The 72089-nt window shown below is 37.0% G+C and overlaps 1 long non-coding RNA gene across 2 annotated transcripts; it reads left to right on the plus strand.

Moving 5' to 3' along the window:
• Positions 1-43356: 43356 nt before the first annotated feature.
• On the plus strand, positions 43357-55409 carry LOC131383346 (uncharacterized). Of its 2 annotated transcripts, none has more exons than XR_009213342.1 (2): positions 43357-43411; positions 55167-55409. It is a non-coding gene; the product is annotated as an uncharacterized LOC131383346 (long non-coding RNA). The 2 variants fall into 2 exon arrangements; XR_009213343.1 differs by lacking the exon at positions 43357-43411 and adding an exon at positions 47072-47174.
• The last annotated feature ends 16680 nt before the right edge of the window (positions 55410-72089 follow it).

A 72089-nucleotide genomic window follows, 5' to 3' on the forward strand; every position in this document is an offset into this window, starting at 1 on the left:
TCTAGTCTGCCAAGAGATTTAGTTGAAAATCAAGAATTTCCTTGAATGCAATACTTGCCCCAAGTTTTTTGTTTGTTTTTGTTTTTTTCTTATTTTTTGGCTGGAGTAGGTGGTTAAGGCTGAAAGGTACTGGAGCAATCTTCAAGTCCTCTTTGTTTCTTAAATTTTTTAACTCAGTGATGTGGCTTTGGGAAAAATAATCTCCATATACTACAAAAAATATATTTTTTTGCAGATACTGAATACGGTGTGAATATAAATGTTATTCCAAAGATCTCAACACCTGATGGGGAGCATAATTCAAACATCATAAGTTTCGTTATTGAGAAGATTGTTTCTAATGGCATGTTCTGGAATTCTAAGACCATTGTTACTAATCATGTTGACCTATGATACAGATCAAAAGGCATATTAATTTGGTTTAAATGAGTTGATGTTGAGAGAAATACCTAATAATTAGAATCCAAAAGATTTTCATTAGGATGGACTGAGTAGTAGACTGAATTGTTGATATTAATTGAGATAAATATCATATTATGCACTTGGATCTAACCTATAAGAAAGTCACAGTGTGACTTAACAACAATACATATGGAGAATGATTCAAGGCTCTAGTTGATTGCTAGGTCACTGTGCATCCATAGCATAATGAGATTGCAAAAATGTTTGTGATCTTAGGCTATGACAATTTTGGTCAATCAAGGTAATGACTCCTTTGTTGTGGGAAGTCAGGGACCCTGAACGGAGGGACAGGCTGAAGCCATGGCAGAAGAACATAAATTGTGAATATTTCATGGACATTTATCACTTCCCCAATCAATACCCTTATAATTTCCTATGCCTGTCATTACTTTAATCTCTTAATCCCGTTATCTTCATAAGCTGAGGATGTATGTCGCCTCAGGACCTTGTGATGATTGCGTTAACTGCACAAATTGTCTGTAAAGCATGTATGTTCAAACAATATGAAATCGGGGCACCTTGAAAAAGGAACAGGATAACAGCGATGTTCAGGGAACAAGGGAGATAACCATTAAGTCTGACTGCCAGGGAGCCGGGCAGGACAGAGTCATATTTCTCTTATTACCGAAAACGGGTAAGAGAAATATCGCTGAATTCTTTCCCCAGTAAGGAATATTAATAATTAACAGCCCTGGGAAAAGAATGCACTCCCCGGGGGAGGCATCTAAAATGGCCACTCTTGGAGTGTCTGCCTTATACAGTTCTAGATAGGGATGAAACATGCCCTGGTCTCCTGCAGCGCCCCCAGGCTTGCTAGGATTAGGAACCTCCAGCCTGGGGAATTCTAGACAGACCTGTTCTCTGCTCTTGAACCCTGTTTCCTGTTAAGACATTATCAATGACAATGCGTGCGCAGTAGGACGTGAAACTTCATCAGAAATTCTAATTTCGCCCTGGCCTTGTGGCCTTGCCCTGCCCATTTGCCTTGTGATATTTTATTGCCTTTGAAACATGTGATCTCTGTGACCCACACCCTATTCATACACTCCCTCCCCTTTGAAAATCACTAATGATTTCCCCCAGCTTTAAAATTTCTCTCTTTTGTACTCTTTCCCTTTATTTCTCAGACTGGCCAACACTTCTGGAAAATAGAAAAGAACCTATGTTGAAATATTGGGGGCTGGTTCCCCCGATACTCCTCTCTCTATTCTGTGACAGCATGGTCACACCAAAGTCAAAATCTAGATAACACACTTTAAGAAGAGTATATAGGATCAGGAATGGCAAACGGGTTTTATGTCTTTTGTTAATTCTGATTGATTCCTTGTGGTTGCCCAGAAAAAAAAAAAAAAAAAATGGGTTGAAAAGGATTCTGTAACCTTACTCAAAATGACCCATTGGGAAATGGTGCCAGATATGTCAGTGGCGAGGAGGCAATAAACTTTATTATTATATATATTCAGGATTGGGCTAGTAAAGGGACTATAACAGCATTGACAGAAGAGACAACTCTCTCATCTTCTGCATGCTTTAATTTTTCTCATTAGTGGTCAGCACCTGTTAAAAATTTTCATGTGCATCTCAACAATGCCATCTCCTGAAACAGATGTGGGCGAACTATGGCTGGCAGGCCAAATCTGGCACACTATTTTCATTTTAAGTTTAAATGGTAAAAACAACTATTCAAGTTTTAGTGAGAACAGTTGCTCAATTTTGCCTCTTGGCCCACAGAGCCTTAAATATTTAATACCTAGATCTTTACAAAAAGAAGTTCATTCTAATGCCCCTATCTTAGAGCCATGGTTGTTCCAGATAATGTTCCACAAGATGGCATCCAATGTTCAGGGAAACATTAATTGATCTATACAGAAATAAGTTTGGTAAATTCAAGCTTTTAAAATACAATTATATATATGTTTATATATGCTTTTTTGCTATTAGACTACCTACATCTTTTAATACACCTAATGTGCATTGTGAATCATCAAGAAGTAATGTAGAGTATGTAGTAATTTCTGGTTATTTAACCATGTTTAGTCCTTTTAAAAATATCTAATAAATGGCCTGTTAGAATGGTGTTCCACAGAATGCATTTGAGATATTGCTGGGATATATACAAAATAACGGTATATTAAAAACAGCTAAATTTAACAAGAACTTACAGTAAGTCCTCACTTAACGTCGATAAGTTCTTGGAGACTGCAATTCAAAGCAATATGACGATAAGAGAACCAATTTTCCCTTAGGCTAATTGATACAAAAAAGAGTTATGCTCCTTCAGCATATTTCCAGTCACAAAAACATCACTAAACTTCTAAATAAAGAACCAAAACATTTCTCATTTTAAACATCTGTACATACATTTAAGAAAGATTAATAAGGACAAGATAATTATTTACCCGCTTATTCCAATCGAGGGTCTGGGTGGCCCAAGCCGGTCCCCACAGATCAGGGTGCAGAGTGGGAACCCGCCTTGGGCAGGACACCATCCACCTGCAAAATTAGCCGGGCATGGTGGTGGGTGCCTGTAGTCCCAGCTACTCAAGAGGCTGAGGCAGGAGAATGGTGTGAACCTAGGAGGCGGAGCTTGCATTGAGCCAAGATTGCACCACTGCACTCCAGCCTGGGCGACAGAGTGCGACTCCATCTCAAAAAAAAAAAATAGAAAATAAAAATAAAATAAAAATAAGAGATGGATTCTTATTTATCTGGTCAGCATAGCTCCTGTTTCTGATGTAAGATGCTGTTTGTTGCAACTTTGTTCTTCCATCAGATTATCAGACCATGCAAGAAATTGCTTAGCAACTCACCCCTATCAAAGACAGAGTTACAGGGAATTCTACTTGGGCTTTGGGTAGCTTTGTCTTCATGTTTATCTTCTTTGGCTTTTTAAGGGGACTGTATTAGTCCATGCTCACACTGCTATAAATAAATACCTGAGACTGAGAGGCTGAGAAAAGAGGCTTAATTGGCCCATGGTTCTGCAGGCTGTACAGGAAGCATAGCTGCTTCTACTTCTGGGGAGGTCTCAGGAAACTTAAAATCATGGCGGAAGGTGAAGGAGAAGCATACACATCATATTACACTACACCAGTTGGAGGAAGAGAAGGAGTAGGGAGGTGCCACATTTTCAAACAATCTGATCTCTTGAGAACTCTGTCACAAGAATGGCACCAAAGGGATGTTGCTAAACTATTCATTAAGGATCCACTGTCACGACCCAATCACCTCCCACCAGGCCCCATCTCCAACACTGGGGATTACAACTGAACATAAGATTTGGGTAGAGACACAGATGCAAACCATTATCAGGGACTGGGGATTGACTAGATGGAGCACATTTGTTTAACTCCTTTGTCAAACTGCATATTCCAACTATGTCTCACTGTAATTTTAGCTTGTCTAAGAATACAATACACAGTTTAGTTAGGCATGGATTCCAGGTAGATGGTTTTAAAACATTGTTGGCCATAAAAAAAGTTATTGAAATGCCATTCTAGGACAGAGCCATCATATAGAACAAACAGATGTGAAGCTGCTTGCTAGCCTAGAGGGCAAATAAAGAGGAGGGCAAAGGATTCAGGGCTACAGAGAGGGAGGGTGGGGGATAGTCTCCAGCACCATGGAGTCTCCATCTAATCAGTGGAATAGGTGAGAAGACAAATGTTTCAGAGACTTTTGAAATTATTAAAAATGTGTAAAGATATGAGGATAATTGAAATACATGAATTGTAACATAATAAAAAAATTTTAAATAATAGAAAAAAATCACAACATTCAAGTCCAGTACAATAACCACCAAAGGTGTGTATAAACCCCACTGAGTTTAAAATGGTAGCAGTAAAGGGGTAGACACTCTATTATGAGAATATCATAAACACAATTTACAATGTACTGGGTCTGACTACTTTAGACTGCAGTCCCTGATGAAATTTTAAAATTTGGGAGAATTTACATTATTTCAGATGGACTTCATTAAAACTTTTGTGTTGTACTATTTTAAATTTAGATCATTCAAGTTCTCATAAAATTAGATTATACAATATTAGATATTAACACTATGCATGTGTTTCACTTTGATATAAATACCAAATTAAGGGAGAGAGGATACTGTTTGCAAGACACTGTCTTGCTTTCCATCCTGTAGCAGTTGTACATTATCTTCACAAAATTTGAAGGCAACATTTTAAAACTGTAAACCTAAACCACAGTAAAGTTTAAGAGGTTTACTGGAAATGATTCATAAAATTCTGTAGCCAGTGATTGCAAAACAGAAGGTGTCTCAAGGATTGGAAAACTCCTATAAATTAAATTCTTATAAGATTTCAAATAGAAGTAATGAATTTATACAGAATGACCTGCAATGAGTTAATAACTAAGAAAAGAAAAAAGAACTTGAACACACGATGACATGAGATGTAAGAATAATGCATGAAAGGCCAAAGTCTAAAATGATCTGCCTGTTTCAAAATGTTCTAAAAATACTTTTACAAAGAAATGTTTAGAGGGAGAGGAACCACTCACTAGGAAGAGAAATGAGGCTGATGCTGTCCCATTAACTAATGACAGTGAAAGGAACTACTGAAGCTACTGAATGCAAGTTCTCCTCTGCCTCCACCAGAAATGGTCTTCAAACTAAGACAGAAGAAGCAAGCATGAAGCCCAGGGGATGTAGTGAATAAAATTGATGTTGTCACAAAGCTTAGATGGATTTGGTGCAGCGTACCACTTGTGGTTATAACACTAGATCCTATTTCAGTTGTGTAGAAGCAAATCTGGAGAATGGGAAAAGTGCTGGAGAAGTGTTAATAAAAATGTGTGAATACTGTTCTAATTTTCCAAAATGTAGAAAAATTCGGATTCTAGTAGACGTGACCTAATGAAGTCTCATTGATTCCTAGAAAAATCAAAAAACTCACTATTTAAATGATAAAATGGTAGTCTTGAATAGAGATGTATTTTCCATGGTATAGGTTATAATAAGTTATGACAATCGAATCCCATTTCTTTAGCTGGTACAGGAGGAAAAGCTAATAAAGAGTTTTGGGTTTTGTTATTTTTATGTAACGGTTTTTAAATCTCTTGACAGCCATGACATTCTTGTGGGCAAGAGTAAAAAGGTTATGATAGTACCTATAAAAGCATAGTAACTTTAAAATGACAATACCGAAAACATATTATTGATTAGTGCTAAACGGGAGAGTATTCTCTATAGGAATCCATTCATAGCCACACCCCTGGTCGTGTAATTTGTAATTTTACCAACAACTTAAAGACAGTTGTTATACACAGTTGACAGAAAGCTGGAAAGGACAGCTGGTTCTGTGGACAGTAGGTTAAAGACCAGGACATGCCAGTTGTGGGCTTTAGCACTTGCTGGCTACTTTAGCCTGGCAAGTGAAATACCTTCTCTCCATCTGTTTCCACAACTGTAAATGGGATAATAGTGAAATCATAAGGATGTAATTAATTATATGATGATAAATATAGCATATTGCAAGGCCCTATACATAGTAAATCATAAAATTGAATCATTATGTTATCAATATGGAATAGGAGAATGAGCTAAAACTAACAAGGTAGCACAAACAGACATAAAAAAGTAAAGTTCCAGACTTAGGTTTTAAAAAATCAGTTACATAAATGCTGGATGAAAAATTCCATGTGAAAAGCATCAGAGTTTTACTCATTTTCAAATTCAGCGTCACCCTATGACATAACAGTGAGAGAAAGTTAACTTAGACTTTATTTTTGTCCCAGGCAAGTGGAGTAGCACTCCACTCCTATTGTACCAGAAACAATTGTTTTGAGATAATTGTTTATATGAGCTATAATATTTTGAGAAGGATATCAATTGGTATGTGGCTAGCAAAGTTAACTAAAATGACTAAATTGTGTCATTCACTAAGTAATTGAATGAAATAATGGGGGATTAGGCTGGGGAAGAAATGGCAAAGAGATTTGGACCAACTGGCCGGTTACATACAGTGAATACTACACCATGGAGAGGAATGAGCAGGCTCTCTGTATACTGATATTGAAAGATTTTCGAGGTATGTTAAGTGAAGAAAGCAAGGTGTGGAATGGTATGAGCATTATTTGTTTTTATAAAACAAAGAAAGGAGTAAGTACCTATATTTGCTTGGAGATTCATAAAATGAGACCTTGGGAAGAAACTAAGAACATAATTCACCTATTGAGAGTGAGAGCTAGGCAAAGGAGGAAGAAGACAAGGACTGGGAGCAAACATTTTACTTCATACCTGAGTTGATTTGTTCCCTCAGAAGCTGACCCTGAGATGAGGATTTTTGTACAAGCGATTTCTTTAGGAGATGATCCCAGGAAGCAGGGATGGGAAAGAAGCAATAAGTGATGTATTATTAACCAGGTTACTGCTACGGAGCTGTATCCCACTGGCAACCTCCAGCAGACAATGTAAAGTGCACACCAGAGCTACTCCGGCAGTAAATGAGGAAACTCTTACTGAGGAAGGACTGCTTACTGGTGGGGAGCCCTGGGGCAGATGCTCTTAGCCATGGGCATGGGGGAGGTAAACCCAGGACATACAGGCTGGGTAGTGCACTAACAGCATCTGTTATTATACCCTTCTGATTCTTTTAGGTTTTTGAACCAAGGGAAAGTGTTTCGTTCCCAAAAAGTTCTTAATAAAATTTATAAAGAAAAATAAAATAATCATATGTCATAAAATATTAGTGATACTGACATCCAGAAAGAGATTAGATCTATTTTTTGCTCAGTTCTGACACACAGAACCAGAAGCAATATATCTTATAAGATAGCAAATATCAATGAAAATAGGAAGAACTTTCTAATAACAGATCTGCTGTCTTGTGAGGTCTTGATAATTACTATCATTGGTCGCACTCTATTAGAGAATAGAGCTCATTCAAGAATCTGTTTTAAACAAATATTTATTGGGTATTAAGCACAAGATAATAAACAAAGTAGTTAATCTCCAAAAGTGGTAACAAAAAGATAAAGTAGTTTGTTATGCAGCAACAGGAACCTAAACAGCCCATTACATAAATTTCTCATTTAATTCCCTCAAAGTGGTAAGTATTAGAAAACCGAGGCACAGACTGACAAAACCTGAACCAGCAGGTAGTTATTCCAGTTCCACAGTGATCCTCTGTAAGCTTACTAACCCGTTGCCCAGCGGCGCTGGCATCACCCAAGGAACAGACTTGCTAGAAATGCAGAATCTCAGGTCCTCCCACGATTCGTTTAATCAAAATCTGCATTTGAATAAGAACTCTGGGTGATTTTGTGTGCACAGCATAGTTTGGAAAGCAAGTTTTACCAAGTTCACACTCTACATACATAGTATAATTTACTTTATCCATAAAGGAAATATTACTGGCTCATATTTAAACTACATTTAATTTAAATTCAATTAGACATTTTAATTTATAAAGCCATGATATACAAATTGAACCACTGCCATAACCACAATACCAGATGATCATACACACCTTTATAAATACCATCTCAAACATATTGTACTCATGTGATGGGAGCTGATCATTTAGGGTAGAAAGATTTTTATGTCCTCAAATTTGAGCATAGTGTCCAGTACTATTGTGGACGTAGTTCCTAGATATGCTCAGTGCCAACTTGGTAATCTATTAAAATATGTTAGGTAGTTTTTCTAAGTTCATTATAAACTTCACTCACAATTGTGAGGCACTCTATTATGAACTGAAACAATGGTACCTGAAAATATGAATAATACATCACACTAACAATGCTTTTGGAACCATTATGGCATAGAATATTGTATCAATCCATAATTTGAAGATGGGACTAAATGGATCTTTCATCTAAAAGAGCTACTGTGATGTGTCAATTTACACCTGATGTTAATAAGCACATACTATCACATAAAATCCATATTAAAATATTTTATATAAGATGTACTTGCATTAATAGGTATCTGTCATTTGTTACTAAATACAGCTGTTAAAAGAACCTCTTAAGTGCTTTCAAAATTTGTTTTTAAGACCTTGACATTGGATTGAATAAAAACTATTATGGAACCAATCCTTCATTGTGAAAATGGACATAATGGATGAAATACTGTATGTTGCTTACTTCATTTTTGCCAGGTCAAATAGAAATTCCCATCAGCATTTGACACCCCTTACATGGCCACATAATAAATGGGTGAGAGCCTAAATATGGACATTAAATATTTCATTTTCACTAGACATTGTTACAGTATAGCATGCTTTAACTTTTGAGAATATCTTTCACATTTCTTCTTTGACCATCATCGTCTTTCATAGTGAACCTCTCCTAAAAGGGAGTGAAATAAGGTAGCTCACTCCATTATGAATCATTCTAGATTATAAATTCATGTATCATTAACCATGAATTCAACAAGTACACAGTGATCTGTTTGATCTGAAATTGCATCAGAGTGTGAAGTAGTACTTTAGGAAGATTAAATTAATAAAATAAATTGAATAAATGTTCAATATAAGTGAAATATGGCACCTTCACCTAAGGGTAAATAAATAAATCCACTGTTTACATTGTTCCCCTTTGACTTCATTTTCTTCATCATCTTCTTGCTGACACTAACTGTGCCTCCATTTGATGGAATCAATATTTTAAATATGAATCAAAATGCAAAGTAGGAGGCTTAGGCACACATAAGTTTGAAGTAATTTTTTTCTAATGGCTTGGAGTCATTTATCTTCGTCTGAAAGGCTTTTGACTAGTGGTGAGAGAATCACAGTGCTTTTCATTTTTGTTAAAGTTGCTTCTCAGCTTCAGAAATATTCTGTTTATCGTTACATTTAAATAAAAGATACTAAGAGCAAACTGAATGCAAAAACTACAATATTGTATCATTATTACTGTTATTGTTCTTATTTTATAGAGTGAATATGGAATGTGATTTCTATGCAGCTTTGGTATTGGAATTAGTAAAATATAATTTCTCTTCCAAAAGGTTTGTATTCTTTGATTTCCATCATGCCTTTATTTTCTCTTTCCTGAGAAGGATTCATCTGTCAGAAGTATGTTAGATGTTGTGCCAACCTTACAGAGGGATTTTTAAAGCAACCACTTTAAATGACTAGCCAGCACTTTGGTGCATAAATTGGACTTGAAAGTGCACAATTTAAAAAGTGTGTTTCTCAATTTTTCTGCTGATTTATTGACTTTTACTATTTCCATGTATGACAACATGTTTCCTGAAATGTAAGCAGACAATTAGCATTGTTTTAGAACATTTTTTGAAATCTAGATGCTCAGAAATAATTCAATACTCAAAGCAGCCTAGAACCCAAGTTACTACTTAGAGAAATAGGTCAAAACTTATTTAACCTGAAATAAATTACTATCTACCATCTGTGGGCTTTAAATTCTAAATGACCTTGAAATTTCACCTGCTGGTTTCCACCAACATGACTGAGTGGAATGATGTTCCTTCTGCCATTGAACTCTTCATTTCAGAGCTTTTGTAGCCTGGAATGGAATATCTTTGTTAGCTTTGCTTACAAAATATACTATTTGAATTACAGGAATGGAGACAAAACGTTACTCAGGAAGGAAAAGAAATTGCATGTTAGAATCACTAAATTAATTGCTGCTCAGCAAACTTGAAAACCTCCAAGAAGAGATAAAACACGAAATCTCCACATTGGCCAGATTTCACCTGTTTGTGCACTCTCATTTGACCTCTGGATTACTCCCTGTCTCAAGTTTTCCATCACAGCCTTTGCCTTATCTTCTGGTCTTTTCCTTCTAGTTGGAATCCCTGCCATCTTTAAATGTATTCCTATTTTGTCATTCAGCAGACAAACTCCGAGATTTGTATCCCCCTCCCGAGCCCTTCCCCTCCGTGGCTAACACGTTCTGCCATTACTTTCAGGCCACACAATGTCACCGTCTTCATGCTTTTCTTTGCACTCTCCCAGCTGATGTCGACATCCTTCATTCCACAGCATCTGAGCAGAACCACAAGATGACAACTTTAGGATCATAATGCGAATTAGTTATGCTCTCACCATTTCCCATTCTCATTAAATCATTGTCAGGACAATGGATTCATGTGGTACCATTTCCTGTTCTCATTACAATTTTTGTCACAAGAATGAGGTATCAGAATTTCAATGCTTCCCATAGTCTTTGAAAAATAATAGTTAACTCTGCTGCTTTGACCTATATTTTTTCTGTTCTGCCTTTGACTCAGCCCTGCCATTCTCTCCCCTGCCCGTTTATGGTCTTGGTGATCTGGAGGTTAAGATGAAGTGTCCTGAAGATGGCAGAAGTTATGAAATCACAATACAGGATTGTGTTAAAACTTTGCCTTCTCTTTTTAATGACAAAACTAAACCCAATAGTGCGGCATGCTCTACACAAAAGTTAGAAAGTGGACGCATGATCATTTCTTAGGCAAACAATTTCTTAATATTCTTTTCCATTCCACTTTTACTTTTTTATTCTACTTAAATAACAAACACATAACTTTTCCTTAAACAAAAGCAAGGAAATCATTGTTCATATTTTCTTGGTTTAAAAAAAAAAGAATTCAAATTTATGTTACTTTTAGGAAAAAAAGAACCATTCTTACTCTTCAAATATACAATTTGAATAAATTACTTTATTTCCCCTCCCTGCTGATCCTAGCTGCCTTTACCAAGGTTTGTTTTACAGTTGATGGCTTTGTTCTTCCAAGACAGTTACACGTTCTGTTTGGGTTCAGGTAGAAGTCTTACAAACACTAAGTAATGATTTGTTAACTAAACGCTCCTGAAGCTGTCTGTCAGCTCTCCCCACGGCATAATAGCGGCTTCACCTGCCTGCAGTCACTTCAGGACGCTCTAATTAAACGCAAACTTTGTAAAAATACCAGAGAAGCACCGGCAACACGGAAATGCCATAGAAATGCATACGTCTCCCTTCAGCATATGCTGTTGCAGTTGTTTTTGGCTTATGTTGTTGTTGTTCCGACAGTATAAGAGAAAATGGAGATCATGTAATTGTTAACAGACCAGTTACCCGATTTGTAGAAAATGTTTTAACCTGTAATAGGCTTAAAGCTAAATTCCAATTCTCTTTGGATTCAGAATAGGAAAACTTTCTTCAGTTTGGTATTTTTTAGCTTGCTTCTGGAGTCTTGTCACTTTTGTTTTCACTTACTGCTTTTTTTATTTTTCATGTTTTTTTTTTTTTTTTTTTTAGACTATGTCTTTATTTTGAAATGTGGCCCAGCACAGTGCCTGGTATATAATAGACACACAATATATATTTGTCCACGGAAAGGATAAAGGAGTGGGGAAATACACAAAAAGTGTAATAAAAATACAAAAATTAGCCAGGCATGGTGGTGAGCGCCTGTAATCCCAGCTACTCAGAGGCTGAGGCAGGAGAATCGGCTGAACCCAGGAGGCAGAGGCTGCAGTGAGACATGATCGTGCTATTGCACTCCAGCCTGGTCAACAAGAGCGAAACTCCATCTCAAAAAAAAAAAAAAAAAAAAAAAAATACTTGAGGGTAAAATGATTTCCCAATAGCATTTCTATTGGACCATGTTTTATTTTAGTAGTTTCTTTCTGTTCCTATTTGATTTAGAGTTTTCATTTGGAATGAATTTTATCAAAAACCTCTCAGAGTCTGTAAATGTGACCATAGACTTTTTTCCTCCTTTAATTTACTGCTGATACTAAATCACCTGTTTCATCAGATGTATTATTTTTTAATACACGGCTGGGTTTTACTTTTAACATGTCATTTAGAATCTTGCATTCTTCTTTAAAAATGATTTAATGTTGTTTTGTTTGTGCTATCTTTGCCAGGTTTTAGTATTGATATAAAATGACTTGGAGAGGATTTTCTTATAAGTATGTGGCTTGAATCATTTGTGTGACAGTGTAGGTATCCTTCAAAGGATAGATAAAACTTAGCTTTGAAGGCATCTGGAACTGGTAACTTCATGGTGCATTTCTAACTATCTTCTGATCTTTTTGGAGGTACATGGTACTCAGGTTATCCTTTTTAGGGGTTAATTTCGTTAATGTGGGTTTTGCCAGGCCCTCATCCATTTTCTCTAGGATTTCTAATTTGTTGCAATAGGATTTCAGGTAGTAGCGTCTTTAAAGTTGTTTAATTTCTCCTGAGTCTATGATTGTGCATCCCACTTCTCATTCTCAGTCACGTCTATTATATATATATTTTTTCTGCTCCTAACTGTGCCTACAAGGGGAATATCTATTTTACCAGCCATTTCCAAGAATCAGCTTTCAGATTTATGTCTCCATTTTATTTAATATTTATTTGCAATTTCCCTAATTTTAAGGTTTATCTTTGTTTCTTTATCTTTCTTTTTTTCTATTTAAGATGCTATTAACAATTTAATTTTATTTATCTGTCATCTTTAATAATGAGGGCTTTTAAGGCCAAAACTAGTCTTCCAATTATAGCTTTCATTGTACTACTATGTCCAGGATAAAATAGTCTCCATCTCGATATTGTCTGGATTTTATGTATTTTCACTTTTTTATCTGAAAACTTTCCAGAAATTATCTAGGAGTATAATTTTTTATTTCTAAAAGCATAAAATTAGTTTGGTTATATTTATCTATTCCTAATTGCATTAGCTTATGATTTTAAAAAGAGAAGCCTGAAAAATATAACTATGCTTTTAAAAAAATCCAGTAACTTTTTTAATGGTTAATTTTATAAATCGTCTATGGACATACAAAAATAAATATTCTATGTGGGAGGGATGATAATATATCTGTATATTTCATAAATCAAGTTTATTGATCAATTCTACATATTTACTTGTTTTTCATTTAGTAGATCTGTTTAATTTCATAAGAACTATTAAAAACTCTCTAGTTTTATTTTCAAGTTCATTTTGCATAGCTAATAGTTTTTGCTGTATGCATTAGTTGTCAACTTGTTGGACATGCAGATGTGCTAGCTATATTTACAATGTAAATTATCCCTCTTTCCATTTCATAATGTCTCTTTTTATCTTGATTACTACTTTTAAACTTTAGTTTCACTATGTCTGCTGCTAGTATTGCTACTCCCATTTTCATTTTGTTTTTTGTTTGCATTGGCTGGTACCCTTTGCTCATCCTTAATTTTTTTAAACATTTTTTATCTTAAATGATAAGTAGCATATAGCTAGTTTTTTAAAAAAAACTCACGTTTATAATCTCTGCCCTTTAATAAGGGAATCTAGGCACTCATATTTAATTTAATGACTACTATATTTAAATTTGCTTCCTCAAAAACTAAGCATCTGTCAGTATGCACTGATACTGCAGGATAATTCAATCGGATTAATATTAGGTCTAGTAGCATGCCCACTTACCAAGGGCCCTCATTGGACTTTACTAACTTTGTCCTTTATAGAACCAACTCAACACAGAGCTTGTTCTGGGATATTTTTTTTGTTATTAACCACTATTTATGTTATTATTTCTAGCATTTATTGAGTCTTTACATCCATTTTTATTATTCACGTTCCCACTGTTAAAGTCATAGGTTAAAGGAAAGATTGTCATTATATGAGACTATTCCCCATGAATTGACAAATTAATAAAATAATTTCCCTCTAAACATTCTTCTCCAGTGAACAGTAATCCCTATTTTGGCCTTAGGGCATCTGAGTCAGTTGCTCGGTTGCTATGCTCTAATTGCCAGCAATAGAAATCAACTCTGGCTAACTTAAATTTTAAAAATTTAATCAAAGGATTTTATAGGTAGCTGATAAAATGAACCAAGGATAGAGGACAAGATAGGAAAAGACAGAAAATATTTTCTTTCTTTGTTTCTTGTTTTTTTTTTTTCTTTTGCACATTTGTTTTTGCACCAATTATAAGTCAGACCGCTGTTATGGATCCAACTGTGAGCATATTATAGTCCCTACCCTTAAGGAAGGTACTTCCAGTATTTGAAAAAATTTATTGAAGAGTTCCAAGTTCTAAGTAAGCAGAAAAGACTGGTCAGTGACTAGACTATAACAAAAACAGTACCATAACAGTGTGTGTTTAGGGTGCACAGATCACATCAGGCGCTGTTCTAAGTGCTCTTTCTCATTTGGTTTTACAGCACCCTATTATAATACCCATTTTCTAGAAAAGGACACTAAGATTTGGGACCCATGATTCAAGCCCAGACAGTCTGACTTGTTCTTGTGCTTTTCATGTCTCATATATTGAAGGAAAGAATGCTTGTTGGATAAATTTATGGATAAAGAAATGCAGAAATATGTGTCATATTCCTTTTTAGATTCAGTGGCGCATCTTACCATTATCATCTCTGTATTTTTGTCATAATCCAGTGTCTGAATCATATATTTCTGGCTCTGTCCAGCATTTCTTTCTTTGGATAATAATAAATCCAATACATAGTTCTGTTACCCCTTAAGTTTACTTCTTTTTTTAAAATTATGTACATTATTTTAGATTTGTAAGTGTACATTTTTCTTACTTTTTTTTAAAGAGATATTCCCCAGGCTAGTCTTGAACTCCTGGCTTAAAGAGATCCTTCTGTCTCACCCTCCCAACATGTTGGGATTACAGGCACAAACCACCTCATTCGTCCCCTTTGGGTTATTTCAACATCCACAGCCACTTTATCATTTCAGATCAAAGTCCAGAATTAAGCACAGAATTCAAATTCTCCTTGCTTGCTACACGTGTAGACATTAAGCTTCAAAGAAAAAAATAATTAATCCCAGAGAAGTTTGTTCTCAACATATGTGCAGAAATCAGATTACAAAATACTGTAAACATTTCTGTTTTCATTTGTGCTTTATATAAACATGTAGCTACACAAACACTTGCACACAGACATTTTAGAAATTGTGCAAAATGCTTAATGCTGCTTTTCTAGGAAAGTAGGTTTATTAGTGGTTTCTATTTTCTTCTTTCTTCCCTGTATTTCTACATTTCTTACTATAAAAATCTTTGCTTTATTAAGGAAAAGAAAATGATCTTTTAAAATAATGATTAATACAATTTCATAAGATGCCTTACTTCATAGCAGAATAAAACTTCCTGGAGACATCAGGATACAAAGCTGCTGTCTTTCCGGTTACTGTTTATCTCCACAAATTGCCAGTTTTGATGATAGTATTGAGTATCTGTATGGGCTGAGCTATACAGCAAATGCTCAGAGAAATATCACTTTTATGCAGCTCTTTTTTTCTTCAATGGCAAATGTTTTCTACTCTTAGTTCCTGAATTTCTACCTTTGTCCCAAAAGTGCCCCCTCCTCCTATGTTCTAATAAAGCATGTGGATTTTTTTTTTGAAGCACGCATGTCCACATAACATTCCTTCATTTGCCTACCATAAATTCTCCGTATGTACTAGATAAATGGTGGCAATATGGTTAATCTTTAAAAACTTTAACTGAAAGTCATCCTCTAGCCATCCATTTGAACTGTATGCGTTTACAAGGAAAACTCAGTGTAAAATTCAATGCTGAAGCAATTACACAAGATTTACCGGTCTTTTAAATTAAAAATTCCTATACCTTTGTTCTCACTAAACTAAAACTATCATTTCCATTTTTCAAAAATAGATATAACCCAAAAGAGAATGACAGTAATATTTGCAAGCGGTTATATTACAACCACATTTCTAGGGAAATCAATACATTGTTGGGGCACCCTAAATTTCCACCAAGATTCAAATAAGCTGCTTGAAATTACTAATATCATGGTAAGGGAATCTTTCTGTTGAAAGCTTGTGCCCATACGCGTTCTAAATTCAGTGTAGTATGATGACTTGGCAGGGTAGAGCTGTTGCTTGAAATATAATAATAAGGAAGGAAACCAGGAGAAAGATGCCTCCATTAAATTTTCCATATAGTTTGTATGTTCTCACTATTAAAATGGCTTCAGTATTTTTGTCTGTTTTCCACAGACAAACCTTGTGACTAACCACCTCAGCTAAGTTTAAATAACTGAATTCTAACATTAAAATTGAATATACGTCATTTCCCTTTCAAATATATCTAACCTCACAACTTGATCTTGAAAGCTGTTTAAGTCTTTCATAGCTTTTACATCTGGTTTAAGAATTTGACATATAATTCACATCTTCGTACTTTAAAGTTTTAGCGAGTGGGAAAGATCGGAAGTCCTTGGAAATTATTTCAGAAGTTCATTCTCTTTTATGTCCAAAGACATGGTTGACATCTGAAGAATAAAATTACGGTAACAATAAACCCAATTCTCTCATTTGGGGTCCAGGTAGTGCTGAGATGTGCCCTGAAAAAATATCTCAGGTGGACGTAACTCTCCTAAAGAAGTTGGATTTTCTCACATCCGAGTAAGGTTAGAAAGAGCGCCACGATCGTTTCAAGGAACGAACAAGGCAAATCAGGCCAAGCAAACAATTTTTAAAAATTAGGCACTCTAGAATAGGGCTTAAGAACATGGGTTTTGGGGGCAGAAGAATCCGATTTCAAATCTGGACACTAGCCATGTTACAAGTAACTTCAACTCTCTGTGCCATCAGGCATAATACTTACTGCTTCATGGAACTATATGAATTAAATGATACAATCCCTACAGACAGTTTATCAGAATGCCTACCATATAATAAATTGCAGCCACTGTTATTACTGCTATTATTACAAATAAAAAGAAATACTCACATTTGGTATGTTCATGAAAGAGTTTTCAGGTTTGTATATGTAAATGTGAAAAATGTGAGATAGTTATTGACAAATATGTTTAAATTATTCTTCCAGTCTTATTTTAGTTGGTTTCCTATAAGATTTCCAGTTCTAGACTTGGCTTTATGATGGCTCCATTTTCCTTGACTATTGTTAAACTGTTGTCTTCTAATATACCAACAGCTTTGTTGAGTCTGGAAAGAGAGAAGAATTGAGGTCAGTGTAGGAGGACTAGTCTCTGAATTAAAACTACCAAAGGACCATTTCAAAGAATCTATCTTAGAATCCGCGCTGCACCCTATCGATTCTGATGTGTGCCCTGCGTAGCCTTGTGCTCTCCTCCTGCTGTGACAGAGAAAAACTGACTTAGAAAGTTTTGAAGATAAGGTAAATTATGAGCCTGATTTAATAGCACGGTTTGGAGGAGAAGGCTTAGAAAACAGAATGGGATATACACATGAAGATACTTAAAAATTACTTCAAAATGGAAATCTGCCCACCTACAATCATTTTGTCGTTAACCAGATTTTTGTGGTTCCATTTTATTTTCCTTTTTATTTTTGCGATATTTATTGAGTGTTTATTTTGTTCATCTGAATGCATTTCATAGTTAATTCATTTAATCCTCATAATGCTATAGGCTACATACTATTATTACCCTATGTTACTGACAAGAAAACTAAGGCACAGAAGGTCTAAATAACTTGCCCAATGTTACACAGATAGTGAGCAAGGAGCTGCGAGATGAGTTGAGGCCATCTGGTTCTAGAGTCTGGGCTCTTAACCGCTACAGTCCATATTCTGGTATGTAGTTCTGCCTATAGTTTTGCAAAAAATAAGTGATAATAAGTCGAGAAATTTAATACATTTACAACTTGTAATAGATAGTTATGTTCCTTCCTTTTGATTTATAAAAATGAGAAAGAAACAAATTACTTGTGTTTTATGATATCGTTTGAAATCTGGCAATACTTTTAACTGGTGACTCTGCCTATGAAAGTGCTCTGGAGAAAAGTGAACCTTCTGTTACTCTGTAATTGCTATTTTCCCAGCAATATGAGATAAGGACAATAAGGTTTGGAAAAAGAACATGCTGATCGGGGGAAATGAATGGTCTATGTTTTCCTTACACTGACCTACTCTCTATAAAAGTCTCTATCCTAAAGTTTTTTTTTATTAGTCTATAAATAGGAGTTGATTCTTCTCAAAATCTAAAACGAAGGAAAAATTATTTTCTCAGATTTCTATGATGCCAGATAAATTGCCTCTTATCCCATGCCTGAAATGTTTTGAAACCTGATGACAGTAAAAAAGAATTCATTTAGATTCAATTGGGTATTAAATGATAAATTTTCTATTTGCATAACTTTGGCTTCTTTAACTTTATACTTAACATGTCAGTTTTTAATGTAATTAATCCATCTGTTTGTGCTTGTATAGTCCTTTTAAAAAGAGAGCATTTCATAGTAGAATGTACTTATCTGAATTCAGAATAAAATAAAGCTCACGGGAATGAGCATTTTAAGCTTCACATAAGGTTATATATGGTAATCTGTGACTTTTCAGTCATATTAAATAGACCCCGGAATAATATTCTCAGATAAAACAGCATTTTTATTAATCAATGTAACTGAGTGCAAATTAAATTCCATTCCTCCCTCCTTATTTTATAAAAACAGAATGGTATTTGGGAAAACAAAGGATATTTTAAATTGCTCAAAGAGTTACATATCTTACCTGTATAGTGAGACTGTTACATTTTGCTCCTTGTCATATTGTCATATACTTGTATTTGTGGGGAAAAAAAAAAAAAAAAAAGCAATCTTTGCTTAAAGGAGGACATGGTGCCTGAGCTTCAGTTAACACAGTGGCATGCAAAGCAAGGACTGCCTGTTTTCAAATGTTTTTGTTGAATTTCTGTGTTCGCTATCTAAAGTTTTAAACTTAAAATTTTGAAGTTTGTGATTAGATGAGATAAACTAACTGGTATGTCTTTCCTTAAGTAGGTAGGAGTAAAATATAACCCAGTTTTGCCCAAACTTTTATCATATCATGGAAAATATTGCTGCTTAATTCGATGCTGAAAAAATTATGTTATTTTCCCCTGAAATCTATTTTGATCTTTACCTGAATTCCCATTCAAGGCGAGTATGTAAGAATACCATGCTGACATCAATCATCTGGATAGTCAGCATTTTGGAGACAGACTAGTGATGGGTTAAAGTTTTTATTTTTTGTTTATGTAAATTTTGTGACCTTTTGTGTATAAGTAACAGGGTAGGTTAGAGATCACATTTTGGAAGAATTCTTGAATGTTAGTCCGATAAAACACCTCATTTGTCATAATTTTTTAAATATCCCAATTTATTATTGTTTGCCTACCAGTGGTATTTTATTCACCAATTTTTGCATCCATGTTTATATTTACAAATAAAGGTAATCTTGAATAGCTATCAGTAGTCCCAGACTTCAATATTTCACAACTGCTTCCAGGCCCTTGGTAGTAAATTTGACTTCATTCCCAAGTCCTTCCATAGACCTTAGAGTTTACAGAATAAAATATACATACAGTGTTTGCCTTTTATCCCAGCACATTCCAGAAATATGTTTGAGAAACTGAATCTCATAAAGCAGCTAATGTTTTCACATAAGAACAATGTTAAAACTGGTCAGGAAGTCAATATAAAAAACATTGTATTAAGGGGTAATAACACTTTGAAAATAATCACTATAGAGTCTCAGGGAATTAAAAATAATAAATATATTATCTAAGACATCAAATGATTATTCAGGTACTTAATATTATCTAGTTTTTGGTGTCCCAAACTTTATTCATTTTTATTAAAATGTCCCAATTATTTCCTAATCCACTTTCCTGCTGCATTATTGTTTTCTTAATATTTTTGTTAATCCAGTTCACTTCATAAACTTTAACAATCCTTTAAAGTGTTAATGAATTTATTTATTATAGGAACTCAGTATTGATAATTTCAGTATTTGAAAATTTGCGAATGTACTTAATATCACTTTATAATGGTTAAAATGGTAAATTTTCATGTTGTATGTATTTTATTCTCGAAACAGACAACAATGACAATAAAAAATAGTTCAAAGCCTGAGGATTTGGGAGCAAGAAGTTTTTTGACCACCTAGGTGTTACTACTTCATCTTGAATATCCTTGCAAGAGCCAACTTGTAGTTATAACTTCCCAGAGATAATTATTATGTCCTTGATCTGCTCAGCAGCAAAGCAACTTCATAGGCCCTTGGGTTTGGGAAGGACAGAGCAAGTCTACCTTTGATTTACTCTGACCTAGAGGGTGAGGTTCTTCCAGATCCCAGTGAGTAATATGGAGGGAGGCTGTCTTTTTAGACTTCCCACTTCAGTGGGCCTACAGTTTTGACTTTCCTGGAACCCGATTTAGCAAATGAAACTTGCAAAATCAACCTTTACATTCTCCTGGCTATGCTGTACTCTTAGTGTCTACTGTCTCTCTGGGCTTCCACTTCCACTCAGATATCATTGTGATAATTCATGAGTGCTTTATCAGCAAGTCCAGGTGTTTAGAGATGTTTAAATTTATTTCAGTATTTTCAGCTGTCTTGTGCAGGTGGATGGGTCTGAATGATCACTTGCAGCCTTATTACTGAGAATTGAAATCTATATAACCTTTGTTCTGGTGCTCCTTTATGCATGCAATTTGACTTTCTCTACATTTTTTTCTCCCTTTCCTCTCTGTACTCCCACCACAAAAGTTCTTTCTATCCTTTCATCTCAGTTTCCTGAGAAGTGGAATCTCATTGTCTCAGTTCATCTTTTACCCCCAGGCCATGATGTATCTTACGCCACCCAGAGACAGCGTGAACCAGGACAGCATAAAGCTGTAGTGGTGAGCAGGGTCTGGGCACTGGCAGCTTTTCATTTCAAAATGGAGGTTGAAAGTGGAATAGGTCCAATTTTCCACCAAGCCAGATATCCACAGAACTGAAGCTTGAGAAACTTACATTTGCACAATGAAATGCGCCTGCTGCCTGTTGACCAACTCCTCTTCCTTGTCCTTCCTGTTTTCCTTCCATGATATATAAACCCCTAGCTCTCATTGGAGGAGACAGATAGATTTGAGGCTTGTATCCTTTCTCTCTGGCTGGTGTCACCTGGAAAGAGGCCTTCTTCCCTGGCAATACTAGTTGTCTCGGTAATTGGCTTTCTGTGCGGTGAGCAGTGAGACCTAGGTCAAACTCCTGGCATTTGGTAACAAAATGACAGGTGTAATGATTGGATATGATCAATGTAGGTCCCAAAGCACTTCCCTATGCTTTTTGTTTCTTTAATCTACCTATTTGATATAGATAGAGCAGATATTTTCCCAGTATTTAAGTTGGGATTAACTAGTCTTGGAGTAGGTTAATGAATTGTCCACTTTTACGACACCTAAAGGAAAGAGCCAGGCCTAAACTCCAGTCTGTCTGTTGTGTGCCTGTTTCGTGGAATTCTTGCTCCTAACACTGGGCTATGCCACTTATATTTGAAAGAAATCTGAAGGAATGAGTCAAAGTTGACTACTAGCCAGGAAGAAAGGGGGCAGAATTTATTCAGGGAACATTGAAAAGTCCATTGTAACTTCCTTATGTGGGTTAGGATTGGAAAAAAGAGGAGAGGAAAGAAAGCTGAGAGTGTGAAGAGTTATTGAATTTTGGAATTGATTTGTCAATTTCTCCAATTTCTATTATGCATTTAATTATGTTTTTATTAGACCTATAATTTTAAATGGACATTTTTGTTTCTTCTAGGCTTTCTCTAACTTAAGTGCTGTCCATATGTGATATTTGTATACTACATATACATATATGAAAATACATATTTAACAATTATATAGTATTTCATGTATTTTTCTTTCAAGTCCTTTATGTTCTTGATAAATCTCTTTCAGTGTTTTCTATTTGTGGTAAACAGGCTCTTTTAGAAATTATATTTTCACCTTCTTATGTACAATAGCTAAATACAAGGATGAGTGTTATGTCTCCTCTGATAAGCCATCAATGATTTTCACTTGAATGGCAACTGGATGGTTCTCAGGGCATTTCATTCGCTTTCAATGGATTCTGGGGCATTGGTAATAGATGTTGCTTGCTTAAATGAAGAGTGGATAACGGGATATCAATCAGCTCCTCTCCTAAATGAGTGGCCCCTACATCACACCTCTAGCCCTTACCCTGTTCCCCAGCATGTGTTTTCCCCAAGCCCTGCAATAGAGGAAATCTTGTCTGTTCTCAGGAGGGAGGTGGGAAGTTTTGGTTTTCCTCACTTGCATTTTCCTGAGTCTTTCAGCTGTGCACATGTGTCTTTCCTATTGATCTAGGGATTAAGTTTTTGAAACCTCAAATCCAATAATTATCTCCTTTGTTCATTCTTATTATTTTTGGATGTATCATTCCCTTCCTTAACACAATAAAATACAGACTGTCTAGAAAGTGAAAGGAAGAAGACCTATGCAGTAGAAAAAAAAAGGCAAGGAAGAGGAGGAATAAAATTTTAAAGTATTATTTAGACTAAACCAGGAAAGGAAATTCCACAGAAAAATACATTAGTTAGCCCTTTATTTATTCTTTTACTGAAAACAAAGATATTCCTGTTACTACGATCATTATTTTCAAACAATACATGAATTGTACAAATATGTCTTTCATACATGTAAGAATGTACAGTCAAGTCCTCTGTGTGCTAACACCTATGAATGACAATCACGGTTTCCCTCATTTTAACAGATTACCTATCATAGTGGAAGTATTAAGAAAATCTGGCTTCATAATCTTGCTAAATGGCCCTGTCTGCTAAGGACATGTGGACCCATACACTTGATCAGTGAGCCTTTGTTCAAAACTTACAAGCACAAAATGTAGGTGCAAAGGGTACCTTTTTCCTGCTTTCTAAAAGATGAGTACATGAATACTCACTGAGGTAACAAGATTTCCAAATGCTAATTTCCCATAGTTGGTATTCAAAAGGGATTAATGTGGGCACTGAATTCCAGAGAGGGCGCTTTCAGAGATGATGCTGGAATTCTGATAGAGTGGAAATGAAACATGTCTCAGAACAGGTAGTAGGAAAGAACTTCTAGCTTGGGACACTCGAATCACAGTGTTTCCTTTGACAAAGAAGAAAGATGACAAAGAAGAAAGATGAGCATAGGGTATGTGCAGATGATAATGTGGATATAAGATAAGATATGAAACTGTGAATATAAAGTGGTCATGCTGTATTCAGAGTGATGACCTAAAATCTTCTTTAAGAGAGTAGACATGTGATTAGGCTGATGTACTCTGAGATTCAGAAATAGATTAATATGCTAGTGGATTCATGAATGAGAGAAAAATAGAGAAAGAAATCAGAATAATATACTCACCCAAGATAACGGAGAAAGTGAAAGAACAAGGAGACAAGAAAAGGTGAGAAGTTTAGTGAAAGAGGATAAAAAAGTGTAGATTAAGCCAAATACTGCTTCATATATTACTTGTTATAATACTTTATTTCCCCCATTAGATAGAAAATCTCAAAAAACACCATTGAATATCTTTCTCTATTTTGTAGTAAAATCATTAGTTACCATTTCTTAAGAACCTACTAAGTGCCAGTTACCATGCTAGACTTCACAAATGTCTAATGTAATCTCTACAACAAGTACACAGAGTATATGTTGGTATCTCCATTTTACGAGGGTGGAAATTTAACTCAAAGGGGTTAAACATACCATCCAAGCTCTTAGAGCAAGCATATGTTGGAGCTAAGATTGGAACTCAAATCCATCTGGCTGTGTGTTCACTTCTCACCTTCTTAGCTGGGTGTAGTGAGTGTGGTGCTCTGTAAAGATTGGAGAGTGACTGAAAGGGATAGGCAGGAAGGAAGTCATCAAACATGCCTGTTTCATGCCACAGTTTCTGCTTTTAGCAACTGTAGTCTCATCTTGAGATGCACCTGGTAGGCACAGCTGTGCACATACAAGTCACTTTCTCTTTGGAGAAAGAAACTCTGCAAAGAAACACATAATAGATGTGTCGTTGTGGTGGCAATATGTCAGCAATGTCATTCGAAATCTGACCCATACATACTCTTAACAACATCTAAGGACAGGTAAGACAAGGACTATCACTGATGATATGATTCTATCCTAGAAAACCATAAAGCCTCAGTCACAAAGCTCCTAGAACTGATAAATGACTTCAGTAAAGTTTCAGGATACAAAATCTATGCACAAATATCAGTACCATTTCTATACACCAACAACTTTCCATCTGAGAGCCAAATCAAGAATGCAATCCCATTTACAGTAGCCACAAAAAATAAAATACCTAGGAATATATCTAACCAAGGAGCGAAAGATCTCTACAAGGAGAACTGCAAAACATTGCTGAAAGAAACCAGAGATGATACAAACAAATGGAAAAACATTCCATGCTCATGGATTGAAAAAATCAATATTATAATGGCCATACTGCACAAAACAATCTACAGATTCAATACTATTCCTATCAAGCTACCAAAATCATCTTTCACAGAACTAGAGAAAACAATTCTAAACTTCACCAAGAAAGAGCCCAAAAATTCAAAGCAATCCTAAGCAAAAAGAACAAAGCAGGTGGCATCACATTACCTAACTTCAAACTACACTATAAGGCTACAGTAACCAACACAGCATGGTACTGGTACAAAAACAGACACATAGACCAATGGAACTGAATAGAGAAGCCAGAAATAAAGCTGCATAGCCACAGCCATCTTATCTGTGACAAAATTGACAAAAATAAGCAAGGGGGAAAATACTGCCTATTCAATAAATGGTGCTGGGATAGCTGACTAGCCATATGCAGAAAAATGGAACTGCACCCCTACTTTTCACCATACAAAAATTAACTCAAAATGGTTTTAAGATTTAAATGTATGCTCTCAAACTATAAGAATCCTAAAATAAAACCTAGGAAACACCATTCTGGACATCAGCCTTGGGAAAAAATTTATGACTAAGGCCTCAAAAGCAATTACAACAAAAACAAAAACTGACAAATGTGACCTAATTAAACTAAAGAGCTTCTGCACAGCAAAAGGAGCCATGAACAGAGTAAACAGACAACCTACAGCATGGGAGAAAATATTTGTAAACTATGCATCTGACAAAGGTCTAATATCTAAAATCTGTAAAGAAATAAAACAATGAAATAAGCAAAAAAAATAACTCCATTGAAATTGGGCAAAATACATGAGCAGACAAATCTCAAAAGAAGACACACAAGTGGCAAAAAAACATGAAAAAATACTCAACATCACTAATCATTAAAGAAATGCAAATCAAACCCACAATGCAATACCATCCCTACCATCCCATACCAGTCAGAATGGCTACTATTAAAAAAAAAAAAAAAAAAAAAAAAAAAAAAAAAAAAAAAAAACAGATGCTGATGAGGTTGAGGAGAAAAGGGAACAATTACACACTGTTGGTAGGAATGTAAATTAGTTCAGCCATTGTGGAAAGCAGTTTGGAGATTTCTCAAAGAGCTTAAAACGGAACTACCATTCGACCCAATAGTTCCATTACTGGGTATCTATTCAAACAAAAATAAATTGTTCTACCAAAAAGACACATGCACTTCCCTGTTCATTGCAGCACTATTCACAATACCAAAGATATGGAATCAACCTAGGTGCCCATCAACAGTGAATGGGATAAAGAAAATATGGTACATATATACCATAGAACACTACAGAGCCATAAAAAAGAATGAAATCATGTCCTTTGCAGCACCATGAATGCTGGAGGCCATTATCCTAAGTGAATTAATGCAGTAACAGAAAACTAAATACCATGTGTTCTCGCTTCTAAGCTGGAGGTAAACATTGGGGATTTATGGACATAATGATGATAACAATAGATACTGGAGACCACTAGAGTGGGGAGAGAGGGAGGTTTGGAAGGGTTCATTGAAAAACTAACTATTGGGTACTAAGGCTCAGTACCTGGATAATGGGCTCAATCATAGCCCAAACCTCAGCATCATGCAATATCCCTAGGTAACAAACCTGCACATGCACCCCCTGAATCTAAAATAAAAGTTGCAATTATAAAAAGAAAATAAAGAGAGTTTCATGAGAAAAAAAAAAGAGTTGGCCACATGGAAGTCATCAGCAACATTCAAAAAAAGAGTGTTAGAGGACTAGGGGATAGGCTATGGGATGGAGGTGGTTAAAGAGTATGAGAGAAATGACCAAGTAGAAACAGAATTTTATATAACAATAGTCATTCTCACATACGGTAATTGTGAAGATTAACAAAATACGTGCAGGGATAAGACAATAGCTGACATGTAATATGTGCTCAATAAATGAGAGCTATTATCATTTCATTTGAAGTTTAAGTGAAAAAAAATTCACTGTATTCTCGAGAAAATCCTAAATTATAAGAATGTATGATTGTACTGTTTATGATTTCAATATTTAGAGCTGGCATTCAAGACTTTAATATTGAAAACATATAAGCATTGTAACCTGTGTTACTGGAGGCCTCTTTTTGTATCTAATTGTAATTCAGATATAATTTCTATGTTTATTGCCTTCATTCCACATATACCTTGTTTTCTAGATTCACTGTTTACAGCCCCTAAAGCTCTATTTCCACAAGTTTTTTCTTTTGCCTGCTCTCTCAAATATTCAAAAGCCCTTCATAAGAGTCCCTTCTTTAAGTTATGCCTGACCCTTACTTTCTTTTTCTGTTATTCCAATTCCTATCTTGAGGCGGAATTACCAAACATGGAGTGGTTAGTCCGTTTTTTCAATCATGTACTTATTCCTCTATTTATTTTTTTAATTCAAAAAATTTCTGAATGCTTGCTATCCTCCAGGCACTGCAGTAAGCTTAGAGCTACAAAAATGAGTTGTCCTACCAGAATTTCTGGAGTTTGTTTTCACCTTGAGGAGAAGACAATTATCTAATGGGACAGGTAATAACTCTAAGTGGTGATACGTACTAAAAAAGAAAATTAAAGGGAGCTCTTAGAGCGCTAGTCTGGGGAAACTGGGGAGATTTTCCTGAAAAAGTTATAGGTGAGCCCTGAATGAACCAGTAGGCCCCACCTCATGGGTGAATACCGTGGGAAGCATTTGACTCTTGTAGTTTTGACACTTTGTTTCCCCTATCATCTTCTTCCATGACACTTTTGAAGCCCCCAGAATTCCCCCAAACATCTGTCTTTAGCACTCACAAATTACTTTTATTTGAATAGCTTATTTATTACTGTATCTTTTCAACATTTCAGCTGCATCTGTTTTTCTTTTCCCCTACTTATGATTAATATTCGGCAACCTTTTCTGCTCAACATTCTCTAAACCTACATTTTTCTCTGCTTTTGAGTCTTTTATTTAAGAAATGCTTATGCATTCTGTTTTCCATTCACTTCATTTCTCCTTGTTATCTTTTTCTGGCTCAGTGCATTTACCGGCCAGCAGTTTCCCTTTGCATTTTTTTGGCTTCATTTGTACTTTTTTGGACTTTTTCTTTACCCATCAACCAATATAATAATATATCCTATTGCAGTAAATGTGTCAGATCATGTTTAGTAGTTAATTCCTTAATTTCCATAAAGGTGGTGATTTTCAAAATACTCTCGTGATTTTTCTACACTTGTCTTTGTCATTTTTAATTTGCTAAAACTGGCTAATAATCGTTAATACAAATATCAAATCATCAAATCCAATGAATTCACCTTTTGCTTCCCCACAAAATCAAAGATCACAAGTAAAGAATGTAAAGACTGGCATTAGTGCTCGTGGAAAGAACATAAAGTTTTCAACTATCTCAAAGCATCAGTATTCATTTTCAGTGTGGTGCCTTATGAATCCTTATGTTTATAACACTTCTCCGCTGGAATAAATCTTGTAGCTGATTATCACAGCAGTGGGCTTGGTGCCAAAAGCAATTCTGAGAATGGCATTCAATCAATGTGTAAACTAGTAAAATGCCAGGAACTTTTGGAAGACCAAGAAAGGTGATTAGTTATTGAAGAATAAACAATAGTAAAACACTGAGCATACTCTCTCAAACAGTGCAGAAAAGAATTTTCCATGAGTTAATATGAATATAGACCTGGTTGTATTTTAGAATGTGGGTTCCAACAGATGATTTATATTTTGTTATATTGTGGGAGAACGTTTAACTAGTACAAAGTATGTCATTTAGAGTTTAAAAGAAATAAACACTTCTGTTACTCAAAGTAATATGTTTAGAATACTGCCATCGACATATACTTCCATTTATAATTTAATAAGAAACTTGATATAGAAAAATATAAACAGTAATAAATCGATGAAAAGAAAACCACAGGAGCTGAAAACCTAGAATTGTGATTATTAACATTAGGCTAAATAGAATGTTAAGATGCCATACTGTAATATATTTCAATAGAGAAAGAGCCTTCAGTATATTTAGTATATATATGGACTGCATTATCTAAAGTTCTGGAATAAATTCCATTTAGATTTGAGAATATTTTAAAATTTTAATAAACTCTTAATGGAAAAAAATCATTGCATGATGCCACAGGTTCACAGTGTTCCAAAACTTAGGCTGGGAGATGGAAACACCCAAATTGAGAGAGAGGAAGAGGGCATATGCCCAACCAGCAATTCAGCCAAATCACCCTACTGCCAGTGGAAAAAGCATACATTTGTCTATCCTATCACTAATTGAAAATACTTTCTTATAATCATTATTATTTGACGTTTGAAAAATTATGTGAGCAACCATAGTTTCACATTCAGATTTTCAGAAAGAAATTGTCATTTTTACTTTCGATTTCTGCAATGCAATCCCACTTACACAACATGTACACATGAAACGGGCCAGGACCAATCTATTCATTTGTAATGTTTAGAATGCACATGCAAAGCACCCTACAAGGACTTTGCTTGTGACAATCAATTTGAAAAATAAAGATGGCAGAAATTAACCAATTATCCAATTTTTTCGTTATATTCTATTTTTAACTCTTAATTTTCCGTTAGAGACATGCAGTGCGCACATCCACTTGCACATACACACACACATAAAGAAGAAACTTGTAGTGTCTTCATTACTGTCAAAGGAAATATTTTACCTATTTTTCCCTAAGGGTTCATTTAGCAAAAAGAGTTACAAATCTTTTAAAATAAAATTATGTGCCTAAAAAAACATGAATTATGCCAATACATGACAAAAATCAAGCTGAGATGACTTAAAACTGCATGTAAATGACCCTTGGTGATATATATCATGACAAGGTTTATGCACCACCATGCACAATTCTGGAAAAGGTGCAAAAGCAATATTTATGTAAAGTAATATTTTAGGAACCAGCATATTGACTCCAAGTTCCAAGACACACTTACATTTAAAACATTTAAAACCTTGCAAAATGTTTTCTGGCTTTCTAGGATTTGAGTATTGTCCTACCACATAAATTTGCTAAGTCCTAAAAGTTCATGTCATTTATCAATTTTTCGTGAATTCGGTTGTACATGTCAGGTGTATGTCAGGTGCTCAGAGGAGGAAGGGAATTCAATCAGCATATGCTCACTCATTGACACTTACATAAAAGGAACATTTGCAGATGTTTTGATAATGGAAGGGTTCAAATCATTTGTCCTAAGGCAGTATTCGTAGGAATACTTTGATCAGTTGCACAGTGGTTAGATTATTTTCCCTGCAGAAATTACCACATGACCCCAAAGGACAAGAGAAATATTATGTGAGAAAATTGGAAAACGTCCTATTGGCGTGTTTCAGCAAGTGGACCAGAATGAATTGTATTCAATCTGATTTCAGCTACTTGAGGTAATATGTTTAATGCCACAGTGAGATGAGGAAAGCCAACAGATAAAACCCACATAAATCATAAAAAATTGCCTCACTCCATCAATGTTCATCGACCTTTAATTGTGATATCTTTTCTTTGAAAAAGTTGTAGTTGCTAGTTTTCTTCGTGATTATTAGCAGTTGCAGAGTGTTTTATGATTTACATACATAAACTGAACTCACTCAAAAACTAGAGGCAGATGTTCTTAACTCCTTTTCACAGATAGGGTACCAAATGTCCGTTTAGGAATCATGACCTTTGTAAAATCACAAAGGTGGTGAGTTACAAAGCTGGGACACAGATGAAAATCATTTGTATATTCTACACTGTCCCCCCCATTAGAAATATTTCATCAGTTGTTTTTAGGAAAATGTTTTAGTGAGAACTTTAGGATTAATAATTGTTTTATATTAGTCACAATATTGACAAAAGGATAGCATAGGAACTCTACTGGTCATTTTTCGTGAACCACTGTTGTAGATTGTAATCTCCATTTTTGCAGATGTAGAATTCATCCTCAGAGAGCAAATACCTTGCCTGAGTTTCTAAAGCTAGTGAGTAGCGGGGGTGACATTTGAACCCAGAACCTCTAACATCAGAATTTGCACTTTGACCAGAGCAAAGGTTTAAAATGAACAACACATTCCCATAAAGAGAAGAAGAATCTTGGTGTAATTTTTATAAAACTGTAATTTTTTAATGTGCCCGTGTTTTACCATATTTGACACTGAATATCTCTTTACCTGAAAAACATTTTTCTATATTCTTCCTCTATTTCAATAGGTTAGAGAGCCCTGGAAAATACAGGACTACATTGCCTTTTTTGTACCAGACAGCTTTCATGCTATTATTTGAAAATATAACATAATAATACTTTAAGTCTCTATAGAGTATAAACAATTTTGTCATAGGGTTTCATATTTAAAAATTAATATTTGCTGTCAGCTACTACATATTCTCTAATTTTAAAAAATTCCAAGAAATGGTCAATATAGACTACTGAACGTTGATGCTTCCCTTTGACTCATAGCCACCGGTTCAGAAAGAAGCGTTTTTAAAAATGTTTATTCAGACAGAATTTTTTTACTCTCTACTTTCTGGCTAAAGGCAGAACTCAGCCTGTTTTTCCCCTAGGAGATTTGGTTATGGGTTTTGTTGTTTTTTGGGACAGTTTTGATGAAAGAACATCATTATATTTATAATCTCATATTATTGGAAAGCAGAAAATAAATTTTTATGCTTTATCATTTCAAAGATTTTTCTAAAATGTTTCAAAATATATCTTTAGTTTGAGTTATTTCTTGGGGAGTATCTAAAACTTTTATTTCTAAGTAGGAGTAAAGTTCAAGTTTACAAATGAAGTCAAAAGCAAAGTGAGAAAATGACGTAGGGAATAGTGACAGACAAATGAGAGTAAATTAAAGTTCAATTCAATTTGTTTTTAACAGTTGAGTCCATTAAAATGCAACTTCATGGTGACACTTCTTATAGTACTGCAAAATCATCTTATTTCTAAGATGCAAAGCTTAAAACTTATTTGTGTAAAGTCTCCCCTTTGTTTGTGTCAACTTACTCAGCCAGTGAGTTTGACTCTGTAGATATCCATAACTAAATCCTTTATTTGGTTATAAATACCCATCACTAGTGATGGATCTTGTAAAACGTAATACTGTCTTGCTGCTCAGAAGATGATTTTACAAAATAAACGGTGACAATCTTTATGTTGCTACAGGATTTCAGCCATCTCTAAGGAAGGGTGCCATGTTTACTAAATACTCTTTATTGTATACAGATTTCATACAAAAAAAGCCTTTTCCAGAAATGTTACTGTCAGGACTTAAAAAATCTATGGAAAATCTACTTTTCCTGAATTGCCTTAGTTTCTGATTTTAACAAAATGCAAGGATCAATATTATATTGCCTAATCTTGTTTTATAATGTTTGTTTACATTATAGTGATTTCCAAACGACACCTCTTGAGGTTCATGCTATGTGTTAAACAGTGGATCAGGTTGGCTGATTGAAATATTTGAAATCTTAGTAATTCTTTATATTTCCCCCTTGTTACATGCTTTTATTTTGAGGGGGGTGGATCTTTTAAAAGTATAAATGGTAATAAACTACTCATTTAAATTTTTTTATGTATTGCCTCAGATATCAATATTTGAAAAAATATATTTGAATAAACTGGAAATACAGGGAACAGCAATATCTAATTCATTACATTGGAGTTTGCCTACATCCCAGTGTAAAACTCTTTCTATGAAAATTGAAACACCTTTTATATTACTGAGCATGAAATTACATCATAGTTGTTTTTGTTTCAACCTCTTCTTCACATATTGCAATATGGTAAGAGTGGATGTGGCGGCATCATTTTCAGGGTTATAGAAAGAAGAGCAGATGTTTGGACCTGAACCATGTAATGCACCTCTTTATATCTGCAAGATGTAGCATATGCCCAATAAAATATGACGTGATAGTAGAAGTAATAAATTATATTGTCTGAATTCTATGACAATAGCTCTTCCCAAAACTGTCTGCTTTGTCCTCAGTAGGTGCACAGATATATTTTATTACATGATTTATGAAAGGCTCAATTAATGTGGCTTTAGGACAGGTAAGATTCTGAAGCTACATAAACATTAATTCAGTAAAATACATATCGAGATTAGAAACTTTTCAAATTATTTATCCAGGTCTAGGGTACAGAGTATAAAATACTGTGCTATTATTTGTCATACCATTTAAGGATGACCATAATTAGTTACTATTTAAGTTCTAGGCAGAGTAGTTCCAGATAAGTCATAACATTCAACCTTTTGTTCACGTTTGTTTTTCCACAATATTTGTGATAATTGTAACTTGGACCAGTCAGTCTAAGATTAGCATTTCAGAGATGCATAAAGTAAATTTCCCCCACTTCCCTATGATGATCTTTTAAATATAATAAATAGTTTTTCTTCTGTCTCCTCTCACATAATCATTTCTACAAGGAAAATCTCATTCTTCTGTTTTTTATCACAATAGGAGACTTACCAACTTACTTGCTATTTATTCCTTATATATAGAAATATCGACTTATCAAAAATAAAAGCAAGCGCTTGGCTTTATCCAGTTTAACACTGTTATAAAGGCGGGAATTAGAAAAGGTATTTCAATGCTGTATCATTGGCACATAGCCAGTAATCAGCAGATAGAGGAACATTGAAAAGAATTAGCAACACATTTATCAGACTTTTTAAATAATACAAAGGGAGGAAGAAAAAAAGATAAAACCAGGAAACTGAGAATTTAAAAGTAAAACAGTTTAAGTTTTATGGTTGGATGAAAGTGGAAGGGGAGTTTTCTCATCTTGTTCTGTGCGATTCAGGCTTTCTGGGGCATGGCATTCTCTTCTGCGTCCCGTGGTTCATCAGAGACCTTTAAGATTGAGCAAAGACGAAAGAATGACCAAAACCATTAGAATCTTTGAAGCTTCTATTAATAATTTGAGAAATTATTAAGGATGTTGGGATGTTAAGCTCAAAGAACTATAGGAATTTAAAAGCCTTCTTCAAATAACAACTGGATTACAAACCTGGCATTATAAAAGTGTGTACTTGGGCACCCTTATCAGCCCTAGTTTACAGTTGAGAAAGCTGCAGTACAGAGATTAAGTAACGTGTCTGAAGGTCACACAGCTAATGCCACAGGACTTTTCCTCTCAGCTTGAAAGAGCAGCTTCAAGGAATGTATATCCCCAAATTTTTAAGAAGCAGTTTTCCCATTAACAATGAAGAAATGAAAGTTATCATAAATCTTTGCCACAGCACACTTCGCTCCGTTCATCCAGCTCGTGGCTTTTCTCTCAAGCATCACCTGCTGAACCTTACCTTATTTTACTTTGTTACTTTGTTTTTGAGCTTGCATAAGTTCTGCTAATAAATATTTGTGAAATTGTTCATGTTTTTGTTGCCTTATATAGTAGAATTTACTGTAGAAGAATTTATTTTCTACTATAACAATTTTATATAGTAAAATAATTTCATAATTTTATGCATTTATAATATAAGGAAATGATATAATAATTTTACATATATAAATAGCCTTTGCACTCTTAGTCTCCACAACCTACACTCTGCTTTGGGGGCCGGGGAGAGTGGTGAATTAGGGCATGAAGAAGGACACAGGATAATTTAGAAATGTAAAGAAAGCAGCATTGCTCTGTTTAAAGAGGAGTTAGGAGGCCACAAACTCTGGCTCTGGAAAATTCTGAGCTTAGCAAAAGACAATTTTTGAATCACCAAATGTTGCTCTTGCCCCCCAAGAAGACCGCATTTAATTAATCCAGGTAAATGCCTGTCTATTTATTGTGTTGCCAGGGCTAAAAATAAAAAAGGAAAAAGGAATGTAATGGTCGTTCTGCTCCAGAGAATGTTAATTATTTATCCTGATGCAAACATAATTACCTGGCAATTCGTGGAAATCAAAAAATGTGGCATTAGAAAGAATGAAATAATTAAAATATATTGATAATGAGCACACACTGCTATATTGACCCAACGATGGTTAAGATACCAAAGATGCGCTCTTCAGAAGGGTATTATTTTGTAATTAAAAAGAACTGTAGAAAAAGAAACTGAAGACATGATAATTATACCGTGCATTCAGCGCAGTTGTCAGTAGAAATGCCATTTAAGGAAAATAATACCATGTTAAAAAGAAGTTAACATGGAAAAAAAATCTGAAAAGGAACTTAACTGTTGATACAAGTAGGATCAATTATATGTGTCTGGAAGGCAATAGTTATTTGTGATAGATTTTTAAATACCAGACACTGGAAATACTAGTTTCATGATCAGCTTCTTGTTTTTATTGGAGGTGGAAGGTTCATCATTTCACATATTCATCATCACTGACCTTCCTTATCCAGGCCTTCTTCTCCGGAATCGACGCTATCACTCATGATCACAGAGTATATTTTTTTCTTGGTTCTTAAATTTGATGTTATTTGAGAGTGTCTGATGTTCCTCATCCATATAGATCTATCATTGCCCTCATCACGCTGAGGGACATAGTACTGTTTATATTTTTAAGGGCAGAAAAGCTTGATTTGATCAATCCAGTGGGGAAAAAATAACTCAAAGTCATTCCTGGCATCAATCAAGGCAAAAATTCTTTCACTCTTTCAGCTTTCTTCCAGCTGGGTGGGCATCCTCTTGGTGGAAAGTACTTGCTACAAAAAGTATGAGTGGTTTGGACTAACCTACGTCTAGTCTTTTTGATGATTTTGAGATTAAGCCAAATATTTTCATTGAGGAAAAACATGAAGAATTATAAGCAGCTAGCCACGTATGTGGACAATCCTAACTGATCATTGAACATCGAGTTAAAGTGTTTAGAATTTCGATTGGGGATAGTGACAGGAATTCAGGAATAATTTTGCATAGTCTGATATCCACATTTATTGCCAACTTGACATCAAGGCACAATAAAGACATAAGCTTTCATTCCATTTAAATGGGGAATGCGTTTTTAACTATCCCAAGTCTCTACATCTCTAGAGGAAAGCCTTCAAAATTTAGGATCAGTGTGTTGGTCTCTCTGGTTCTAAGATAGACCTCATGACAGGCAGGCAGTTTTCAGAGGCAGGAATAAGATGAACTATAGACTGATAAGATTTAACTCAGTCAGCCTAGGTCCTATAGTTTTTAAGACTTAAATGACATATCTTTCAAATCAAGCCAATTCAGTAAATATTTAAGTGTTTCCTGCGTGTGAGGCACTCTTGGGATGGAATGGCAAGCTGGTCTCGTGGAGACACTCCCAGCGTACTCCCTAGAGCATCCTCCCACACTGGGCGGAACCCATTATTTTCCTCCTACACTTTCAGGTCTCATCACAAATGTCGCTGCCAAATAAAAGGCTTCTCTCTCACTCTGCATATGGCAGGGCTGCTTGCCCCTGCTCTCCATGGTTCATGGTTCCTCAGGTGCACCCTCACAGTTACGATATTATTTGCATGTTCACTGCACATTTCCTTGCTTGTTCACTGACTGTCTTCCTAGGCTACAAATTCCACCAGGATGTCTCTATTGCAGTTCCCATTCTGAACACCTGGAACAGAGATAGAAATCAATAAATATTTATTAAGGAAGGAAGGAAAGGAGGGAGGGAGGCAGAGGTTAATAAAGTCAGGGAGATCATCTAGGGCATAATTTAAGTATCTAGGCAACAAATTATCAGTGACTCCAAAGGTACCTTATGGGGGAGGAAGACTTTCCTAAACTATCTCTTTCTAAATTTCATAAAATCTTGTCAAAAATATAACTCGGTATACTTCATATCAACTTATATTCTTGCTCAAAGCCACCAAAACTATTAATAGACTAACAAATGCTTTTCTTAGGAGAAAGTACCTTGTATGCTTTTTATAATATTTTTTCTGATTATTAATATATATTCAGTGTAAAACATTTGGAAACTATATCCAAATAAAAAGATGAAATCATAGTCCAATCCATAAGCCTGTCATCAAGAAATAGGGTGTTTTTTTAGTACAATGGCATATTTTTCTCATGTCTTTTTTCTATGCTTGTCTATGTCATATATTTAGTTGAGACTGTGTAGTATATATGCAATTGTTATTTTATTTTTTTCACTTAACATAATGACATAATTTTCTCCTACCAATAATCAGTCCTGTATTATTGGGTATTTATAGTATTTCCATTTTTTCAGCATTATATATGACACAATGAACCTAATATACCATGGAAATTTGGAGTATAGTAAAAGTGTTTCCAAAAAATTTAGGCTGCCATCATTATTATGTGCTTATATATCAGGTAAAACTAATATGTAAGCACATAATGCATGTCCTTCAACTTTCAGTTTTCCAGAAAAAAAAAACTGAAGTATCGATAAAAAGAAATGAATAACCAAAACCAGGAAAGTTGTGGCTACCATAGCATGCTAAGTGTATGTCAAATGAAAAACATGATTTGAATTTGGCCTCTTTTGTTATTCCTAACTGCATGGCGTCATCCAAACAACAATACAGTTCAATATTTAGTGAAGAGATGTCTTGACATGTGATTTGAAGGCGCAACTTTATTTTTATTTTGATTATTTTTCCTGTGTTTCAAATGAGGTTTATCGTGTGAGTGAGGGATAACAAGGAAAGGGCAAACGGAGCTGTGTTTTGCCCATGATATAGACACAGATTCCCAAAACTGTCTCCCTAGAAGAATTTTTCCAGAGTCCTTAGTTTATCCTACTCTCAAATGACTAATTTTTTCCTGTTGCAAATCTTTACCAAAGATGATTTTGTAGCCTGAACTGATAAGCCACGAAGGATATTCAGTAAGTTGAGAGTTCATCAGTGCTGTAAAAACATCTTTGAAATGCACAAACCAGAAAGCTCTTGTGTTTCAATAGATATTGAAGCTGGGGGAAAAACAAAAAGCAAAACAAAATAAAACAAAAAAACCTCCAAGCATTGGGTAGTATTTTTGACCCCAGCTGGTCAAATATAAGAACTTGCCTGGGGTGTTCATGAAGAATAAAATACAAATAGTTTATATTATATAATAGTACCATAGATATGTTTATCTGATGGTGACTTTCATATGCATTTCAGCTGTGTAATCAAAGACAGGTACAAATAAACCCAAGATATGCATGTGTATAGCTTCCTTGGTCTGTTTATTTGGGTGTTCCTCAGGGCCCCTAAACCCTTCGGAAACTCCAGCATCCTGCATTTACTTAAAGTCACTGTTTCTCCACGTCATGAGAAACAGGCTATGCTTGTCCTTGGAATCGGTCCTCTCTCTAAGAAAGAACAATTTTAGAGAATGCCAAAGGACCAACATCTTGGTGATTAACCAGATTTGAAAAGCAAAGAAAGCTCACTAGGGTTTGAGAGTCTCTTAAGTGTTTCTCTACAAATGCTCAGTTAAGAAGTTCTATCCTTGTAGAGCTTTTCATTTCATTTCACGTGTAACGGGAGAAACCAAAGGAAGTTATGTGGGAAATAATTTCTTGCATTATAAGGACATTCTTCCTCTCATGGTCATTATTGAAAACCTGAACATTAATTATTTAAACCTTAACCCCAAACTTTTTGCTTTTAGTTGCAATAATTAATTCCAGTTAAACATCACACATTAAGCACAGAGGCAAAAAAAAAAAAAGGCAACTCAATGATCACAGTCATATTTAGTTTCCCAAATACCTCTGTAACCCTAATTAGTGTTTCATTAATGTGTTCTGTGCAATCTTTTTAAAAGACTAGAAATGTCCTTATCTCTGTAGTGTTATATGTTGATTGCTGAAGGTGATTTTTCTGACGAATCCCACACATTCGTGGGAAACAATTTGTCTTTGTGTCAGAAGGAACTCCTTGAACAACTTGGGGTGAGGCTAGAGAACAGCAGCACATGTTTGCCTGAAGTCTTACCTGGAGATATGGCCGGGCTTATGTTACACAGGCTTCAGCTGTATAAATACATCATGCCATCTGCACATGGCAGGGGAATTGAGCCTGTGGAAGCTCAAGACCTGTGTCAGTGTTTTCACAGAAGGACTGTTTATGAACAGATGTTATGTGGTGTTTTTCACAGAAAATGGACTCTGGAGAGAGAAGATGTCTATCAATTACTGAGGTATTATGTATAACAGCAATTTTTAACCTTGAGAATACTTTTAAAGTTCTCGGTAAAATATTTTCAACTGTGGCCACTTTCTTTGTCTCAGCGAAGATTCATCCTCCTGTCATGGGCGCGCTTCCCATTGTAATGTTTTTTGGAGATCTCTCAGTTGGTGAGATTGTGTTCTGTCTGACATGACGTACACTCGATGTTATGATCCATTCATGACTGCAAAACCTTTCAATCTATGTAGAAACTGTTTGTCATTTTCTTCTCTTTTCTTTTCCTGATTGGAAAAGACTTTAAAATCAAACTGTAGGATTGATGACCATTTAGGTTTCCTTGTTATCATGCGTTCTTGATGTTTTTCATGTAAAAAGATGTTGTGATTGATCTAAATGTTGATTATGCCCTGGACAATTAAGCATTCAGAGATCTACAAAATAAATTTATTCTCTATAGCGTGCTTCCTAGATTAAATCTAAGACACTTACCGTGAGGTGGAGGTCCAGAATGCTTCAGGGCCAGCACTCCAGAGATGGAATCATCTCCAACAGCCACACCAAGAGCACTGAAGCCCCTTTGTGACCTGTTGACAGACACCATGTTTTGCATAATATATATATTTTCATTTTCCCTTAGCTTTCTTATTATTTATTCAATAAATCCTTTTTTCTTGCTGACAGCAGTTGTATTTATAAAGCTAAATCCAACACAGCAAAATGTTCATCACTTTATAAACTAAATGCTTATGTTTTATTTATGTGCCATGAAGAAAGAAAAAAAGAACTGAATTGATGTTTACCTTACAAGCAGCACAAAAGTGCAGTACCATAATAGTGGAGTTCATAAGCATTCTGGCTTGTAATTTTGGGTGTCAACATTTGAATTGCAGAAAGGGTTTATGCAGACATAGCACGTACACAAGTGCAGTTTAGATCCACATCTATAAAAATAACATCTGTTTAAGCATACATTACATTTAAAAATAACTGTACAGTGATCAGCTGGTTAAGTACAGTTAACCAGATGTCGTTTTAAAGGGCCAGATGGAACTATGAAACTAAGATTGAAAAATTAAAAAATACTGTGAAAGGTCAAACCAATTAAGCAACCTGTTTTGTTGGCATGTAACAGTTAAAAAGTAAGTTAAACTACTTAAGGAGTGAGCAATATGAAGATGTAGCAGTTAAAACCGGGTCTTGCTCCTCTGAGGACAAAGAGAAAAATCCAGGCTAGAGTTGCTCGCTTACTGGAACTCAGGCCAACATCAGAGGCTGGGAGTGGGAGGTTTGGGGAGATGTTGGCCCCAAAATACAAAATTTCAGTTAGAATAAGTCCAAGAGATCTATCGCACATCATGATGATTATAGTTAATAAAAATGTATTGTATACTTGAAAATTACTGAGAGTGGATTTTAAATGTTTTCTCCACAAGAAAAAATGATAAGTATGTGAGGTAATACATATGCTTCATGTAGCCATTCCACAATGCAAGATTTCAAAACATCATGTTGTATGCCATAAATACAAACAATTTTTATTTGCCAGTTAAAAAGTTAAAAAAATTGAAAAATAAATGTGAGTTTCCATTGAGATGATTAGGAATTGTCTTCACTATATTTTAAATATATGTTTTCAAACAAAAATTAAAACTTCTGTTACAAAGTCACAGGACCCAATAAAATTCTCCAAAGTATAAGCTTTACCCATGTTAAGCATTTTAACATAACGGTGGATAAGACTAAACATATGAATATATGACTTAAGTAATAAATCTGATCCTTAAGAGTCAGAAATCTGATGATTTTCTAAGAAGCTCAAATTGGTTATTTTTCTTTCCTCATGTTCGATATCACATGCAATGAAAAGACGAGGCAAATATTTATGGAATATCTATACTGAGGCAGGTTCTGTTACAAACATGTTCACATACATCAGAGGTCACAACGGGTGCCTCCCACCGCTTATTTGGCCTGCAGATGTGTTTTGTTTGGCTTACACAGTGCTTTAAATTTGAATTAATTGCCAAAAACTAAAAATTGTGAGGTTTCACATAAAAGTCCGGATTTCCAGCTTCCCGGAAAACCTGGCAACACCAGGTCCGCATTTTTTCCATTGCAAAAACTCACTGGAGCCAAATAGGAACAGCTGCCTCTTTAGAGGGACAGAAAATCTCAAGTTTGTCACAGACACCACCAGTCCCTTCAAATCAGAGACTATATGCCAGTTGCCATTTACTGTCTTCTACCTAGCCCACTTTACTCAGAGTAACTTCGAGTTTCCAACTTTAATAGTCATCAACTCCCTTAATCCCCACAGTCAACCTTACAAAGTGAGTACTGTTTGTTACTAATATTTTACAAAAAACTGGGGACAAGAGAATCCTACTAACTCCTCTGAGTCACACAGTTGGTAACTGCCAGAGGCAGAATTCAAATGTGAGTCTCGTGTTTCTAATATTCCTAATATATAAGTCTTCATACAGCCAAAGTATCAGAATTCTTATCTTTGATCATGTGTGGGGCAGCAGACACTATTCATCGGAAATGAAATAAACAGATCTACTAGAAAATAATTGTTGACCATACACTGCACACAATTTAGCGCTGACCTTTGTCCAAAGATGATTGAATGATTGAGAGTCAAGATGTGAAAGAACACAAGAATGCCAAAGAGACTCCATCCCCCCAGTTCATGTCCTTCTGTTGCCTTTGCCTGTCCCATGTGCTGGAGATGAGTGGGACTTTGAGGCTGTGTTTTAGCAAAGTGAGGAAAAGCTGAAGATCGGAAGGGAGAAAATAGTGGTTTGTGTCATAATGGACTTTTTTTTTTGGATCAGGACTCATTGTTTTTCTTTTGGCAATACACGCTTCCTCTTGGAAGTTCTTACTATACTTTCTTTTCCAGCATTGACTTTTCTTATGTTTTTCTACAGTAAATTAATAACAAAGAATGATATCTGCTAAGCAAGCTTTATTTTCCATCTAAATACGCGTTTTCAAATTTCAAGCCTCTTTCTTTGTCTGTTGCCCTTGCTGCTTAAGTTTTAAGTGAAAACAGCCAATTTTAAAAAAATAAATTTATTAAGGAAAGCAGAGAGATAGATTAATGTACAATTATGTCACTAAACCAGGATAAAGTTATATACCTATATATCTTTGTATAGGGATCCAGATGCATGGCTGAAAAATAAGGCAATATTTAGAGCAGGTTAGAATCATGTGATCTTATTTAAATACAGCCATCATTTTCCTGGAGGTGAAGAGGTTTTACATGGGGAAAGAGAATATAGTTTTAAAGAGAGAGGGAGGGAGAGACAGAGAGAAACAGAGAAGGAGAGAGAGAAAGAATAGAGAATAAATTCTAAGGGAAAGACAAATTCTGAGGACTGAAAAATGAACGATTCCACCTAAACTTTTCTCATCCAGAATGTAACCCATTAAAGAAAGATGTCAAATAATGCTCAACAGCCTTTTTTAAAAACCTCTAGAAAACCTGTGTTAATAGGACACATTTGTGGTGTTGATAGTTTGGTAAGAATCAGTGTCACTGGATGCAGTTGAAATGCAACAAGAATATCCCAGAAGACACTACATACTAGCATGTTAAATATCATGAGTAAGCGATAGTTGGTGGTAAATATCTTCGAGTTAGTGCTGGGAAGAACCGACTCAGTAACTATCTATGCAGGAGTAGCAATTCCTTGTCAAGAAAGAAAGAAAAGAAAAAGAAAAAGGGAGATTTACAAAAGAATGGGTTTGAGAGTAGAGAAGGAATTAGAAGAGGACGACAGTTAGAAAAGAGGAATCGGAAAACCTATAAAGAAAAGTCTCCTATACCAAGGACCTACTATTCTGAATCAACTCCCTCCTCTTCAGTTAAATGAACTGTTAAAAGACCCAAACCAAAACTGCAGCTACTGAGCCAACAATAATTTGGGAAGTTAGAGCAGATGGCTCCACCTCTCCATCTGATTACAGCACATCCATAACCTCCCCTCAGCTCACTCTCATAGCAACAGAGGAGGCCAGGCACATTGAATGGCTGACACTCAAAGGAGGAGGCTGGAAAAGCCATGGCTTGGGTTTTTAGAGTTCAGGCTGATTTTACAGGCCTATTAGTAACACATATGTTGTCCACTCAGTTTTCTGATTTTGGGGAATGGCTTAGAAGCAAGTTGTTTTCCTCGCCAAAACCCATTTCTTGCTGGTACCCATCAAACATGATTATGTAGCCCAAGGAAAATTCTACTATTTTAGCTGAAAATATATATCACACATACCTGAGGTTGTAGAGATTGAAACTGAGCAGGGAAGAAAATATCAGCATTTATTAAATGTCATGAACTCTTGAGCTATGGTTTCAGTCATTTGGGATGTCTTTCCCATGAAAAGATACATAATGTCCAAAGATGAAGGGAAACGCAGTCTTCTCACCAAATCATGATTGGAACAGTGGTTCCATATACGATTGCCTTTTGGGTCCCATGCAGCACAAGCTGCAAAAGCCTGCCACAATGCTGGTGGGCAATAGACAGCCGGCTAGTGTGGCTGGAATTGGAAAAGCCAAAGATTTTAATCAGGGTGACCCAAAGCAGTCGGGGGTGGGGGTGGGTGGTGGTGGTTGATTTCTCCTGGAATGTTGAGTGCAGTCAGGTTCCAATTACTTATCTAAAGGCAACATTCTGGTGATCAACTTGAAGTACTTCTCCTATTAGGAAATGATGAAGATTTTCAGAGAGGAAAGAGCCATAACAGTAAGGTGGGATATATAGGTTGTTGATACCAGGGATTGAAAATAGAAGCCCCCAAACCCAAACAATTAATCAACAATGTGAGTAAGGCAATAAGTGACTCTTGCTTCATTCATGTCAAGGGGCATCAAGGAGTGGTAGAGACTATGGCCCAATGGATTACCACCAGAATGCCCTTTCTAAATTGGGTGGCCATAATCATAATTGCCCCAGCCACTGGGCCTGATGCTACAAAGTTCTTTGCTTTTTGGGGGAGAAGACAGAATCTAGATTATTATATGGGACCTCCTAAATATTAACTGTTGACAACGAATTCTCTATATTTTTAAAATTGAACACTGAACAGACAAATAAATACATATCTTTGCTAATGTACCTTGGAGGCCTTTTTAGGACTTCTGGTTACATTTGGCATGCTTTCCTCTGGACACGTATGCAAAAATATAAGAGAACACAGATTAATAGAAAAGCCCTGAATTTGCTGATATAAGGACACAGGGTCAAGCCTCAACTTTGCATTACTGGCTACGCACCCTTGGGCAAGCCCATTGTTCACACCCACCCTCTGTCTCCTCATTTTTGAAAGGAGCAGTTATTTGTGTTATAGTATCAGTGAGACTAAAAAAATCCTCATGGTCACCGACCCCAAGCTCTATTATACCAGATATTATTTTGTTGGTCTTTTATTCTACATTTAGAACTAACCATTTAAAAGCAAATATGCCTAGGAAAGATAACAAGGCAACTTAAATACTAAGTTCCAAGTATGTAACAAAACTTTAAAAGTGGTTTCAGAAGGAAGAAAGTAATAGGTGGCTGAAGATTAGGGAATGTGACATCATCAGAGGAATACCGAAGGGACTCTGAGGGTCCTGAAATCAAACCAACTATACCTTTACAAAATACCTTAGAGCAGCTGTCCCTCTCCCAAATGTTATAAGGAATACTAATTTCCTGTGAATCAGTGTTGAGGAAAATAAAAGTCTGAGAGCTAAGTTAAGTGAATATTGTGACTGCAGGACTTTTCAGAGCCTTTAATTTTGCTTATATGCTCTGGGAATCTATAAAAGGAAGATATAGTATTTTGTATTCCTAAGCCTTTGACCATAGAACCTTTGTTTGTTTGTTTTTAAGAGACTAGCATTTCATCATACACATGTTCAAAAACATTGATCTATATGAAGAAGGTTGTAATGACTATACTCACTTTTAGCTTCAAACCCTATTTTCCCTCCATGCATTAGATTTTTCAGGGATTTCTAGGTTTTATTGTGTGTTAGGCCAAAAAAGGCATGCATTAAACATTTTGGTTTTGTTCTTTCCAAGTACATGAAATCAGCATCAGTATAAACTTAGCAGCTCAAAATTTTCTCATTCAGTCGTGTCTCTAAACTTTAGTCCTAGAGAGAAATGCCCTTATTTTTATGGCTTTTTAATCCTATCTTTCCAAGTGCACACTAACTGGATTAAAGCAAGATATTAATAGTATTTCTAAAAATAATAATTTATACATAAGCTTTGAGCTGGGGCATTTTCTAGGCCTCCCACAAATTTAGACAATATAAATCTGAATTGCTTCTTAAAGAAAAGCACATCACTATTATTTTTCACTGTTGGCTTTTGTACAAAGCAAGTTCCTGGTCAGAAAATATATATTTTTTAATGTAGACATCTGACATTGACATGACTATAGACATCAGGGTGCATTCTAAATGTGATCACCAATGAACATCATAACACGCTTCCAATGTTATGGTCCTATTTTGTTTAGAATTCCTAAAACTACTATTATTGACATCTGAGTCTTAATTTTGTTTTCCTTTAATTTAACTGATCTTCAAACAGTAAAGACTAAGCAAAACTGTTTTTAGCTCTATAGCCAGAATTTTTTGTCCCTAATATTACGGTTTTTAATAAACAGCCTTCTGTTCGACTGCCTCAATTGTTTTTACAGTAATTGTTTTATTTTATGTGTATGCATATAATTACATTATTCATTAATCCACAAGTACCTGGTATTTGTCCATAGGTATATTTTTCCATATATATTTGGCAAATGTGAGGCTTTCCATTTAAAAAAAAATAGATTCTGTGAGGGATATGTTTGAAAGGTATTTCATTAAAGTAACTTGTTTCGTTTTCTATTTGTTTGATTTACCGTACTCCTCTCTCCAGTAGAAGGAAAAATTTTTGTGGGCTGAATTTATGTGGGCTTTTTATTAGGTCTAGTGTCATTGTAATCCTTTTCTTTCAATCATAATTTTTCCATAGACATGAAAGATTTTGGTAAAACATGCTGAACAGGGTGCTCGCTGTGAAACATGGGTAGCTTTTTCAAAACCTAAAACAGTAAGAGTACCCTGAGAATAGAACAAAAGAAATTAAAACGCTAGATATGCCACAGTTGTCTCATGCAGCAGTTAGAAATTTAATTATTTTATCTCGTAGAATAATGTGCCCTTCAGAAATCATTTTGGACTAGATGTTTCAAACCAATGATCTGTAGTTAATTATCTTTAATAACTGTTGCACATTATGGTTAGATCTATGTTTTTGCTAAACCAATTAATAATATCTTCATTAGTATAAAGACAAGGTAGCAGGATCCTTTCATTTTTCACATTGAAAGAGTAGATATTTTAAACACTGTAATTTACTTTAGCCATACATTCCCAATGATATGACTAATTAATGAAACTTCAAAGACATAACTTCCAAAAAGCTACTTATTTTAAAGTCATTGTTGTGCACTTAATGACATTAGGTTGGGGGCATTGCTGACACCCTGACTATCCATGTCATGGAATTGACTAAATCGTTTAAACCACCAAAATGTTTAATGTTTTTAAAGAAGAAAGAAAAAAGAAAATTAATTGCATATTATCTCTTTTAAAGACCTGTTGATTAGAGAAGAAAAGATTAAAAATGGATAGCCTCTCTTTGTCCTCAGTGGATGGCACGACCACAGGACAAAAACATTTCCTTTTTAGTTAAAAACATTTGCAGGCCCATAGGGCTTCTGCTGATTGTAAAGAAAAGCGAGATGACAATGATGGTGGCTAAGCCCATCTTAGGCTGGCTTTCCCCTTCCTTTTGAGGTGGCGTTGACACTCATGGAAGGGGCAGCTGCAGCCGGGACACGTTCTCCAGCATGGTTTACTGTGGTCAATTCACCTCACTCTGATCTTGCTATGGTGAAATCCATTCAGATGCATGGCACATTTAGATCAATTATTGAGAAGCCTTGGGCCAAATTTTGGCTTTTGCTGTCTTGTTAGCTACATGTAGACAGCATTTTTTTCGGTGGGGTCATGTTACTGCAGATAATTTCTTTGGGTTTTGGAGCATTTCACTCCCACAGCTATTTCAAAGCAGGAAACATGATTTTGAAATACTGCTTAACACATATTTTAATATACCTAAAAAGACTTGATAAGAAGTTTTTGTTGTGAGAATTAAATATAGCAAAAACTTAAATTTATCAATACCTCCACCTCGTTAAATTTACTTGAGATGACTTACAGAAATATGCTCATCTGCAGTAAATAAAGAGAAAACTTGGGCAAAAAGATGAAATAAAACCTAATATAAGTTCATTCTAGGCTTATTAGCTATTGAATGCATATTAAATGTCATTTATGATAGCAGAGGCGGGCCTGAATCTGGCCTTGTGGTGCCAAACAGCCAAAGCGAAGAGGGAATTGGCTGCATCCTGAAAGCTAATTCTCCAGAAAACCAGGAACTTCTATTTTTCCAGGCTAATCAAATCCAGTAAGTTTGACTTTCTATTAATGACATGAAGAACATAATTGTTGAATTAAGAGGAACATTTCAATTCCTTTTTACAGAAACTTGCTAGGGGAAATAGAAGATCTCTCATAATTACATATACTGAGTGGTGCAGACTTCTTAAAAGGTAGAAGTGGAAAGTCAGTCATTCAAATACTTTGTATGTCATATGACTAAAATCTTATGGGGGTATAAGATAGGATGGAGAAACGTAATTAATAGAAGATAATTCAGTGGAACTAATTTTAAAGGCTGGAAATTGGTTGGTGACCTATAGGCTTTAGTTCTGGCTATCACCAAAAAAAAAACTTCCACAGCTAAATCTTTTACAGTTTCTTAAATTTGGAAGTTACCATAGTACTTATATAGCCTCTGGAAGAAAAAGGCACATAAAGCCAAAAACTGTCCAATTCCATAAAACGTTTGGTGAAATCAGTTGTCAGAATGAATCTGCTTTTTGTTAATCTAGTAACCAAAGGCCTTTATGTCCAGAGTCCTTGTTGTGATCTTACTGCAAATGAGGAGAGAGATCAAGTTTTACAAGGAGGAAAGCAGCCTGTTGATAATCTATACACATGTTGAAACCCTTTCTCCATGCAGAAGTCAGAGCAATCATGTAAAATTCAAAATTCAGATGCAGCCATGTTACCCTCTATGTTAGTTGGAATTTTACCGAGAAATAGAACCAAAAGGATGTATATGTATACATATGTATGAAAGAAGATTTATTTTGAGGAATTGGCCCATGAGATTACGGAGACTGAGAAATTCCCCAGCCTGCCATTTTCAACGTGGTAACCCAGGAAAGGCAAGGTTGTAATTCGGCCCGAGTATGAAGGCCTGAGAGCCGAAGAAGCGAATGGTGTAAATCTCATTCTGAGGGCACGAGATGACAAGATGAGATGCTCCAGCTACAACCTTGAGGCAGGAAAGAAGGGATGAATTCTTTCTTCCTTGGCTTTTCGTTCTGTTTAGACCCTCAACTGATGGGATGAAGCCCATCTACATTGAAGAGGGCAACCTACTTTACTGAGTCCACTGATTTGAATGCTAACCCCATCCAGAAATAATGTTCAATCTGGGCACCTTGTGGCACTCAAGATGACATGTAAAATTAACCATCACACTCCCCCAAACTAAAATCCAACAATGGCTTCCTTCTGCCAATAAGGGAGGTACCAATACTTGGCTATCATTTCAAGGCCTGCCAGTATCTCTTCTGCCACTTTGGGGTAATCGCCAACCATGAACACCCTTGCCTGTGTTCTCACCTCCACAAACTGGTGAGTCTTGCATTGAATCATGCTCTCTCTCAATTTGGAGACTTCTTTCCTGAGCTTTCCTGTCTTCTTGCTTTACCCAGCTAAGCCCTATTCATCTATCTGATCTCAACTTAAAAGCCACTTTCCCAGGGACTTCTCTGAGCACCTGCCCTATAGACCAGCTTAGATCCACTTTTCATATGTCCTCATAGCTCTCTCTACTAATTATCCTCCTCTTTCTTTTTCAAGTGTTCCTCAAACATATAATTAATTATTCTTTGCCCTTCTCCTGGCATTATCTCTGTGAAAGTAGAGACTGTTGATTTCTACATCTGGAGGACCTCAAATGATGCCCAGCACATAGTAGGGCTCACTAAATATTCAAAAAATGAATGGTTGTCCCAACTATGGTGTCAACAATTTAGGAAGTTTCTCTAGTGAGATACATTGAAACACCTTGAATAGAGGAATAAAATGAAGTTGTATTTCACTGGACTTAATTCATAGACTTTGGATAAGACAATGTTCATGTTACTGTATTAGGAATGAAAACAAACTGACAAGACTTTCTTTTAGCACATTACTATAATCCCGGCTAATCAAGGTACACCATCAAGTTGAACATTTCAAAGACCCTTCTCTGCAAGCTAAAAGCTGCAAATGGAAAAAATCCCCATACATTCCTAAATGAAAAACACAACTCATGATTTTTCTCAGTATTTTTGTTATTCACTCATCATTTCAGGAAAAAAGGACCTCCTCAATTCACGACGTTTAGTGGTTACCCCACCGTGCCTCTATTCTGTAACTGTTTTGTGAAAAATTACATGCAAAAAAGTCGCTATACATTTGCAAATAGCTTTTTAAACCAGAGCTCTCTCCTGGGAATATGATCCTAATAGGATAGAGACAAGGCTAAGTTGCTGAATGCTGCTGGTCATTATTCTTTTGTTTCAACTCAAAGAAAACATGCACAAATCTCATAACTAGACTCCCGGGCATGTGTTTTTGCTTACTGCCTAATGTGGTTCTAATAATGCAAACATTCCAGCTAAGTAATGATGACACATCTACAGCTATAGATATTAGAAACCTACGCAAGGGGAACATTTTGGGGAAGACAAAGGAAAAATACTTTCATTTAAATTTTCTTGATGCCATCATATTAGAACTCATTCCAGGCCCTGTGTTAGCATGAAAAAAAAATAGACTCTGAAGAAATATGAACTAAAGAGAAATTCTTTCAGTGTGTGTTTCAGAATTAGCCTCAAAATGTACTTGATTCAGATTTGTGGGTGTACTTGGGTGTACCCAAAATGTACTTGATTCAGATTTGTGGGTGCACATTTAAGAACTGGTAAATAAATTTGGGGAAATTCTTTTTTATTGTATCATCCATGGCTGAGTCAATGAATATATTTCTTGTGTAAAAACCTACTTTTGTTTAATCATTTTACAAGAAGTTGGATGCCAGCCCTTCCAGAGATCAACTTTGACTCGCAGGGAGACTCTGAGACTCCATCGGTTAAGGAGACAGTATTAGATTTTAATTGGTTGCATTTCTCCCATTAGCCAATAGCTGCCATATTACTTCTCTCTTTCATAGCCATGTGTTGTGAGTAGAAGTGCTCGTGCTCTTGGGGAATGCTTATGCCAATGTCTTAGTCCATTTGTGTTGCTATAAAGGAATACCAAAGGGTAGAAAATTTATAAAGAAAAGAGGTTTATTTTGCTCATGGTTCTGTAGGCTATACAAAAGCAAGTCATCAGCATCTGCTTCTGGTGAGGGTTTCAGGCTGTTTCCACTCATGGTGAAAGTCTAAAAGGAGCCAGCATGTGCAGAGATTACATGGTGAGACAGAAAGCATGAGCAAGAAAGCAGGAGGTACCAGGGCTCTTCTTAACAACCACCTTTTGCAGGAGCTAATAGAATGAGAACTCACTCACCTCCCTTCACCCCCCACCCAGATCCTAGGGAGAGCATTACTCTATTCATGAGGGATTCATCTCCATAACCAAAACACCTCCCATTAAACCCCATCTTCAACATTTGTGATCACATTTCAACATGAGACTCGGAGAGGTCAAACAAACCAAACTGTAATAGCCAATCAGCATGTCTTTTCCCTAAGACTCAGTGTTTGGTTAAAGTATAAGAATGTGACCTTATTGAGTCCATGAGACGTGTCTTCACTGTTTGCAGACATTGTTGCTGCTAAGAGTGAAACCTCCCCTGAAAATGACATCATCACACAGAAAAGAGTAGAGCTCAGAGAATAGCAGAACAGGGCAGGATGATATCTGGATAAGCTTCACCTGACGCCAGTGTTAACTTTGAAATTCTAGTTATTTGAACCAATAAATTCTCCTTTAATTTAACCCAGCTTAAGCTGCATTTACCTATACTTGCAGTGAAAGATTCCTAAAAGATGTGAGAAGAGAATATCATAAAATTCATTTAGAGTGCAATCCTTAAACTTTGGGGCTTAGGAATTTGGAAAACTGGCTGCCATCTTTTTTCCAATCCTACATATACCCTAATTTTCTGGTTCCATGAAACACCCAGCTATGTCCTTGTTTGTGAAGGTGCTCAGCAGGCTTCTTCTCATCCTTGAAGACCCAAGTCAAATATCACTTCCCATTTGAAGTTTCCATCAAACCTCTCCAGCATGATTCCCTACCTCAGGTTACCAAAAACCTTCTCATTATCATGAGCGTGGTGCTTTTCTCATAGTCACTGAATTTTTTACATTTCTCTTTCTTCCCCTGACCTGTTGGAATAATGATCACTCTGCATGGTCACCTACCTTAGGCCAGGAACATTACATGCTTTTGTGCTAAGCCTCTGAATAAACCTGTTTATACAGAAGAGGAAATGAAGGCAGAAAAACAAATGGCTTCAAATTTTCTCAGAAATAAAAGATAGCTGAGCCACTTGAATTCTTCCTGATTCCAAAACTACTGCTTTTTTTCTCTCTATCATGAAGGACTGGGTCCTATTCACTTTTACATTTTTGAAACGTACTCATTGTCTGATGTTAAACTGTAAGCTTCAAACATTCAGTTACCATTCTGGATGCAGCATTATCAAAGCCCTGTTCCTAGTACTATACTCAGCACAGAAAATGCTTTCAATAAAATTTATTGAATGAACGAACTAGTAAATAATAAACATATTTTGCATGTGTTGAATACTTGCTCCAACATTTTTTAATGATCTTTTGCCATGAGCCAGAGTACAACTAAAAAGCAATGCCAATCACTGAAAAAAAATAGGTGACACTGGTTCCCCAGTGGGATATCCAGGAAGTATTGAGGCACACAAAGTCATTGGTGCTGCTAGAAGAACCATTGAAAGGCTGTGTGATCATGGCTAGTTTACTTACCCACTCTGAGCCTTCGTTTTCTCATCTGTAAAAAGGAGATTATAATAACACAATCTATTTATTGGTTGTGACAAGGCTATTACGAGAATGCAAGTAAAGTGCATAGCATATATTTAATGCTCAACAGTGCGAAAAATAAAAGATCACTATCTTACTGATGACGGCATGAATAACATCTTTGTGAAATAACTTAGAACTGAATTTTTGTTGTAAAGATAGGGGACCAGTACATTTATCAGTGATCTTAAAACCTTCCCTACTACAACAAAAACGGAATAGGAATTTGGAACATGACATTAACTGAAGGTTTGTCGTGTTCCAGACCAAGAGAAAAATCAGAAAAACCACTAAACCCTGTGGTGTAGCCTATGGAGAGTTGCTTAGTGTTTGGTAAGAACATGGCTTTATGTTTATTTTATTTTTATTTTTCTGTATCCACTTCTCCTCACTCAGATCAAAGTATTTTAATAATAAAAAATAAGTAATTTAAATTTTAGATTATTTAGCAAAATTTAGATTATGTATTGTTTGGTTTCAGATGGTTTCACTGAAGGTGCTTTCCCGCCAGTGAAAAAAATATGATGATTCAATAGTGGCTACAAAATTGTTGAAAATAGTATTCTAAGTTTTAGAGCCATTTATCTTATTACTTGACATGCTTTAAAATGTTTTCAATTACAAATCTAAATTTGCTTTTTCAATTTTAAATTAAAATCACCACCCAAAATTCTTAAGGCATCTTTTTCTTAATGGATTGGTCAGATGTTTCTAGTATTTATCCAACAGAAGAACAATGGGAAATTAGAAATTACAATACATTTGTTAGTGCTTTGTCAACAAGAATTTATGTGGTATGTTGGAATGCTGAAACATTCTAGCAGGCTATTTCTGTGATATTGGTAGCTAGATTTAAATTAAGCATCTACCTGAACATTTGTTTGTGATTAGAAATGTGTCCAAGGAAAATATATTTTTCGTGCCAAAATTTAAGAAGAAGGTGGTTTACACAAGCACGTTCTTAGCAGGAAGTCAAGCTGGACTTTTTCAATCCAGCCAAAATCAGAAAGCACTATAAATCTCCCTAGAAAACAAGTTTATAAACTCAAGTTATGTTTAAATAAACATTCTAAGTTAAAATGCTGGACTGAACCCCAGAATATGTCCAGTTTTTCTTATCACTGCTTCTCCGGTGCTGCATTTAATTCTATGATAATTAACTGAGATTTTTTAAATTTTCTTGAAATATTGTGGCGAAATTATGCGGTGCCCATGGAACCCCTGGGATTTAAAAAAAAGTTAGGACATGATTCTGATTAAACTCTATTACCGAATATTCAATTTCATTGCATTTCCTCCCATCTCCTGTTTGAGTATGTCAAGAATTTCTTGAGCTATAGGGCATAATCACTTGAAGACTTTATGGATCTCCTTGGGTTAAAAAAAAACTTTTTCTGACTAAATTTAAATAATTGATATTTGATTATATCCCACCTCTATCCTGTACCCGTTTTTGTCTGATTCTATTATTGACCAAGATTCACAAATTAACCACCAGCATAAATAAAAACTCAGTTCTCTTAAATTGTCCACAAGGCGGCAGTAAAACATCTTGCTTCCCCCCAATATCTTGAATTTCCAAGTATTCATTTTCCAAACATTTAGTATTATGTTTGCCTGAATAAAATTAAAAACTATTCTGCCTTTAAATTTCTACTTTCCCATTCCAGTAGAATGTATTAGTAAATATGAGTTAGTCATGATGAGATACTTAATTTTCTCCTGCAATAGATGAGTAGAAATCTTTCAAGTTTTACTAACATGGATTGGTTATTTATATTGACAAGCAATACTCCTTTCCTATTTTTCTGGGTTACAGCAGGCCTCTGTAAATTTTCTGATAGGAGAATTTGTTTCTGACCAATGCCAATATTAAGCTTGACATCTTGTTTTTTTTTTTTTTTCTCACTAATTATATTATGGAAAGGCAGCTTCACAGGTGATTTTTCTACTCAGAGTTTTCAAATGAAATGTAAAATCAGATGTTCCCATTTGTTTAGCAGACACCCTGACAAACCACTGCAGTACAGAAAAATACACTTTTAATAGGTTTTCTTCACAAGCGAGAAAACATCGAAAGATAGTCAGAATTGAAGGCTCAGTAGCAGTGCAGTACTCTAGTAGGAATCTCATCTGCAAATGGGTAGCTCCAACTGCTTTGGTGCTTTTGCTTACATGGTGTGGACCCAAATTGGAGATTACCTTCCATGACCTCATGTGTCAAACCAGTGAAGTGTACCTTGGAACACATGCCCCACACAGGAGAAGGGGCGGGGGAACTGGGGGATGGATGACCTTGTACTATTCACTGACTTACTGCTGCCAGAGCAATGGTTGCCCTGAGGGTGAGAGGCTGCCAAAGGCACCTCTGGCATAATCTGTCATCCCAGTAAATGCCTGCCATTCCTGAGAAAAACAGGCAGGTGTGCATGCATTAGAGAAAGAGAGAGGCAGAGAAAGAAGGGATGCTTTGGCAAAATAAATTTGAAACACAGGAGATCTAAGCTGCAGTCTTCATGCTGTCTACATTCCTGTGAAAACTGCAGGGAACTTGGCCCGCGCAAGATTGTGACATTGAGTCCAGCATTTTGCCAATGCAGGCGTGGCATGCTAGTGTGTGTGCATGTGCGTGTGTGTGTGTTTGTGATATCAAAGCAAATTATTTATGAAGTGTATTCGTATGGCAAAATGCAAGACAGTCAGTAATACACAGTTTCAGTTCTGTCCATTGGTTTAAGATGCGTACTGCCTAATGCCGTTAGAATTGAACTTTGTTTTCCTAGTAATAAAAGACATGAAGTTCTTAGCAATTTGTGCCTTCGGAAGGATGATTTCCTATTTAAAATACTCTAAAGTAAAACCTACATCACCTACATAGCACTTAATTTTTGAAAATGCATATACTTTTCTAACCAGCTACCCTAGGAAAATGTGCTGAATGATTTAATTTCGTATTAAGGTGCAAATGTAGTACTGGATTTGCGTTGAGACACAAGTGTTTTGCCTCTGAGAGCAAAGCTTTCTGAAAGATTTTCACCACCAGATTCAAAACTACCGAATTCAACATCTGATAGTAATGACATGATTCTCTCACTTTAAGAAAAGCACATTGATTTTAGACATATTGAAACTCAGAAGTTTTAGAAGTGTGTTTGGGTTAAGGTTAAGTCGTCCTTGACAGTATTAAAAGAAAGGTTTGAATTGTTGAATAACCACCTTTCACCCATCCTTAATTGTAATTTAAATGACAATATGCTCTCAATCAATAGCTCTTTGTCACACTGTGAAGATCAAGGGATGAGATTTCACCCCATGAGTTTACAAGGCAAAAGCTCCTCGTTCATAACGCTAAAGATGTTGCATTAGAATACCTGTTCTCCAACAATTCGTCCTGGATAAAGGCATCTGAATCATACCTGGAAGATGTAACATTAGAAAAAGTCAAAATCTTTGTTTTTGAAATTTGCTCCAAGCTAGATATCATAATAAAAATACCAATTTAAAAAGCTAAATTGTTCTTATGTGAATTTGACTAGTTTAACTTTAGTCATTTTGTTCTCATAGCTAATTTCTGCACATTTGCTGTGTTCCGGGCACTGTGCTAGGCACATTTACAGTAAGTTTCTTTATTCTTTGAGGAGTCAACCTCTGAGGTAGGACCTAGTATTTATCCCCATTGAACAGATGAAACTCAGAGACTGAATCACGTTCCCTCCTCACACTGCTAGGGAAGGGAGAAGCTTTGACAAAATGAATTCTAAATGCACCTCTGAGCACTTAACAAGCCTCCTCAACTTCTCACATGATGAAAATTGGACATCACATTCCGGGTACTGTTGTGGGGTGGGGGGTGGGGGGGGCGGGGACAGCGTTAGGAGATATACCTGATGCTAAATGACGAGCTAATGGGTGCAGGAAATCAACATGGCACATGGATACATATGTAACAAACCTGCACATTGTGCACATGTACCCTAAAACCTAAAGTATAATTTAAAAAAAAAATAAAAAAATAAAAAAATAAAAATAAATAAAAAAAAAAAGAAAATTCAATGTGACTAAACACAACCACTTCTTTTCCCCCAAATCTCTCTATGTAGAAGTTTATAAATATATCATAAGCACTTTGCTTATGTACTATTGTAATGTAAAACTGCATTTAGCACTTATAGAATATACTTTATACATAGAAACAGGCACTTTTACTATTTTTCTCCTGCTTTCCAAGTGGAATGCATTTGAACACTGGCATATGCGCTACATTTTGTTATCATATTCATAGGGTGATATTGAATTTCCAGTCCAGCCAGGCTGTGCCTATTTAGGCTTAGAAAAGATGCAGCCTACCTCTGTAGACACTGACTGATGAACTCATAATTAGCTCTGAACATGTAGGACCCCAGTCCACCAGTTAATTTTTAAGATTCTAACATCAACTTTAATATATGACCAGTCAATTGTCATGTAAATATTAAGAGATCCTTCAATTCTCTGCTAGTTGCCAAGGTTAATAATGGTGATTTTAGTTGAGTGTGTATGATTTGTTGGGCTAGAGGGGACTTACTTGTCTTTGGGACTCATTTGCAAACCAAAAAAATGAAGTACTTTCCACCTATTCTAAAATGCATCTTTATGATATCTACGAGGTAGTTACTATTACACCCATTTTACAGATGAGGAAAGAATCCAGAGATATTAAATAAGCAGCCAATGCTACAGTTAATAAGTGGCAGAGCTGGGATTCTACTTTATATCTGCCTCATTTCAGTGCCTGTGTTTTAAGGCGAAAGTTGACCTAGTCATTTACTCCTGTGTATAGACTCTTCCCTGTCTAATTAGCAAAGTGCATTTTTATGGCGATCGCCCAGGATTGGGGTTGTGTTGGGAGACTGGAAGTCACTAGCATGCGCCCATTGACATCTCTATACCTTCTCAATGAAAGAAGCTGCTGGGGCTGCTCTTGAAGTATGGCTACGGCTTGTAAAACAGTACACGTTCACGGTAAGAATGTCTAACTTAGGTGACTTCGGCATTACACAATTGGCAACTACAACCCCCCAAAAGGCGTGAGGGAATTAGTTTTAATAGTGCCAGTCATTCCACCTGCCATTGCATGTGGAGTGAGAGTGAGGTGGGAGCTGGCAATATGCTATTCCCTCAGCCAGTCTTGGCTAACTTGCCTTGTGAGTCTGTTGTTTAAAGATAAGTATTTAGCCATCATCATCATCATTAATATTATCTTGAGAGAAAACATTTGCAATTTTTTCTTTTTTGAGGTGGAGTCTCACTCTGTTGCCCAGGCTGGAGTGCAGTGGCTCAATCTCGGCTCACTGCAACCTCCATCTCCTGGGCTCAAGCAATTCTCCTGCGTCAGCCTCCTGAGTAGCTGGGATTACAGGCACACACAGCCGCATCCAGCTAATTTTTTGTGTTTTTAGTAGAGACGGGGTTTCGCCATGTTGCCCAGGCTGGTCTTGAATGCCTGACTTCAGGTGATCCACCCATCTCTCGGCCTCCCAACGTGCTGGGATTACAGGAGTGAGCCACCGCGCCTGGTCAATGTTTGCAATTTTAACACCATCACAGAACAGAAGTGGCAGTTACATAACAAATACATTCATGAGCTTTCTATGATGTTTTCACGACCCAAAGGCTAGATAAAATCTATCAAATTGTTTGTCTGTGGGAAGGAAAACATGTTGGGATGCTATACTGAGAGCACTCACGTGTCGTCTCCATGAACTCAGGCCACCTAACTAACAACAGACAAACTCTCATCAAGTAACACTTAACCAAGTGTGTGTGTGAGAGAAGGAGCGAATGCAACCAGGGCCACAATGCCTGAGAACTGTGATTGGACAGAGCCAAGACTGAATAAGAAGCTTAAACAAGAAGCTTAAACAAGAGAAACTGCAAATAAGTGTCCTGCAGTCCCCCTGTGCCCAGAGCAGACATTGCTAATCAATCTTGCCTCTAAACATGCAAGGCCAGTGAGACTATTAATAATCCAGCTTTAGAGAAGTGTATGTTTCTATCTAATGTCTGGTCTTAAACCAGTTCCTGGTCCAGTGCTCAGCTGAGTGGACAAGCTGTGAAGGGATTGGAGTTTGCTTATTGAAAGGGACAACGACATGTTCTGTCATGCTCTGTGTTGCTGTAAAGAGATTCAGGCTGTTTCTTTGGTTAGAAACAGAGATTAGAATAACAAAATGATAAATGGGGATTATTTTACATCACTGAAGTACGTAAGAATAAGAAAAACACCTACCAAAAATATTGCAGAACACAATGCATGAGTGTCCATGTTTTGGGCCAGGGGAATGGGTTATGTTAAAATTGTGGGACTCTGGAGAGTTTCAGGTCCCTAGTCAATTGTATAGGGAAGGGAAGTCTTTAGCCTTCAGAAACAATCATTGCCAAGAGGACACATCCCTCCATCCCCTATGACTTCCAAGACACATCAGACAAGAAATCTTCAACTTTGGAATAAAAACCGAAATCATCATCTCCCTCCTTCCCTTCCTTCTTCCCTTCCTTCCTACCTTCCTCCCATCTCTCCACTCCTCCATCCTTCCATCCTTCCATTCCTCTTGCTTTCCCCAAGTGAAACATAGAAGACACTCTGAGGTTTTGTTTCAGACTTGAGGAAATAGATATGGGGTGAGCAAAAATCCTACCCCACTACCCCCTCACTCCACCCACCCCATTCCAGATCTCTCCTGTTTTCTTCTTGAAAATCTTTTAAGGGAAAAAAAAAAGCTGGCAATTCCACCCTGAGAAGGAAAAGGGTTTAAATGCAAACGAGAGTTCAAGGTAACATTTGAGTGTGAATGGGTTTCATTCAGAGAATGCCAATCACTCAGCCATCACAAATGATTGACAAGAATTCAGGCGCTCCTGGCACCCAAGGAGTGCCTATAAGAGGTGCAGAAAGAGGGCAGAGAAAGGTTAGAGGTGAAGGAGACACATTTTGTGCCTTTCAAATTTGTCCAAGGGTTAGACCCTTGGACTTTAGTTGGAAATGGAGCCTGAAAGCCATTCAGTTTCTAGGAATGGTGAAGATATATTTTTTTAACTTTCAATTGTTTCAGAATTTGTTTCTATAGTGAAGATCTCTTCTTTATCTTAAGACTACCCCCAAGAAACCCTCAACCAGTATCACCCCTTGATACTTGCACCACACAGTCATTTAACTAGATTGTGGCTAGACCCATTCTGGGATGCATGGCAGGTCATTTGGGGTAATTCTCACTTTTCACCTGAACAGCTACACATCACTATGCTAAAAATGAACCAACCCCTCTCACATTGTCAGGAGTCAAATTGATTTGTCTGTCAAGGCTGTCATGAAAGTCTGTGGCTCTGCAAGAGCATTCAGATTTTGCTTTATTAATGTCTGAAATATTGGAAAAAACATGTGGATTATTCATGGAAAACTGCAACCACTGTGTCTTTTCTCCTCTCTTGGTCATCTTCATTATGAATTGGTTTTGGCTTAAGGCATGCAAAATGAAGCCAGAATCTTTCGAAGCATACTCTTTCTGGGAAGGTAAGACATTGGTGAAAACTAACGTATTCCAAATGAAAAACGAAAACAGAACTTCAGACTATCTACTGTTTAGAATCTAAACCCTTCCTTTTTCTCTTAATTGCAATTCTCTAAATATTTACTGAACATCTCCTATTTGTCAAGCGTGAGAGATTCCCAAATGAACTATATAAATATGACTTCTGTTCTCATGTGGCTTATTAGCTCAGAAAATGTAGTTGGCTGCTGCAACCTCAAAGACGTATTTTTTTGGGAAGAGGCACATTCCTACTTGAAGTTCAGCATTGAAATTGGTTCCCTGTTGGGGGACTCCATTACATGGCACTGTTCACACATCATTCTCACTTGGAGAAACAGTACTCTCCTACCCAAACCAAGCTCCTTGTTTATCTGATGATTCCCCAAACAATTTCTCTACCCATGTTAACTAAGTTAGTGTTATTCTGACACTAAAATGGAATAATGATCTTTTCACAATTCACCAAATTAAGTTAAGCATATCATTGAAATTTTCTGAAGGGAAACTTCCTCTCATCCATAGATTTCCTAAATGACTGGAACCCCCCTGCCTGCTAATAAGCAATTCATAAAATTATCTAAGTTTGCAACCACTACTGGGCATAAAGTGACTGAAGGGTGACTACAAAGAGTGTTGTTTCTCCACGTAAGTGATGTGTGAACAGTGCCATGTAATGGAGTGCCCCAATATAGAACCCATTTCAATGCTGAATTTCAAGTAGGAATGTGCCTCTTCCCAAAAATATGTCTTTGAATAATCTTCCCATTACAAAGATCATAGCTGGATGAGAAGAAATTAGATTTCTTAAAAGGAGTGCAAGTTTTATCTCATTTCATTATCTTGACAATCAATAGAGGGAAGAGACAGGTAAATCCTAGGCAGACAAGGGAGGGTCCCTAGTGGAACCCCACTTTCAAGCCAAAGACAGTTTAAAGCCTGAAAGCCAAGCTACAAGTCAGATCCATGGACCAGATTGAGAACCTGTCTTCCCATTTGGCATGCTTTCCGTTGGCTGGCAGTTGGTAGATGAAGCTTGCCATCCTCCAACTGTAGCCATCCTGAGGACCGAAAGATGTATTTCTGAGAGGTGGCCCATTCTATTTCTGCAGAAGAATATTGAGATTTTATTTCTCTTATGGAGACCTCCCACATTAGAGGGGCTTCAAGTGGATCCGAAATCTAGGGCCCTCTCACTGCTGATTTAGCTGCTTGGTCAGCCAACCTGTTTCCCTCGGCTATTTCATACGTTCTCTTTGGGTGGCCTTTACAATATATTACTGCCACTTCCCATGGGAGTAAAACTGAGGATAATAGTCTATTAGTTTCCTGATGGTATTTAATGGGAGACCCATTAGCTGTGAGGAAGTTCCTCTCTTTCCAGATGGTGGCATGGACACGGAGGACTAGAAAAGCCTACTTAGAATCAGTATAAATGTTAACTGCTTTCCTCTTGCCCAGGTAGTTGAGCTCTTGTGCCTGAGGAGAGAGATGTGTTCTCAACAGTATCATTCAGGGTAATTATTGCATACCCTGCTTTATGGATCACTTGTTCTACAAAGGAAGTTCTGTCTGTAAAGAGAGTCCAGTCTGAGTTCTCTAAGGGGGTTTCCTTGAGGTCTTCTCTGGCTGCATAGGTTTGTATTACTATCTGTTTGCAGTTATGTTCAAGGTCCCCAGCTTCCTCTGGGAGGAAGGTGGCTAGGTTTATGGAGAGACAGGTTCTTAATTGGACTGCAGATCCCTCTAATAGTACAGCTTGATGTTTGAGGAGGTGGTTATCCATTAGCCAGAAACTCCCCTTAGAAGACAGTAGTTCAGCCACATTATGTACAGTATAAGAGGTTGTTATTCCCCATGGTTAGTAGCCTCTGGTAGCAGCAGGACTACTGCTGCAACTGCCTGGATGCAGGCCAGCCATCTTTTAGCTATCAAATCAAGCTCCTTACTTAAGTAGCCTACAGGCTGCTGGGCTGGACCTCAGGCCTGAGTTAGAACTCCCAGGGCCGTTCCCTTCCTTTATGACACAAAGATATTAACGTCTTCCCTATGGGAAGACTAAGGGCTGGTGCCTTAAGCAAGTCTTGTTTTAATTGGTCAAAGGCCTTTTTAGCCTCTGGTTCCCAAATTAGGGTGTGTGTTTTAGCTGCCTGAGTGTCCTTTATCAGGTGATATAAGGGACAAGCTACTTCACTGTAGCCAGGTATCCGTAGTCTGCAGAATCCTATAATGCCCAAGAATCCCCTCAGTTGCTTGAGGGTTTGGGGGAGGGGAAAGGAGGAGATGGGCTGAATCCTTTCTTTGCCCAATGTCCTTGTCCCTTCTGACAAGACCAGACCTAGACACTTCACTGAAGTCTGACAGAGCTGAGCCTTAGATTTTGAGACCTTATAGCCTCTGTTATCTGGAAAATTAAGAAAAGCCTTACTACCCTCCTGAGAGATTTCCTTAGTTTGGGCACAGAGGAGAATGTCACCTATGTATTGTAAAACTTTAACCTGCGGATAAAAGAATTCAGAGAGGGCTTTGGACAACACCTGCCCAAACAGGTGGGAGCTTTCTCAGAATCTCCGAGGTAACACCATCCAGGTTAGCTGGGTGGTCTGGCTGGAGGAACCCTCGAATATGCGAACAAATACTGTGAGTTGAGGTGTAACAGTATGCAGAAAAAGGCTTCTTTTAGGTCTAAGGCTGTGAACCACTAAGTTCCTTCAGGTATTGGAGGTACCTGGGTTTAGAGATTGGGAGCCACTGGGTGAATTGGAACCACAGCCTTATTAACAAGGCAGAGGTCTTGGACCAGTCTCTCTTCCCCGTTGGGTTTCTGTACCTCCAATACTAGGGTGTTACAAGAGCTGTTGCAGGGTTTGAGGAGGCCCTGCATCCTCAAGTTATCAATGATGGCTTCCAGTTCTTTCCTATAATAACTTCTGATTTCAGGGGATATTGTCTCTGGTTAAGGAAGGAGGTTAAGGTGGATCCTGACCAGTGTGGCAGTTGTGACTCGGCCAATTTTCCCTTGAGTTGCCCAAACTTCTGGATGAAGATCAGTCTCCTCTAGGGATAGACAAAGAGTCTGTCCTGGAGCCATAAGGATGGTGGTTCCCACATGAGCCAAAATATCCTTACCCAACGGGCATGATTAAGAAGACATGGGTAAACAAGAGGTCTCCCCAAGTACAACTAAGGGCCTGAGAAAAATTTTGAGTTAAAGGCTTTCCTGAGATGCCCCTCGTGGTCATACTAAGAGAGGAGAGGAGCCCAGATTGTAGAGGAGAACTGAAAAGCCTGCTCCAGTGTCCAGGAGGAGGTCTGCCTTCCTCCCTTTGACTTCCAGAATCACCTGAGGATCCTGTATGGTAATGGTGGTCTGGACCACTGGAGTCAGGGAGAGGATCCCTGGGACCCATCAGTTCTGCTGGACCATTTGGGAGATTGGCTCTGGGCCTGGTGACCTGTGTCTCCAGGGACAGCCCAACCTCCAGTGGTCCCCATTGCAGATTGGACAGGGTCAAGGTGACTTCCTCATGCTGTCTAGATAGTCCTTCCTAAAATAGCCTGGCTTGTCACATTTGTAGCAGTTAACAGGTGCATCCCAGGGATTCTGGGATTTGTCTTTTTTCTCTCTCGGGCTTCCTCCCTATCTCTGTTTTAAAAGACCAAGGTGGCCACTTTCAGGAGGCTCTCTAAAACACTGTATGGTCCCATGGCCTGTTTCTGCAGCTTCATCCTGATATTAGGGGCTGCCTAAGTAATAAATTTATCCTTTGGAATTAGTTGTCCCTTTACTAAATCAGGAGATAGAGAGGTGTGCTTTACCAAGGCCTCTCTTAGCCTTTCTAGGAAGGCAGTTGGATTCTCATCTAATCTCTGGTCTATCATGGATAGTTGGAAGTAGTTGAGAGGCTTAGTTCTAGTCCTTTGTAAGCTTTCCAGCATGCATACCTGAAAGTGTTTCTTCTTCCATTCTCCCAATTCATCACTGGGATTCCATTTAGGGTCCTCCAATGGTACTGCTACTTTTCCAATTGGATAAGGCCCATCCCCTTTCCTAACACTATATGAGAGACAAAGCTTATCCCCAAATCTGTCTGCGACTTGCAGAGTGGGCTTCTTCTCCGTGTTAGTCAGTGTTTAATTCAAAAGTAACATAACGTCTTTCCAGGAGAGTTCAAATACTTGGGTTAAATTCTGGAAAGCCTCTATATACCTGTCAGGGTCAACTGAAAATTTGCCAAGATCCCCCTTAATTTGCCTTAAGTCCTGTAGAGAGAAGGGCACCTGGATCTTATTGGGGCCAGATTCCCCAGGCATCTGCTGGAGGAGCAAGGGTGAGACTGGGTCTTGTCTAGGATGAAGATTTCTAGGAGAGGGCGAGCAAGAGAGAGAAACTGGATAGGGACGACAGGGTGGACCCAGAGAAGAGCAGGGCCAGAGGGAGCTGGCTCCCCTGCTGGAGGTGCCTCTGGAGTTTGTTTCTCTAGTTCCCTGGGATTGCCCCTTGTAGCCTCTCCTGAGATGGCCCGTAAGAGGGCTGGATCAATCCTACAATCTCAGCAAAGATCTGAATTTCCCTGCAAGGCAAAGAAAGCCTGCAGATATGGGATCTCAGACCATCTGCCCTCACTTTTACAGAAAAGGTCCAACTGCCGAATGATGTTGAAATGAATGGTTCCTTCCTAAGGCCAAGCCAGTCCTTTCTGCAAATCAGAATTTGGCCAAACCCTTTGTGCAAAGGGCTATAAGGCATTTTTTCCCCACAGTCTGAGTGTCAAAGCATTCCCAGTGATTCAGGCTACACTCCAGAGGAGTGTAGACTGAAGATGGTTGATCACCCATCTGAAAGAGAGAGAGAAGGACATCCCTTAGATCCTTTCTCTCTTTCGCCTTTTCTCAGGGGTATATAAGTGAGAGGAAAAAAGGGTGTCCCTGTTTTTTTCTTCCATCTTTTTATCCCTGAGTTCTGGAGACCTACCTAGGTGGGTGCTGCCCATGGGTACCAGTGTGACCCTCACCCAAGAAGCAGGGGGTCTAGAGGGTAGGAATTATTTGCACTCACCTCACGCTGCCTATCCTCCCTGCTGTTGGTAACCTTTGAGTTTCCTAGACCTCATCTATGCCATGGATACGAGCACGGCCTCCTTCCAGGAAGTGGAGGCTGAATTGCAGGAATTAGTCCTGCTCATCTACACTGTGCCCCTTGCCTTCCATTGTTATCTGCCTTTGGATCCCTCAGATCTGGTTTTCCTTTATAGGGCTTCAACCTGAAGCTTGGAATTGAGTTTGAGACAAAAAAGGGCCTCAGGAGAGTGCATGGATTCATTTAAATTAAGTTCCACCTCACACACCAGGGCCTGTTGTGGGGTAGGGGGAGAGGGGAGGGATAGCATTAGGAGATATACCTAATGTTAAATGACGAGTTAATGGGTGCAGCACACTAACATGGCACATGTATACATATGTAACAAACCTGCGCATTGTGCACATTTACCCTAAAACTTAAAGTATAATAAAAAAATAAATAAAACAAAATAAAATAAATAAATTAAGTTCCAGGAGGCCCTCGTCAAGTTTGCAGCCAGCAGCCAGTGGGGTGCTCTCCACTGCTTCCCTATCATAAGCAGAATGCTAAGGTAAAGCTGTGAAACCAGGCCCTCATCAAACAAGGGAGAGAAAGAAATTCTCATGAATTGGGGGCCTGGCCTAGTAAGATACCTCCCAAAAGGAAAACAACAACAACAACAAAAAAAACTTCTCACGTAGAAAAGCTCCTTGGATTTGTAGGGCTATGTGAACTCCTGACATGGTGGAGAAAAGGAAAAAACAAAAAAACAACTTAAGTGCAGGGGGAACGGTGCCTGGTGGGGAAAGACTCTTGCTCTATGCAAATGGATTCCTTCAACAGGAAAAAAAAAAAAAATCTCCTAATGACTGTATCATCCTTGCCTCTAAGAACAGATGGAAACTGCATTGTTCTGAGTTGCATATCTGATGGCTGGGCCAAATATTCATTCTACCCAGTAATATCTATTGTTTGCAGCAACTCACCCTTAACAATATAGAAGGAGAGATAGGAGCCGTTTTAATCCATGAAAGAAAGATGAAAAAATACCACTGAAAAGGCTGGGGGTCTTGGCCAATGCCCTAACAAGTGGTCAGGGACCAGAGCTGGTCTAGGGACCTTATGAAAACACCGAGGTGTGGCCTTGGCCAGATGCCTTCACTTGCCCCAGGACCTTACTTATTCTGATCCCACATGATAGCTAGACCTCTGTGAGGGGGAACAAAGCCAACTTCCTTTCACCTGAAAGAGAAAGGCAGGGGGGCAGGGTCACATCCTGTCCTCTGTACCTGAGCCATTCACTCTTAACTGACTAATCAGAGTTTCAGTGCTTCATCTGCCTTCAGAAGAAAGTCTGAGGACAAGAAGTCTTGGGAAAAAAGTGAAGAGTCAGGTCCACATTCACTCACGCTTCCAATGATCCCAGATGAACCCCCAGAAATGACACAGAATTTTTCTTGGTCCCTTTGCCAGACTTGCAATAGGTGGTGCCTCTGCTACTTGGCCTGCCACTCTCAGCCCCTGTCAAGAGGGAACACATGAGTGAGTGAGTGCAGAGTCTGGCCGGCCACTCTGAGTGCTGACACAGGAGCAAGCTCTGTGCAGGGCCTGCAGCCAGACAAAGAGTGTCTCCCCAAGGGGAATGCAACAATGCCTAGGCAGGGGTTCCCACAACCCTAAAGCCCTAGAGGAGGTGCTACAGTGTGCTAATTAGCTCTTTAGTTTCGCCATCCACAGCCCACTGGAGAGCAGATTGTTAGCAGCTCAGTCAGCCTCTTGCCCCACTCTGGCCCGTGGCTCCAGGACTGGCATGCCTCCAAGACTGGCTTGGCTCCACCGATGCTTCTGTTGCATGGGGTGGCGGCCCTCTGCCAGTGAGAGCAGAGGGCCAGTGTTACAGCATTTCTGGGTACCCATGTTTGGTGGGTCCTGAGCTATTGTCCTGCATCCAAGAAGAATGAGGTCATGCTGACAATTGAAAGGGGGTGAAGGGAGAGAATTTTATTGAGCAACGCAACAGCTCTCAGCTGAGAGAGAATGGGAAGGTTGGGTCATATCTCCCGAAGTCAGGTCATCTTCCCAGTGTGGCTGAGTCTGGGGTTTTTATAGGCACAGGAAAAAGGAGTGTGTGCTGATTGGTTTGTGAGTATGCAAAAAAGGTTAAAACAAAAGCACCAATCAAAGGTGGGCACAGTGTAAAAACAATTAGGGAGGGGTAGGTATACATAAAATAGGTGAAGGGTAGGGATCAATCAAAGGAAAGTGTGCCAAACAGGAAGACAGGTTCTCAATCCAGTTCATGGATTTGGCTTGTAGCTTGGCCTTCAGACTTTAAACTGTCTTTGACTTGAAGGTGGGGTTTCACTGGGGATGCACTCCTGTCTGCCTAGGATTTCTCTGCCTCCTGCCTCTGTCACAATTATATAAAACTATTATTATCCCCATTTTACAGATGAGGACAATCAGGCAACAGGAAGGTTGGGTACATTTTGCCCCACATCACATCATGAATGAGTGACAGGGCCAGGATGTGCACCCACGCACTGAGGAGTGAAGTAAATCCTGCTCAGATTGGACCTGGTTCTTATCTATGAATATGTATTAGAATTGCCTGAGGAGCTTTTCCAAAACACTGTTACCTGGACTCGATCCCTGTGGATTCTGATTTAATTGATTGGAAGTAGGTAAGATCACATTTTAAGAAACTGTTAGAGAGAGAACTACAGCAATTGACACGACCAGGTTTCTTTTTTTTTTTAATGTAGGGAAATAAAGCTTTCTGAGCAAATCCGTTGGCTAAATATTCAGAACATCATTCAGAACAAAAACCTTTTACTTTGGGTAAGTGTATAATCAGAGGTAGAATCTTGTAATAAAGGCCTTGGGGTAAGAAGAAGGCTTTCTGAGACAGATCAGATGATCATATGGCACCAGCACAATTCGGTCCACAGAAGGGCAACTAGATCCTACCACACCTGCCAGCAAACACAACACAAGGTATGCTGGGTGACATTATCCACAAGGTCCTCTGAGTGCAGGACAGACTTCACAGCAAAGTCACTGTGCATTCTTTAGCATGTAGTGTTTGTCTATTGCAAGAATAAACTCTATGCCAATTCTCTATATCAATTATGGGTTCAGTTATTTTGCTTTAAAAATTTGGAAGAGGTGGATCACAAAATCAGGAGATCAAGACCATCCTGGCTAACATGGTGAAACCCCGTCTCCACTAAAAATACAAAATAATTAGCCAGGCGTGGTAGCGGGCACCTGTGTCCCAGCTACTTGGGAGGCCGAGTCAGGAGAATGGTGTGAACCCGGGAGGTGGAGCTTGCAGTGAGCTGAGATCGTGCCACTGCACTCTAGCCTGGGGGACAGAGTGAGACTCCGTCTCAAAAAAAAAAAAAAAAATTGGAAGAAAACATGTTTGAGGTATAATTTTTATATCATAAAATTATAAACAATAGTTTAAACTTCCTATTCAACTATCAGCCAAGATTTTAGTACTGTCTTAGCCACACTAAATGTTACAGGTACTCTATGTAAACAAAGAAAAAAACGATTTTCATAGTGAAGAATAAAGTTTTAAGCCACAAAACTTTGCCTTGACCATGGTATTTGATAAGAATAGGTGAAATAAAATGGTCTTGTTGTCCTAGGTATTTGAAAATCCAATGTACAGGCTATTACCCTTACGAGCAAAGATAAGAAAGAGAAATCTAGAAAATACATTTATGTTTAGGTGAGCGCAGGAGCACAATGAACAGATAACATGAGGCGAACAGGGCAGAAAAACTGTTGTGTTTAAATCTATACAGTTTCTGTTTCTTGTCACCAGAAAAAATCACAGTTCTTCCAGTGTTTACAGAAAATGTGCACAAGTATATCTCTAAGACATTCAACTTCAGACTTGAGGCTTTATTTAATTGCTCAGGGATATAATTTTCAACTTCAGAGCATGTATTGACGACAGAATTTGAAAAGTCTATTTGTTGCAGAACACCTAAGCAATAAAAACAACTCACCAGCTTCTTTGATTGGCTAGAAAACTATCAGTTGTCTGAATCTAGCTTTCTCCTTGCTGACTGTTAGAAAGTACCTCCAGAAAGTGATGAAATGCATTTGAATGTGGCTAGTGCAACTGCGGAGCTGAATTTTTTATTTTGTTGAATTATAATTAATTTAAAGTTAAATAGCCACATTAGTGGCTACTGTATTAGACAGCATGGCTCTAGGCTATTCCAACCCAAACACAATGCTTAGTAATCACTCTTTCATAATAGCCAATAGATTAATTTTGTTTGTTGTTGTTGTTAACAAGTTTTTATTTCCTGTGGTTGGGATTTTACATTAGGTATGTATAATAAGTCGTGATTCCTGCTAATCAAATTACTTGATGTTCATAAAATTAGTTGAGATGTAAGAATAGTTTCTGCTGTATTACAATATTAAAAGTACCAAGACTTTCAGAGAGTCGATGTCTGAAACAAATTGAGAACCTGTGGACTAATGTGTAGGCATCCCCTTTCCATAATTTTAGTAGGAAAAAAACTTTGTCCCTCCAGATTCACCAATAAAGTAAGGACTTTTTTATTTGCTTTGAAAAATTATTCTTGGGGTTCATCCTTTACATTCACATCAGCCCTTTGCCTTACCCACATATAGACATACGAATATTTTTACAGTAACCTTATAATTTGTTAATTTAATTTTTGCATTACTTTGAAAGTTCACTGAAGTATAGCATGCATAAGGAAGGTGCACAAATCATATCTGTATGCGTCCATGACTTTTTATAGTATTGTTAATTACTCATTTTATTCCGAGTTTAAACAAGTTGAATAAATTTCTAAGGATTGGTGAATGCAATAAATCCTTAAAGGAATCTCCAGGAAGCAGTTGTGGAAGAGCTCTAAGACTATTCCTACTTCTAGCTGCTTCTCTCCTTCCAAAATTCTTATGTCACTCACTCCCACCCACGTCTGTATCTCTGCATTTACAATGGGTTACTTACTTCCCACTTCTCCAGAATAAAGGTCAAAGACATTTGGGTTGTGATGTGACTGCATCTGGTCTTCAACCATCAGAATCTATTTTCATACAAATAGCTACCTAAATTCCAGGTGCTGAATTCTACAAAAAAAGCCGGGGTCTTTTGAAGAATTAATACATTCAGCCAACTGAACATCTAAATATTTTTCTTCTCTATTTAGTTTTAGTAGTTCCCTTTCTCTTTCTCTCCCTTTCTCTCTTTAAGGTTTTGCAGGCTGTAATAATTTCTGTTACTGAATACATTTCATTTTAATTTTTTAAATGCTCTTCTAATTTGAATTTAGGCCTTCATACAGATTTGTCGCCTGGGTTGTTTTTGAAATATATGATTTTAAATGCATGAAACTCATCCTTTAAAAATGATTTGTGGTGTACATTTGAAAATGGTTACTGCTTATTTATTACAAATGGAATAATTACAGCTAATGGAACAGTGCCATTTAACATCAGTATAGTGGTGTGGGGGAGCTTGATAATTAGCAGTTCCATAAGTGCCTTTTTTTAGCTTATGAAATGACAGCCACAGAACACCTTCCCATGAAATGTCTCCATGTACTAAATTCTCTCTTGTTTATCTTATTGGCTGTCGACGACTGATTTGGGGGGAGGCATTTGGACTTAACTGATTTAATCAACACCTGAATCCTCCTCTGACTTAGAACATAACCATTATTTTAAAATATACAGGATCGAATAAGAAATAGGATTTTTATATGCAAAAACTGAATTTCTAAAAGTTTCCAACTACCAGAGGTGATAACGCCCCCTTTGGAACAGGCTGCCCTTCAAGATGGGAGAACGACAAAATGGCTTTGAATGACTGTGTTTCTAGTTATTACCTCTTCTACCTAGAAAAGAGGGAAAAAATCACTTTGATTCTGGTCATTTACCATGCTCCACAAATGTTTTTTTTAGCAGTGTTCCTAGAGTAAATAGAATTTGCATTTTGAATTTTCAACAGAAATCTAAACCACCTAATGGTTCAAGTTGTCCTTTTTAGCCTTTTGATTGTCAAGTGAAGGCCACTCCTTTATGTTCTCGTTTGAGACTCTAATATTGATGATTGTGATAAAAGTAAAAATTCTGTCTCTGTCAAAGAACTACCACTCTGATTTCATTTTCTCTCATATTCTAAGTTTGACTACAGCATTAACTAAGAAACTATATTAAGTGACTTTCAGGAAGAATAGCCTGAGGAGCTGCATTTAAAATTAAACTTCTCCAATGCATAAAGTTTATGTATTAAAGCTTATATAAAATATTGCGTGTTCCTTCTCCTTCTCTTTGAACACTAAGAGATTGTGATACTGGACCTAATATCACCCTTAGAACTTCTACCGACATCAATAAGAAAGGAAATAACTGGTAATTTATTCTGAGTCAGGAAGACATTTTGTAAAATGCAGTGCAACCCTAATTTAGAGTAGAGGGAAAAAGGTTTAAATTAGGTTTTTTATGGTGGTAAGTATTTGCAGACAATGTCGAGATTTATGGATTAATTTGTTTTAAATTAACTTTTATAGGGTGACTAATAGTCCACAGGGATAAACCAGGCTTTCAATTGCCCATGATTTTTAGTCAAATCCTAGAGAAGAGATCATTTCTCTCAGGAAACGGGGACACATTCTTTAGAGTGTGCAATGCAGTTTTTTGTTTTCTTTTGTTTCGTTTTTTTGTCAGTGTCCAGAGATGATAAATAAGTTCTGGGCCTTGGGCAGAGATATTCACCACTGGCCCAAGATTTGATGTCACATTTCACTCAGAAAAGGAGAAAGACCCTGACCTCCACCCTGGCAGAGATCTTTCATCAGGGAATTTCACTGAGTAAATTACCAGTGGTGCCCAGTGTTCCTACAGGCAAATATTCTACAATAGGGATGCATAAAGCTGTTTCCCTGTGTTCCCTTTAGTCTAAGAAACACTGATCAGATCCAAGAGCTGAAAACTAAAACAGCTGGCATTTTGGGTGCTATATTGTATCAGACTCTGCTATAAGGTACTCATTATCAAGGTCAGAGATGACAAAATTAGTCCGCAAAATGTATGTGTCTATGTATTTATCTATCCATTTATCTATCTGTCTGTTCATTCACTCACCCACCATGCATCCATTCGCTTTCCCATTCATCTGTTTATACATTTCCTGAGCATCTACTACACACTTGACCTAATGCTAGCACCTAGGGAAGTGAATCAGATTTTGGACTAGACTCATTATGATTACATGTATTTGACCCATTGTAGGCATGTTTCATTAGCAAAATAATTTTATTAATGACATATTGAAATCTCACAAACAGCTGAAGAACATAGTGAAAAGAACAGTATCTTGGTAACATATCTTTATAGACAATACCCTGTATTCATAAGCTTTAATTCTAACTCTCTTCCAACTTAGACTATATTTAGATTGATCATTGCTTTCTCTCTGCAAATTTCAGCACATCATTCTGTGGTGTTCTGGCTTCCCTTGTTGCTTCCTAACTAAATGTTTTCTTTTGTGTTGTGTTTTA

Source organism: Hylobates moloch, unplaced genomic scaffold (assembly GCF_009828535.3).
Source record: "Hylobates moloch isolate HMO894 unplaced genomic scaffold, HMol_V3 SCAFFOLD_4, whole genome shotgun sequence".
Lineage (NCBI taxonomy): Eukaryota > Metazoa > Chordata > Mammalia > Primates > Hylobatidae > Hylobates > Hylobates moloch.